This window comes from Megascapheus bottae, chromosome 1, assembly GCF_031878675.1.
Source record: "Megascapheus bottae isolate mThoBot1 chromosome 1, mThoBot2.hap1, whole genome shotgun sequence".
NCBI classification, from domain to species: domain Eukaryota; kingdom Metazoa; phylum Chordata; class Mammalia; order Rodentia; family Geomyidae; genus Megascapheus; species Megascapheus bottae.
Genome location: NC_143509.1, coordinates 51,948,967 through 52,009,960, shown reverse-complemented (window position 1 = coordinate 52,009,960; position 60,994 = coordinate 51,948,967). Strand labels below are relative to the sequence as shown.

Genomic DNA, 60,994 nt, shown 5'->3' with positions numbered 1-60,994 from the left:
GGAACCTGGGCCCAGGCAGGAGGGTAAACTGGAAACTGAAAACTCCTAACTCCAGGCCCGGGAGGGCGGCTCCGGGCCCCAGGAGGAAATTCCGGGGCTTTTTTTTTAATCGAATGTGTCCAAAGAAAGGTGGGGGGCTCGGGGTGAGGACGTTCGGTGGTGGTGTGGGTCAGGAGAGCCTGGGAGCCGGGCCCGTGTTTGGCTGGGTGCGTGACTCACCCCCCTCGCCCGCCCGCACCCCGGGAGCCGCGGGGCGGAGGTGGGGCGCGCGCCCGCCGCAGCCCCGGGGCGCACGGCCGCCCGCGCGCACTCCTCCGCCCGCGCCCCGGCCCGGTCGTTTATTTACGGTGCGTTATCAGGGGTGGAGCTGGGCGGCGATAAAGTTTATGAAAAGAGGAGGCGTCTCCGGCGGCCGGCCGCCCGGCGCGGCGTTCCCACACTGATTAGGATCGGCCGGGCTTTGGAGGAGGCAGTTAGGGATCTGGGTGCCCGGAGCCGGCTTCCCTTCCTGCCCCGCCCGCCCGCCAGGCCGCCCGCGAGGGAGGAGGTCAGGGCTGCGGCCGCGTGGGAGGGCGGGGGGCGGGGGCGGGGAGGGGGAGGAGGGAGAGACCAGCGGAGGGGTGGGGACAGACAGGGGGGAGGGGGAGGCTAGAGGAGGGGTGGAGGGAGAGACTAGGGGAGGGGTGTGGATAGAGGGGGGAGGGTGGGGGAGGGGAGGGAAGGAGGAGGAGGGGTAGAGGGGAAGGCTGGGCAGGGCAGGGGAGGGGAGGGGGTAGTGAAAGATATTGCAGGGCCCAGTGGGGCTCAATCTCCCAGTGCAGAGCTGGTAGATGAAGTTTTTTCCTGAATCTGAGGCATTCCTTACTAGTCTCTTTTTTTTTCTGTTTTCTTTCTTGTCTTCCTCTCTCCTTCCCTCTTTTCTTTTCTCTTCTCCTCTCCTCTCCTCTCTGTCCTCCGCTCCCCTCCCCTCCCCTCCCCTCCCCTCCCCTTCTCTCTCTCTCTCTCTCTCTCTCTCTCTCTCTCTCTCTCTCTCTCTCTCTCTCTCTCTCTCTCTCTCTCTCTCTCTCTCTCTCCCTCTCCCTCTCTCCCTCTCTCCCTCTCTCCCTCTCTCCCTCTCTCCTTAAACTTGCCTAGATGTTGTCTCCTAGCGTTATTTGCTCTAGGATGGCACTCTACAGCTTGAGCCACAGCTCCACTTCCATTTGTTGAGTTCTTGGTTAATTGAGATAAGCATTATCTTGTCCTTGAGTGCCTGGCCTGGATTCAAACTGAGGTCCTTAGATCTCAGCCTCCTGAGTAGCTAGAATAACAGGCACAAGATGCCCAACGCTAGACTGTTCCACCTAATTTGCAATTGTACTGAACTCATCCCCACCTCACCCTGTTCCCCTTCAGACAATGCTTTGTTCACCCCCTTTGGGTGACTGAGTCCCTACCTTGGGGACACCTCTAAGCTCTGCAGAGAGACAGAGACAGAGAGACAAACAGAGACAGTGAGAAACAGATTCAGAAATGAATAATCTTGACCTTGGCAGTCAGCCACTATGAGGTTGGAGTCAAGAGCTGGATCAGCCTAAGGGTATAAGTGGCCAGAGCAGGCAATGAGGCAGGTTTTTATTTAGGGACACGGATGCCTTTAATCTTGACAGTGACCTTAGAGAGGTGCCATTATCAGAACATTTTACAGATGGTAAAACTGAGCCTAGACTGTAAGTGACTCACTTAAGGTGACTCAGAAAGGCACTTGCGAAACCAAGATTTGAACTTAGGGACTGAGGATGGAACTCATGGATAGAGCATCTGCCCTACCATGTCCAATGACCTGGGTCCCATCTCCAGTTCTGGACACACAAAATCAGGGAATTCAAACTGCTGGCAACAGAGCCTGGTTGCCTAACCTCTGGGACATTGCCTTAACTCTAGGACAGATGGTGGCACTGCAGTAGATGGGACAACTCAGCCTGCCTGGGCAAGGCAGGAGGGGCTTCCCAGGAAAGTGTCCGGGGGCTGGATGCCAAAGAGAAGATATTTACTAGACTGGTACCCAGGGTGGCAATACTTTTTAAATTCTTGAATGTATGTATTTACACTGGTAGTGGGCCTTGAGCTCAGAACCTAGGCACTGACCCTTAGCTTTTTCACTCAAGGCTGAGGCTCTACCACTTTGAACCACACCTCCACTTCCAGCTTTTTCCTGGTTAATTGGAGATAGGAGTCTCATAGACTTTTCTGCCTCAGCTCGCTTTGAACCATGATTCCCAGATTTCAGCCTCCTCAGCTAGATGTGCAGATGTGAATTGCCAGCAAAAAGGTGGCCATTTAGGGCCAGGAGTTTGGCCTAGTGGTAGAGTGCTTGCCTTGCATGCACAAAAACCTGGGTTCGATTCCTTGGTACCACATACATAGGAAAAAGCCAGAAGTGGTGCTGAGGTTCGAGTGGTAGACCTCTAGCCTTGAGAAAGTCCCCAGATAGTGCTAGGGCCCTGAGCTCAAGCCCAGGACTTGCAAAAAAAAAAAAAAAAAAGGCCATTTTAAAGAGAAAAATGTGCATAGTCCTGTCTTTTCATCTCCCATTTTCCTAAGGAATGAGAGGTCCAAAGAGCAGGGCCTTTATTCTGTGAAAATGGGATTGCATTCAAAGGCTACTTCTGTGATCTGGAAGGCTCTGCCTGCGTCTACTAAAACCCCACCAATGTACAGGTGCCAAACAACCTTGCCATCTTCTCCTGAAAACATTCCTGGGCTTCCAGTCTCACTGCCTTGGATAGAAATCAGTCCTTCCTCTCACCTGCCCTGCACCTGTCTAGCTGCATAAGAGCCCTTGGGGTTGGCTCTGCCTGTCTTAAGTACTAGACTGTGAGTTCCAGATCCTTGCTGCAGGCCTTCCTTTCTTACTTGCTTTTGCCCAGGACCTAGTTTTTGATACCTTACACCAGGATTATGCTTGGTAACTGCATTGGGTGATGACAGGAAACCAAGGTCAACTTCGGGTCTCCCAGGTGCTGTATTTACCCCTTGGATTTCATAATCAGGCAGACTAAAAATGGAGATATGACCCCACCAGAGAAGGCCTGGACCACTCAGCCAAGAGAACACAAAAACCTGAACATACTTCATAACTGCAGTGGCTGAGATTGAGTAACCCAAACTGCTGGCCATTAAAATCCCTGTAGCTAGTAATGGGATTAGTCCTGTGACCTGAGCCTAGCGACCAGTCAACAAACGGAAGTCGTGTTGCCCCAGTTATGTGAGAGAGGGTAATGAGCACTGAGAGCCAGGCAGGTCGTTGCATAATCGGGTTGAATTCAGAGGGGAATTCCATGGGGCCAAAAGCATGTGGACATTTGACACCTTAGGGTATAACAGCTCTGAGCACCTGCCAGTGCCATTGTTCACTGGGTCAGGGCTGTGTCTTTTTCCTTGTTGAATTATTGGGTTTGGGTGTGTGTCTTCTTCTTGTTGTTTGTTGCTTGTTTTTTTGTCAGTCGTGGGGACTTGAACTTTGGGCCTGGGTGCTATCCCTGAGTTCTTCAGCTCAAGGCAACTGCCTTGTCCCTTGAGCCACAGCAACACTTCCGGTTTTTCTGGTGGTTAATTGGAGATAAAAGTCTCACGGACTTAAGTGCCTGGGGTGACTTTGAACCGCGATCCTCAGATCTCAGTCTCCGAGTAGCTAGGATTACAGGTGTGAGCCACAGCACCCGGCGTTTGTTTTGTTTTGTTGAGGTTTCTTCAGAAGCCGAAGAATTATGGAAAAGTAATGTATGCACATTTTTAAACTTAGGATTCATTCTGTCTCCAGCCACAGACTTTTTTGTTTATCATCTTCCTCAGATGCCATCACTAAGGATTTGTTTTCCCAGAGATGCTATGCTCTCAAATATTACCTAGACAAGAGTCCTGGCACAGATCGTAGAGGAAGGAGGCAAAGAGGCATGGCTGATTACATCCTGGACAGATACTGTAAGACTCATTTGAGTGTCCATAAACTGTCAAGATGATCCGTAAGGGATATAACTGGTAGAAATCGGTTATTTGTTGGAGGGAGGCTCATTAAGATATTTACAAATGTCCTGTGGTCATCTGTTATACCCTGATGGGAAGAGAAGACACAGAGATGAATAAGGTGAACTTCTAGTCAAGTAAGAGGACCAAAGTGCGTGTGCACACGCACACTCACGCACACACACACACACACACACACACACACACACACACACACGATAAAGGGAGCTTTCAGGCCAGTTCATGCAACTCAGATCAATCAGTCCAAAGAAGGAACACATAAGAGGTGACAATTATTGAAGTACTTGGCAAAGTAAGTTGAGTTCCCCTAGGTCTCACTGCTCAAGGACCCCAGGAGCTTCTTAGTAGCATAAGACTCACAGATGTGTATGGCAAAGTCTTTCCAGTCCTTTGTCCTGGGCCTGCTTCTCAGTCTACTCCCACTGGCCTGTCCAACTACTAGGGAATTTGGAAAGCTCTGGGGAATCTGGAAGAATACACATTCTTTACCATACATCCTACCATGGACCTTCTAGCAAGCAGCACATCTACACTGGCTCCCTAGTTTCCCTTTAATAATGCCCATCGCAGTTTTCCTCTCCAGTCTCATTTGTGTGCCTTGGCAGGACCCAGACAGGAATGCAAAGCATGTTGGGCCAAAGGGTACTGAGAATTAGTTGTTTTTCTCCTCCAGTGAACAGGATGGTCTTACCAGAGCAACCTGGGCTTCTCACAGAACAGGCTGCCTCCCAGGAGACTGAGGGCCTCCTGCAGCTGTCAGACACACTCAAACATGTCAGACCTTGGTTCAGGGTCAGCCCAGGACCTTACCTCCAGCTAATAATAGCCAGCCAGGGTTCATTTGTCTTGACCAAAGATTCTATCACTTGTTCAATAAGGAAGACCAAAAGGGCAGCTCTGGATGCAAATTATAGCAGGAAAGGTTTTCAGGGAGGGAAAAGGATGGATTAGGAAGAGACCAATGCCAGTTACAGTGTCTCCCTAAGAAACCTATATAGCCTTAAAATCATAGTCCTGCTTTCTGTCTTTGCTTTTTTCCTTCCTTCCTTCTTTCCTTCCTCTCTTTCTGTCTTTCTTTCTCTCTTTCTATTTCTTTCCCTTCTTCTCTCTTCCTTCCTTTCTCCCTCTGTTCCTTTTCTTTTGTCTTTTTTCTTCTCCTTCCTTCCCTCCTTCCTTAGCTCTCTTTTCCCCCCTTATTTTCCTCCCCTCCCCCCCACTTCCTTTCCTTTCATTTCTCTCTTCCTTGACTTCATTCCTGCTTTCTCAGCCAGTGATATTCCTGAGGTATACTGAAGTACCCAGCTTTAAGATCAAATACCAGTGGTCTTTTCTATAATTCAAGTTGTAATTTTTCCATGAAAATATTTTCCATACATTTTTCTTCAGTCTTAACCCTTTATACCTGCAGGCAATGAAACTAATGAACAAGTAGTCAAGTAGTAAACAGATATGAATGAGAAAGCTTGGAAACCACAGACCATGCTGAATTTGTTGCTTTTTTTTTTTTTTTTAAAGAACATGTGTGTTTGTGGTTTTATACTGCCTGCCCATAATGTGGCCATATTTTCTGCTATTAAAATGGTTCTTAGTTCACAAGAGGGAATGAAACACACCATTATTCCCAAGTGTTCCCAGAAGAGCCTGATATCTCAGGAAGCACAGAGTAACTTTTAGTTCTCTGTCACCTGAGAACACTTGAGAACTGCTATTGTAACCTCTGGGGAATTAGTTTCCTTCCCTTCCCCTCTTTCTGTTCTTTACACCATGGCCTGGGCTGACTCCCCACCTCTGCCAGGCTAAAGATAAACTCTCCATCTGGGATATCACCTACAGGCTAAATTTATTCTCAGGGGTGAGTTGGGGCTACTCTGATCAGTGATTCCAGGCAAGCATTTGAGCACTTCCCTCCCTCCTTCCCACCCTCCCTCCCTCCCCCCCCCTTCTCCCTGAGCTTTGAGAAGTCCCTAGAAGGGGAAAGAGCTTGGGGAGGGGGTGGGGATCTTAGGAGGGTGTGTCTGGGAAAGAGACAGACAGTGACAGGAGCTGTGAAAGGACTTCAGAGACAGGGACACACCTATGACACCCAGAGACTCCAGCTTAGCTGAGAAGAGTTGACTGCAAGAGTTGACTGCTCTCAGCAAAGATTCCTTTTCTGTCATTTGTAATGTGACTGTAACACTAGCCCCGAGGGGAAAACTCGGTCCTAATCAGGCCTGCAGAAGTCAGTGGACTTGATGTACAGAATGGGGTATTTAAATTTATGATGTGGCTAGGGGTTACATGAGAGACTAATAAAAGAACTTCATAAAATGTGGCTTGCAGAGATGAGGTTGCAGCCTCTGCCAGAGGGTCAGCCCTGCTCAGAAGTGGTTTCAGAGCAGGGCTGACGTCTAGCTGGTATGCACTATTGTGGCTACTCTGGTTCGTAAACTATTATATCACTTTTCTACCCATTGTGAGTGGCTGCTTCTCTGAGCATTCCAACCCCTGCTCTGCTGCTTAGCACCTTGCCCCTAGGACTGGCCCATGGTCTGAGAAGCAAAAGCCTGGAAGCTTGCTTTCTGTCATATCTCTAGTGTTAGATCACTCTTGGGTGCCCTTTCAGTAGCATTTGACAATACCCTAATATCACTCATCTTAGCTCAGGTGCTGGTGGCCTGTATCTTGCTACTTAAGAGACTGAGGTCTGAGGATCACCATTTGAAGCCAGCCTACGCGGAAGAATCTGAGAGATTCTTACCTCCAAAAAACCAGCAAAAGTCTGGATGGAGGTGTGGCTCAAGTTGTAGAGTGCCAGCCTTGAGCAAAATTGCTAAGGGAGACAGCAAGGTCCTAAGATCAAGTTCAGGTATTGGCCTAAATAAATAAACCAGTCAATCAATCAATCAGTATAAATATCAGTCAATAAATATCACTGCAGCATATTTACATGGGGAAACTTCCAGATTCCTATGGAACAGATCAAGGTTAACGATCCCACAATGCCCATGGGAAGAATGCCATAAAGACGCCCCTACATTTCCCCTTTGACTCATACTTGGCAGACTCAAAGGAGATCTTTAGTAGGTTCATCAATAACTTCAGAATAGAAGACTATTTTGGAAGCGTTATTTGCATAAGCTTGCCCAACTAAAAATCGCATTTGCCATAGAGTTGGAATTAGAATGATGTTGGGAACACATCTAGCCTCTTCTCATGGCCAACAACGGAGCTTTCAATGCCACTCTCCAGGAAACAGATAGCTACTTCTTGCTCAAACCCAGCTCTTTGAAGGAAAGCCTCCTATTGAACCAATAGAAGGTGGATCTCCTTGAGCAGACCCAAAAGGGAATTCCTTTTGTTGAGCTGATATCTTCTTATGCGACTCCACTTTGGTGTCTTGGAATAGCAAGTCTAAAGACAGCCACAACACAAGTATACCTAATGGCTACGAAGTGCCGGACACTGTGTCTAGTGTTGAGGATCTCTCTGGAAATGGGAGAATGTCTAATCCATTTCAGCCAGTATCAGATGGTCAGGGTGACCCAGTGACTCAGAGGTGGCTGATTTTTTACCTTTGAACCTCATTCCTAGGTAGGGGCTTTTTCTAGATGACTCTGGGTAAGAAGTTTCTGTATCTGGTCTTCATTTGTTCCCACAGGTTACTCATCAAGAATATGGAATCCTGAAGACAGCACTGAGACAGAGGGCCTGGTGTCACTTCCACCCTTTGAAAACACCCAACACGTTGTGATGCCTCTTGCTGAATGAAGAAGTGAACAGAGAAATTCTTCTTTTTTCTTTCATACGTAGAAAATATTAGATCACCTAGGTAAGATGAAAAGGCAAGAGTACTATTTGTAAATTTACCACCTAAAGACAACGGTTTGGTGTTTATCTGTACAAATACTTTTCTTGGTTTTATTTAATAGATCTATGGATATGCCATACACACACACACACACACACACACACACACACACACACACACACACACACACACACACACACACACACCCCACATGCATATACACGGATCTTTTTCCAGTGAATGCAATTTTAAGGTGAAGGTAATTATTCAAGGATATTTAATGAATGCAGATGACTTTGAAGGGCTTCCTTAAAGAAATAAGAGAGAATTAAGTAACTGAGTCATCAGCTAGGATCTGCAAATCAAATGTGTCCTTTATTTACATTCAAAGCTTGGTCATGGGCTAAGTTTTCCTAAGACTGCTTGCAGCTTAGGACTGCTGACTGGAGAGCCTTTGGGAATGTTGGAGGTAGAGCCTGGATAAGCAACAAGACTGTGCTAGTCAGACTTTTCATCCCAGCAGCAAAATATCTGCCATGCACAACGAAGTGGGGGCAGGGCTATATTTTAGCTCATGATTTCAGAGGTTTCAATCTCTCCTTCGTTCTTGGTCCTGTGGATTCTAAGGCTCATGGTGAGGCAGAGCATCATGGTGGTTGGAGCTACTCATCTCCTGGTAGAAAGGAGAAAGAGAAAGAAGGGCTGGGAATAGGGCTTCAAAGACCTACCTCCTAGTTACTACCTTGCTCCAGCTTGGGTCTGGTGGAGAGGACAGCTGGGGCAGGGAGTTACAGAAAGCAGTAAGCAAGGAGATGGAAACCAAGGGGATGAGGCTTTAGCATGGTTGGCATTGAGCTTGGCCCTTGGTACCCCAGGATGAAGGATGGCTTTGGAATTTCTACTCAGCCTACCTATTCAGCTCACTAAGAAGAAGCTAGACTTGGGGAGAGAGGAGCTCAGAGGCTTCTTCCCCAACCCCCTATGGATTGCCTCTAAAATCCCTCCCTTCCAGTACTCCCAAGATTGTTGTTTATGCAACTCTGGGGACTGGTTCTGAGCTTCTAAAGACAGATAGAAAAGTAAGTCTGATACTACCAGGCTCAGTAGGTAGAGAGAGGAGTAGAGAAAGATCTACCCATAATCCCTCAAAGAAATTATGCTATTGGAACAGACAACCTGAGCAGGAACGGTCAGGTGGGTACTCAACACAGTACAACAACATAAAACCTCAAACCAACAAGAGACATTCTGGAGTGATGGAGTTCCAAAGCATATTCTAAACTATAATACTCACTGGATAACTTAAAGCCAATTCCAAAGATCAAGTACATGAGTATACCAACGCGGAATAAAAACACAAATAGATGGAAATCAAGAGTGAAGGAAGAGTCTAGGAGCCAGGAGATCTAAGAGGTCAATAATGAGAGTTGCAGGAGAAGTAGAAAAACAAACAGAAGAAGGAAAGGGAATAATTACATAACTGGGAGACTACTACCTGAATGAAAATGACTTGAGCCTGAGCTTTAAAATAACTTGTGGGTGTCTAAAATGAAATTCACATAATCAAATCCATTCAAGTAAAATTCTTGAATGTTATAAATAAATAAATAAGCTGGGCACCAATGACTCACACATACAATCCTAGCTAATCAGAAGGTTAAGATCAAAGGATCTCAGTTTGAGGCTTGTCTGGGCAGAAAAACCTACCATCCTTCTCCAATTAACCAGCAAAAAACTGGACTGGAGGTATTAAGTGGTAGAGCACAAACTTTGAACAAAAAAGCCCAGCTAGAGCTCAAGGCCTTCAAACTCTGGTTCCTGCAAAGCAAAACAACAACAAAAAGTCTATTGTGTCTTTCAACAGAAAGAAGGAAACATCCGTTATAAAGATTAAGGAAAGAGATGGGGTTATATTTCACTTGGAGACTTGAAGAGGGGGGAAATGATGTCTGTAGCATACTACAGCCAGACAAAATATTCCTAGCTGGTCATATGTTTATCATCCATCTGAGAAAAAGAGTCCAGAAAACAACCATAAACAATCAAACAAAAACAGAACTAAAATAGTTAACTCCAAATAGGCGATGAAGAGAGAAGTTGGGGGTGGCACAAGGAGTCTGTCTCACCTTCTCATTTAGGGAATGGACTGCTCCAGGAAGGTGGCAGGCCCATGATGTCACAATTCTCTTATGCTGAAGGCAATTCCTGGTGAAGGACTGAGTCCTGAGCTATATGACCAGCTAACTCTGGGGTGGGGAAGTGGTGCATTTTACCCAGCATCCTCTACTGTGTGGGACATGGAGCCATTCATGTGAAATACATTATGTGCCATGATGTGCTGGATATATCTAACAACTGGCTGTGGGGTGGGAGAAGTAGAAAGAACTGTGATTAGTAAACTCTGTTCAGTTTTTGTTTGGATTTGGGTGTACATGTACGTGTCTGAGCAGGGTAGCAGCACCCAGGTGTGTGTGTGTGTGTGTGTGTGCGCGCGCGCGCGCGCATACGCGCGCACACACGGGTACATGTATGTACATGTGCATGTAAGGGAGCTTGGGCCCTACATAGGGATGCAAAACATTGGAGCAACAATCCTATCATCTGGGCATCTTGTTCCACAGGAGTGCTCTGAATTCTTTCTCTACTTGCCTTCTTTTCTTTTCTTGGTCATTTTTCCAACCTTCACAGCCTCCATTTCCACCCTCCATGTAATCTTCCACTGATGGGGCATTGATTCCCCAGCCCAGAAGAAATCTCAAATATGTGTCCACATGGAGCCACTGAGGCTATCAGAACAAGAAGCTACTGGCTGAAGTCCAGTGTGACAGGCATCAAGGAATGGCAAAACGTGTGTGAATATTTCCAGCCAGGAGATATTGATGACTTTGCAGAAGATATGTCTCTGTTGTCTCTATCTCCCGTGGGACATCGTTTGTTGACTTTGCTCATATGTGATACTTTTGTGTTATAAATATTAATTATGTTTATTCCAAAAGAAGACATTCCTCTACTCTGGAACTTTCAGACTAACAGACTAACTTCAAGGAAAACAGTAGACCTAAGGGAGCGGCTTTGTAGTTTGGGGGACCTTGTGGGTGAGGCCTGCCTTAGACATATTTCCCAACTTCTTTTATTCAGGGTTAAATAAAGAGAGAAAAGGAGAACTTCTGGAATTTTTTTTAAAGAAAAAACAAAACTCGATCTACTGAGAAATTATTTTATATATTAGGATCCTGTTAATTCAGAGTATGGAGAAAAGTAGATCTGGGAAGGAGGCAGGCGGTCTCCATCTCATTGCCTCCAAAGAAAGGTAGAGTAAGTAGATCAAGTAGAACAAGTTAGGCAGGCAGAAATGTTGATATGGCTAGGAAACTGTTTCTTTGGCTTTCCAGCAAATAAAGTATTGGAATGCTCTGATGAAATCCATGAGTTTTCGAATCATACAAATGGAATGTGCAGGAACTTTCTTGACAATACTTGTTGATTATGCTGGTATGACTAGTAAAGCTATGAATTCTAAGTATGTGTGAGACATAAAAATCTCTTTTCTCCAGGCTTCAAATTTTCTGTTATCCAATGATTAGATTTCTTCAACAGTCTTCAGACTTTTCGTGTGTGTGTGTGTGTGTGTGTGTGTGTGTGTGTGTGTGTTTGTGTGTGTATGATCTGTATTTGTACTGAATCTTAAATTTAAGCAGGGCACGGTAGCTCACACCTATAATCCTAGCTACTCAAGAGGCCTAGAGGGCCAGTTAGCCCTGGCACTAAAAGACATTTATCTCTACTTAGGGGTAGGACAGTAGCCTTAAGCTGAAGAGCTCAGGGACAACGCCCAGGCCCAGAGTTCAAGTTCCATGACCTCTTAAAAAAAAAAAATTAAGGGCCTAGTGGTAGAGTGCTTACGTAGCACGCACGAAGATCGGGGTTCAATTCCTCGGTACCACATACCTTCAAAAAAGCCAGAAGTGATGCTGAGGCTCAAGTGGTAGAGCTCTAGCTTTGAGAAAGTCCAAGGACAGTGCTCAGGCCCTGAGCTCAAGCCCAGTACTGGAAAAAAAATGTAAGCCCCCAAACCTGTCTCTTGACTGTATCTCATAACTGCACAAGGTTTGACTGTGTCTGTCTTTGCTCTCCTCATGTCCCTCACCTCCTGTCCACCTTAACTACTCCCACTTCCCCACCGGAGGAGATAGGTATAAAACCCAGGCCCTGCAGATTGAATCCAGGGCCTTGTGCATGACAAGCATGTGCTCTGCCACTGAGGTACATCCTTAGTGTATTAAGTAAAATGAAAAGAATATCTCTGTTAGATATTCTCTATCTTCCACCTTGAACACAGACATCCTCTACTTTAAGCTTCCATTTCTAGTACCTTTTGTGGAGCTTGCCCTTCTTTTCTCCAAGCTATAGAGTTTTTGCCTATCGGACTCCAGTGGCATTTACAGATCATTCTATTGAACTGTTAGCTTATCCAGTTCTTTTTATGTGGAAGGAGTTCTTCTGACCAGAATGATGAATTCATTGTCATAATTCATTTGTTTTCAGACTTCTGGAAGCCCTCGTGCCACATTCACCCTTCACACTATCTAGTACATGCATGTGACAGCTAAATGTCCAGACATGAATCTTCCCACCAATCTAGAGTTCTGGTATAGCACGCAAGTGAATAGAAATTAGGAAATTATGCATAATTATGAATGTTATATGGTTGCAGTTTAAAAATATGGAAACACATGCCAGTGTAAATTTACCTGTAGTTTCACAGTAGTAAATATTGTAGCATATTTCTTTTATTGTTCTTTTCTCTCAGTTAGCTGTTAAAGATCAAACCCAGACACTAAATGTGCTACAGAAACCCTCTACCGCTGATCTATAACCTCAGCCTAACATTTTAGTAGATCTTCTCAAATTTCTTTTATCTATGTTTCTATTTACTTAATTTGGAAAATTCATGTGATAAGTTTTGTGCTTTTTCAAAATTTTGTTTGTATAGAACTGTGAACTTTTGGGGCCGGGAGTTTGGCCTAGTGGTAGAGTGCTTGCCTAGCATGCACGAAGACACAGGTTTGATTCCTCAGTACCACATACATAGAAAAAAGCCGGAAGTGGTGCTGAAACTCAAGTGGTAGAGCTCTAGCCTTGAGAAAGTCCAAGGACAGTGCTCAGGCCCTGAGCCCAAGCCCAGGACTGGCAAAAAAAAAAAAACTGTGAATTTTTATGTAATTGTAAAAAGCAATACAGAAATTTTGTAAACTCTTCACCCACTGGTAACATCTTGTATAATATAATATCCCAACCAGGAAATCAACATTTATAAGATCCAGTGACCTTGTTCAGATTCCCTGAGCTTTTGTGCTGAAGCTTAGTGCTTTATCACTTGAGTCAGCTCCACTTCCAGCTTTGGGGAGTTAATTGGAGATAAGAGTCTCATGGACTTTCCTGCCAGGCTGGCTTTGAACTGTGATCCTCAGATCTTAGCCTCCCTAGTAGCTGGAGTTACAGGTGGTATATGGCAGACTTCGCTGGTTTTATGTGCACATGAGGATGTGTGGATGCAGCTTTTGTGTGTGAGATGTTATCACATGTACAGATTCAGGTAACTACCTCCACCAGAGATAATTGAGAGACCTAACAGCGATAGCCACAGGTTTTCTCTGTGAGAGGAGATACCATTTTCCTAGCACAGTTGTTTTCTTTAGTTCATCTTGCCTTCCTAACTTCTGCCAACCACTAATATTTTCTAAGAATATTTACATTCCCCATACCATTATCACTTTTTGGGGGGAGAGGGAGGGGAGGATCATGGGGCTTAGACTCTGGACCTGGGTGGTGTCTCTGAGCTCTTCAGCTCTACCACTTTGAGCCACAGCACTACTTCTGGTTTTCTAGTAATTAATTGGAGATAAGAGTCTCTCAGTCGGGCCGGAAGTTTGGCCTAGTGGTTAAAGTGCTTGCCTAGCATGCATGAAGACCCAGGTTCGATTCCTCGGTACCACATACATAGAAAAAAGCCAGAAGTGGTGCTGAGGCTCAAGTGGTAGAGCTCTAGCCTTGAGAAAGTCCAAGGACAGTGCTCAGGCCCTGAGCTCAAGCCCAGGACTGGCGGAAAAAAAAAAAAAAAAGAGTCTCTCAGTCTTTAGTGCCTGGGCTGGCTTTGAACCAAGATCCTTAGATCTCAACCTCCTGAGTAGCTAAGATTACAGGTATGAGCCACCATGCCCGGCTTTATGATCACTTTTGAAAGGATAATTTAAGTATCTGTCTAGTATTCCACCACATTGATGAGCTTCCATTCTTCTACCAGTTCCCTTATTAGAGGCTGAAGTTAATGTTGAGCTTTCCACTATTATGAAATCATTGTAATGAGATTTTTTTTATTTTATTTTATTTATTTTATTTTTTTTTTGCCAGTCCTGGGCTTGAGCTCAGGGCCTGAGCACTGTCCTTGGATTTTCTCAAGGCTAGAGCTCTACCACTTGAGCCTCAGCACCACTTCCGGCTTTTTGCTATGTATGTGGTACCGAGGAATCGAACCCGGGTCTTCGTGCATGCCAGGCAAGCACTTTAACCACTAGGCCAAACTCCCGGCCCTGTAATGAGATTTTTTAAATACAGTTGTCTACAGATCACCATGCCTACATCCCTGATTATTTCTCTTTGATGTATTTGTGGAATTTTACATTATCACCCAGAAAGCATGGGACTTGTACAGTTGTTGGTTTGTATTAACCAAATTGCTGTCAGAAAGGATGAATTTTCAAGTTCCGTCAGCAGAGTCCTGATTCATGATTCCTAGGCTCACATTCTTTTTTTTTTCCACCCCCCCCCCCCAGTTGTGGGACTTGAACTCTGGGCCTGGGCCCTGTCCCTGAATGTTTCAGCTCAAGGCTACCAACCGACTCTTTGAGCCACAGTGCCATTTCCAGTTTTCTGATGGTTAAATGGAGATAAGAGTCTCACGAGCTTTAGTGCCAGGGCTGGCTTTGGATCCTCAGATCACAGCCTCCTAACTAGCTAGGATTATAGGCAAGAGACACCACACTTGCTCTCTTCATTTTTCTGGAATCAATATTTACAAATACGATTGGGGTATGTAGAGTTTAATTTTGTACTTCTATATTTCCTTCCCCCCTCCTATTCCTCCCGCCCTCCCATTCCTCCTTCCCTCCCATTCCTTCCGTCCCTCCCATTCCTCCCTCCCTCCCTTCCTTCCTTTCTTTCTCCAGTCCTGAGGCTTGAATTCAGAGCCTGGGCACTGTCCTTGGGCTTTTTCAAGGCTAACACTCTACCTCTGGAGTCGCAGCACCATTTCTGGCTTTTTCTTTGTATGTAGTACTGAGGAATCGAACCCAGGGCTCTGTGCATGCTAGGCAAGCAATCTACCACTAGGCCACGCTCCTGGCCTCTATATTTCTTTAATCATTAGCACACTTAAACAGTTTTGTGTATTTATTGGCAATTTGTCCATTTTATTCTGAATCTGCATTTTTTTACTATTTCAGTATCAGTTGCTATTTTGCCCGTGGATGTGCTCTGGAGTAACCAGTGAAGAATCTAAAAACCCTGTTGAGTTAACTGCATCTGTAGTCTCCTCAGAAGGAGAACATCCTGAGGAGTGGAGGGCAGCCAGTACCCTGAAGACTTCTATTAGGAAGGACTGCCCTTCATTTCTTTTTGTGGAGGATGCACAAGGGGTGGCAGGTGTAGCGTTGTCTTCTGCTGACTTGCTTTCCATTCAGGGTGTCCTTTGTGCCGAAAGGCATCTGCAGGCCTAGCAAAAGCGATGATTATGCCGCCAGCAGAAACAGATGCATGGCCTATGTTTGCAAGAGAGTGAGAAGGCCACAGCACAGTTGTAGTCAGCCCAAGTGTAGAATTTTCTCCAATCTTTCCCCTTCCCCTCCTTTTTACTTTTTATAGTTCTGAGGTATCAGGAATGACTTTCCTCCTTAGACTATGTGCATCCTTTGAGAAGTCCCTGTTCTGCTTATTTCCCCAGGTAACATAAATTTTTGAAAGAATTGAAGGCATAAAGACTCTTTTTTCCTTTTTTTTTTGAAATCTATCCATCAGATACACACTAAGGACTCATCCTAGAAGGTGTTGATCGATCTTGTAAAATAGATTTCAACAATATTCTCCTTGTGGATGTTAGCATTTTCCTGATTTTATGAACAAAGTCTGCTTTGTTTTTCTGATGAACAATTTACTCAAGGTCAACAGCCAGTAAAGCATCAGTACAAAAACTTAGGCCTAGTTCTGCTAACACCCAAAGTACATACTCCAGTCTCTACTCCTTGGATAGTTAACTAATTGTTGTCATTGAAAAACTGTAGTTATAGAGTGTTGTGATCAGAAAGCTCACAGCAGACCCAAAAGGCAGGCATGCAGAGGACAGGGTTATTTGCCAAAACATTGGATTATGATACTGGGAGAGTCAGCAAGTTGTTGAATGAAAGATAATCCTTAACAGGGGCCAGGGCAATCATTTCCTAAACAAAATGGCAAAAGGGAAATTGGGCCATTGGCATAGAAAGACAAAGAAGAGGAGCATCAAGAAGAATCAAGGTGTTTTCTTTCCTTTCTCAACCATTTTGAGGTGGTCTGTTTCAAGTTAATTATAAAAAGTCTGCAGAGTTTTTAAAAAGTTTTCCCTCTTCCTTCAGAAGAGGAAAAATAGGCCCTGAGAGATGGAAGGATATTGTTATGAGGCTCTATCAGGTATAGAAATGAGGACTCAGGCATGTGAGAAATAAGCCTTAGGCAAGGTATAGCTTGGTCAGCAGTATATATTGGCCAACAATACATACATACATAAATATATATGTCTATATACATATATTTTTCTTGCTTTCAGATGACAGCTCCTCTCTCAATGTGTGTGGTGACTGGTTCCTTTTGACTGAACTCATTATTACGATGGTACATAACGCTCTTAAGAAGTGGGGCTTATCAAGCTAGACAGGAAACTTCATGAGACTCTTATTTCCATTTAATGGGCAAAGAGCCAAAAGTAGAGGTATGGCTCAAGTGGCAGAGGAATCAACCTTTGGCAAAAAAGCTAAGGGAGAGAGTGAGGCCCTGAGTTCAAGCCCCATTACTAGCATTACAAAAGAAAAGAAAAGAAAAGAAAAGAATAAAGAACTTGGGCCAGACGCAGTGGCTCATTCCTGAAATCCTTCCTAGCTACTCAGGAGGTTGAGATCTGAGGATCAAGGTTTAAAGCCAGCTTGGGCAGAAAAGGACCTGAGACTCTTATCTCCAATTAACCTCTAGAAAAAAGGAGGCAGGGCTTGGCTAAAGGTTAGGATAGTAGCCTTGAGCTGAAGCGCTCAGGGAGAGTGCCCAGGCAGAGTTCAAGCCCCATGACCCACCAAAAAAAAAAAGAATGAAGAACTTGGACCTGGGTGAGGAAACTTGCTTTATGGATTTTTGTGGATCAGATATCAAAGACCATGGCTTTCACAAGAGGTAAGTAATGTTTCAAGGCACAACCTTACCATGAAAGAGACACTCAGATATTTCCTATCATCTTCTCTTTGAAGTTAGCACAAAAGATGCTAGCTCTCATTTAATTGATTTCTCAATCTATTAATGAATCACTTCATTAAGGGGTCATGACTTATTGAGTGAAAACAAATCACTGTGCTGAGCTGCACCATGAAGCAAGGACACAGAGAGCCTGCAGGCGTCATGGCCTGGCCCTCTGTAGGATTCGTAGCATGGAAGTTGCAGGGAGAATTGTTTTTCCTTGGAGAAGAGATTTTTTTCAAAAGCAATGTTTTAATTCCATCCGTTTAGCTGGGGCGCGCCTGGGATTGTCTGCTATAGAAGTCTATAAGTACAGGGTTAGAAATCCATGTGGAAGTATGTGTAGAAGTTTCTAGAGTAGCACTCAGAGCTCAGTCTGACTTTGTTTGAGGTAGAGTACCATCTCTCACCAGCTTCCCAGGACCTCTGGGTTGTACACACAGAGAACACCAGGATTTTCTTGTTTGCCCCTTACTCCTTCCTATTTGACTGAACTTTCAGAGGAACTGTTTGCCTTTGGTTGCACATCCTGAATCAGAAGCAGGATGCTGCTGACACAGAAAATCTGCTTCCACCCTTGCCTGAAATAACTGTACAGGGAAGTAGGGCTCCCCCCCCTCCAGCCTTAAAGGAAGAGCCTCATAGTTTATTGTGTGCTGGCAATACATCTGAAGTCAATTCATTCATTCACAGTAAAGCCAAGGAGGGCTGAACAGGGAATACAGTGTGAGATTAAAACACCTCATTAAAAGGAACACTTTGTCCCACTGACACCAGAATGGAGGCTGACTTATTTGTCAGCTAGAGGCCAGCTGCCTTTCTGTGAGAATGAACAAGGTATATCGCTGCCCCCTCAGCTCTGTGATGGGTGCATAGTAGTCTTCTATGATTGCAATAGATTATTATGAACTTGTTGGCTTGAGACAGCAGAACTTTATTTCTTTGTAGTACAAAAGACCAGAAATCTGTAGTGGAGGTGTTTGGGGACAATGGTTCGTTGGAAGGCTCTGAGTGAGAACCCTTGCCTTTTGGATCTAGCTTCTGGTCGCTCTAGGTATTCCTTGGCTTATGAACATGCCATTCCAGTTTCTGCCTCTGTCTTCCCTAAACTTTTCCTCTGTGTGTCTTGATACTTATGGACTTAGGGCTGATCTTCCCTGAAGAACCTTAACTTGATTTCATCTGCAAAGATTTTTTTTCCCCCCAAATGAGATTTCACATGTACTGAGTTGGGTCTTTTCAAGGGACCAATGCTCAACACACAACATGGAAGATCACTAGATAACAAAGGGTCAGGCCCTCGTTCCTCAGAAGCTCAGAATAGGCAGAGATAATGATGTGTAAAAAAAAGAAAACGTGGGGCCGGGAGTTTGGCCTAGTGGTAGAGTGCTTGCCTAGCATTCATGAAGACCCGGGTTCAATTCCTCGGTACCGCATACATAGAAAAAAGCCGGAAGTGGTGCTGAGGCTCAAGTGGTAGAGCTCTAGCCTTGAGAAAGTCCAAGGACAGTGCTCAGGCCCTGAGCTCAAGCCCAGGACTGGCAAAATAAATAAATAAATAAATAAATAAATAAATAAATAAAATAAAAAATAAATGTCCTCAATTGAGGTATGTAAGAATGTGTGTGTTGGGAACTGATACAGAGATTGTAGTAGGGAGTTGAAAAAGGTATTTAAAAAAAAAAAACTGGCATGCAGAATGGACCACAGAAAGCCAAGAGGCTAGAACACTTCTAGTCTGAATGAAGGGAACTAACACTGGCTCAGGCAGATGCACTAAGTCGGCTGGAGGTCATGATGTTGATCACCTTCAGGTTTGTGGGAGTTGGCAGGGAACTGAAAGATGGCTGAAGCCATGGTTGAGATTATTTTAGTAGGAATATTGCTGGGGGGTGAGGAGCTGGATGCCATGAAATAGGTCATTCATTGGCTGTCTCTGTGGCAGAGACTGGAAAAGAAGAACATTTGTGTTCTTTTCCGAATCCAGTGGCATAGGTTGTCTGCCCATCTCAAATCGAATGTCCCTGTGGATCCACCACAGGCTAGGGCAGCCCCCACCCTGAGGTCTCCCTAACCATAGCCTTCAAAGCACGTTTTGTTGTTGGTGGTGGTAGTGGTAGTTGCAGGGCTTAAACTCAGGGCCTGGGTGCTATCCTGAGCCCCTTTGTTTTCAAGGCTAGCATTTACCACTTGAGACACAGTACCACTTCTGGCTTGTGAGTAGTTAATTGGAGATGAGAGGCTCTCGGGGGACTTTACCAGGTTGACTTCAAACTGCCATCCTCAGATTGCAGCCTCCTGAATAGCTAGGAGTATAGGTGTGAACCACTGATGCCTGGCTTAAGGCATGTTTTATCTCTGTCTTGGTGTGGTAAGGGAAGCCAGCTATTTACTGCCTGAAGATGTGAAAGGCAGACAAGACAAAAAAGTTTCACTCAATTCTTTTTGTAGTTTTTTTTTAAATTATTTATTTTTGGTCAGTCATGGGCCTTAAACTCTAGGCCTGGGTGCTGTCCCTGAGCTCTTCAACTTTCTTGCCCTGGCAGGCTTTGAACCACAATCCTCAGATCTCAGTTTCCTGAGTGGCGATGATTACAGGCTTGAGCCACCAGCACCCAGCTTCTTTTTTAATTTTCTACAGAAAATCATTTGACGTTCTTCACTTTCTGGGGAGAAGCATTCACATTGGTTTCCCAGTCTTTATATTAAATTTGGTGCCATAAATAAATGATTTTAGGATTTGGGATGATGGAGGTACACACTTGGAAATCTGGAAATTTCTAAGTTACAGCTTAAGTTAAAATATTTCTGCTCACTATCCACAGGTGCACGTTGTTTGACGCCATTGAACTGCTGCCTTAAATACCTAAGAAAACTTTTCAAAAAAGGTTTTTGGTTATGAAGAAGGAACTAGGACAAAGCTGACCTCAGCTATGCCCAGGGTACATGCTTTACCCTGTGCCTCCTTACTCTTTTAAGCTCCCACTGAGCAGGGGTGGTGAGGGGAGAGGAGGGAAAGGAAGAAGAGAACAAGGAGGAGGAGAAAAGGGAGGAGGAGAAGGGGGAGGAGGATGAGGGGAAGGAAGAGAAAAAAAAGGGGGAAAAGGAAGGAGACAAAGAAAGGAGAAGGAGGAAGGAAGGTTAGGAAGGGGGAGGGAGAGGAATATTAGGGCACACATATGTTTATTAATATGTCCGCGGTCATGCAGCTCTGCTAGAGGACTGAAATGTGAACAAAGGGAGCTCAGTCCCCTCTGTGGAATCTTGACATCTCGTTTGCAATGCCTTGCTCTTAGCAACACCCCCATCAGATGTTTCTGTGACGACATGTATGAAATGCCTGGGAAAGCCTTGCTTAATATTGACCACAGGCGTGGCTGCCCAGGTCATTAGAGGAATGTGACACATAGTGCTGCTGGGGTTGAGAAAATGCACTTGCTTAGAAAAGAGATGTGGTATCCTTATCTGATCCTCTGAGAGGATAGCTTTAAAATCCATGTCTGAATAACCTCATGGAAAAAGGCTTGGCCTGGTGAAAGGTTTCTGCTGTTCATGGTTCCAATCAGCTGCCGAGGCTGCGTTGCAGCCAGGTGGATGACTCTGCTCCAATCTGTGAGAGAGTGAAGCATGAGGGTGTTACCAGGAATTGAGACCTGGATGGGCTTGCCGGCTGGGCATCCAGCCGAGTCACACCCAAATGGTGGGCGCTTGCCAGCTTCAAGGCTAAGCTACTGCCTGAGAGGCTGGGCAGGGCTGAGGCAGCTCTGTGCTTGCTGATTCTCTCCTCTCCCAGGGCAACAGCCTGACTGTGGTCATGATGAAAAGGCTCCTGAGTCAGCGGGCCTGCCAGTGCCCCAGGGTGTGGCTGCCTGATCCTTTGGGCCCCCACACAGATGTCTCTTCATTTCAGAGAGTGACACTGCGCCATCACAGGTTCAGCGCTGGAGGTATAGAACAGATACTGTTAAATTGCCAGAAAGTCTCAGTTTTTGAGGACTGGCCACTGGCTCTTGCGATACTCATCATGTGTAAGAGTGGATATTTTAAGGCTATCACTGTGCCAGGACATGGCTCAAATAATAAATAAACAACAACAAAAAAAGTCAGGGGGGGCTGGGAGTTTGGCCTAGTGGTAGAGTGCTTGCCTAGCATGTACGAAGACCCGGGTTCGATTCCTCGGTACCCCATATACATAGCTGGAAGTGGTGCTGAGGCTCAAGTGGTAGAGTGCTAGCCTTGAGAACATCCAAGGACAGTGCTCAAGCCCTGAGCTCAAGCCTGGACTGGAAAAAAAAAATCCGAGGTTTTTCCTATTTGTTGTATACATTTGATCTTGTTGGGTCTTCTTGCTATTTTTCTATTTGAAGGCTCCTGTCCAGAGGCAGCTTTAGGGGGAGGAGTTTGTTGCTTTTTAAGAACTATGGATGGATTTTGAGGTACTAGAGTGTTCTCCAAGAAGTAAGGGAGAGCCTGTCAGGGAGCAGGTGGTGGTAACCTTGTGATTCAGTACCCTGACTGGTGTGAGAGTTGCCCTCCACGTGAGCTCTCCTGCTTTGGGGTATATCTGGGGGATGAGGAGCTCCTTGGGAGGATGAAGAATTGTATATAGACAGAATTAGAGATGAGGGAGAGGCCCTGATGAGGTCATCATCAAAGTCAATCCAGAGTGAGAGTGGAGAAAAGGGAGGAGCCAAGGGTGGTGGGAGGAATGACAGGTGGAGGGGCAGGGGAGATAGGGGGCAAGGAAGACAGGGAGGGGCCTAGGGTGGTGGGAGGAGCAAACGGTGATGAAAGGCAAAGGATGGTAAGAGGAATAAAGGATGGTGGAAGGGACAAAGGACAGTGGGAGGGACAAAGGGTGATGCTAGCCCAGGCTTTAATACGTGTGTTATGGACTCCTGTCAAGTCAGAAGCAATGTGTAGTTTCAGTTCATTTTGAGAACCAGGAGACAAGGAGTTGGTTTCCATACACCTGAAGTACTGACCAGAGTGCAGCACTGCTGTCCTCTGTGTGTGGAGACATAGCTTTAGTTTCATCAGAACCGTCTGGTGATGGCTGCCCTGTGGTGAGCAGGAGGGTGTTAGGCCCCACGGGTTCTGTTCTTCAACCCCCCCACCCCACCCCACCCCCACCCTCCGCTATAGTATGCTCCTAGAGTCTCATCTTGGAAAGCAACAGGCTGGAATTCATGTCACGGAAAGTAAAGGGACTAGGGATGTTTACTTTAAGACATTAGACCTGTCTTCATAAAACCGATGATCTGTCACAAAGGAGAGTTGACATTCTTAAATAACTTTCCTCCATTCCTCCACCCCTTGCCCCCCCCCCTCACATTTTTTCCCACTCTCCACGGAAGAGTTTTGCTGAATGTAAGAAAGGAGTTTGTGGTAAAGTTACCTGAAAATGGAAAAGCAGAACCTGGTTGGACATAATGGCCAGACAGTATGGAGGCATTCAGCGACAGGTAGTGGCTGATGGAGATAGCCAAGTCCTAGAGCTGGCCATCTCAACGGGTGATGTGATTTCAGGCAGTCAGCAAGGGTCTGGGAGGAGCCTCAATGATGAAAATACCCTGTAGGGCTGTTGGGTTGGCTCTTGTTCCACAGAACCACACCTGTGGGATGCTGTCAAGTTCTTCTTCCCTCCCAGTTTGCTGGAGGGAAAGAAAGCCCAACACATTTGTCATCCTGGATTCTGATGAGCTCTTCTTTTCATCTTTCCTCTTCCTTCTTCATTTCACCTTGTTGCTTTTGGCATGAGAGAGTTTTGTGTGGATGGGTTCATAACAATGTCCCTTTGCTTTGAGAAGCATGTGGAATACTCGGGGGATATTTTTATAAATTGGGGGTTGTATTTTTTTTGGCTGCAAATTAACCGTATCACTGCAAAAATACAGCTTAGTTTATTCAGATTTCTATCTTGAAGATGTTCTGCCTCACGGACCATTCCTATTTCCTTGAACCAGATCTTTCTTGGCTGACAGGGACTTCAGGATTACCTATAGCTCTGTGTTTTTTTATTGTCAAGGCTTCAGGGCCTTCCCTCACCTCCTAAAGATTGTCATTCTCCTTTTTCTTTTTCTCAACTTAAATCCTTGTCTCCTCCCAATTCTTCCTTTTTAGAAGTCCCTAGTTTCCATGTTGAAGATACTCAGGTGTTCTCTTACTTCTTAAAGGGACCTGTATAAGAAAAAGGTATTTGATGCACATATTCAGTTCTCTTGAAAATGGCTTGACTCTCTTAGGAGAAGAGTAAACAAGAACATAGATTTCCATGCTTCATCTTGACTATAAGGACTCTCAGATTCCTACACCTTGATCATTCTTTTCAGACTCCATCATAAAGACATTTTCCTGATTTCATTCATTTCTAGTCTCTCTACCACTTTGAGCCACAGCACCACTTCCTGTTTTCTTGTGGTTAAGTGGAGATAAGACTGTCACATACTTTGCTGCTTGGGCTGGCTTTGAACCTTGATCCTCAGATCTCAGCCTCCTGAGTAGCAAAGATTACAAGTGTGATCCAGCGGTGCCAGGCTCATTTTAGTCCTAAGATGCTAGAGACTGAGGAAAATTAAGCCATGAATGCGACTATGTATGTTCTGGGCTATTCCAAGATTTCACGTTGACTAGTGACAGACCTTGGGGTAGGCACTTAAGGGAAAGAAATACTTTGAAAGCATTTTTCCTCAGCATTCAGAGTTTTATGGTGGCAACTATGCAGTAGCCCAGTCGTCTAATACAGGGTATAGTAGGTAATGGAGGAGGCTTGACTTGAGCTTAGGTAGAGATGAGTTTTCTAGGTGTTCTCAACTAGAGAAGGAGGCATCACAGAGATTTTACAGTACCTGAGGAAGACTTTGCTGGAGGACAGAGGGTTAAGGACAAAACAAGGTGTTAGGAAAAGCAAGCGATCATGAGAATATAGCCTGCTTAAAAACCAAAGAGAAGCTAGGCATTGGTGTCTCACACCTATAATCCTAGCTACTCAGACTGCTGAGATCTGAGGATTGCAGTTCAAAGCCAGCCTGGGCAGGAAAGTCTGTGCAACTCATTTCCAGGGAACTAAAAAAGCCAGAAGTACAGCTGTGTCTCAATGGATAGAATGACAGCCTTGAGTGGAAAAAAAACTAAGAGACACCAGAAGTGGCACTGTGGCTCAAGTGGTAGACCACTAACCTTGGGCACAAAGAGGTTCAGGGACAGTGCCTAGATCTTGAGTTCAAGCCCCCAGACTGGCAATTAAAAACATACAAAAGATTAAAAGCTAAGAGATAGTGCTAGGCCCCAAGTTCAAGTACTGGCACAAAACAACAACAAAGAGCCATAAAGCATGAGCAGATATAATGGAAAGGGTAGAAAGGAGGGAGGAAGAAAAGTTAGGAATTCTCTTAGAGTTCACTCAGTGGAGAGCCTGGGGTATGGTGTGAAGTTCAAGGTCTGTGGATGAGAATCATCAGATTCCTCCACCACCTCCTCCCTACACCTTCACCTTTTTGTGGGACTATTCTGCCCAAGGATGAATTGATTCCTCCTCACTGGAAGATGCTCTGAAAGAGCACATGTCCCCATCACATGTCCCTATCAGGCTGCAATGTGGAAACCAAAGATACCAGGCCATGCCTTTGGAAGAATTTGTGATAATCCAGTGTCCATGAGACCACAAGCACCTGTCTCATGGAGTACATGCCAGCAGCAATGGCAGGTGCTTTACTGGTACCCACACATCATCTGGCTTGAGTCCCAGTCCCTGTGATTATCCATCATCTTCCTTACCAGAACTTATGCTCAGTTATTTCATTGATTGCTATTACAGTAGCCAAACTCTCAACCCCTATGTCCTCATGCCACAGATATGGCAGCTTGGATGAGCAGAGCCTCAGGCACCAGTAGAAAGAATCAAGAGGTTCCCCATGTCTCAGCCGAGTTGGCATTGGGCTTACCATTCCTTTAGTTTGTAGCAGAGTCTTCACTGCCGTTCTCACTGGAGTTCTAGATGAGTTGGGCTGAGGAGGTCTGCCCTGTGCCAGTGTGAACTCAAGGCTCCCTGCTTCTCTGTGGGAGTCTATTGACACGTTCCAGCAGGCTTCTGGCTGCATTTTGATGGATTCCTGTATTACCTCACCCCGGTGACTATCTGCTGGTGTCATCCCGTGGATCTGAGGAAGCTTTGCATCTCTTCAGGCTTCCATTCCCAGAAACCCAGCCCTGCCCTCTGGGCCTTGCTTCTGAAGGTTTAGAGTAGTGTGTGTGTGTGTGTGTGTGTGTGTGTGTGTGTGTGTGTGTGTGTGTCCTAGGTGTCTAGAAGAATAAAGATCTCATGAAGGCCAAACACCTTTGGGGAAACCTGAACTGAAAAGCACGAACTGGTTTGCCTTCAGGCCTTCTTTGCCTCTTGAATTTGCTGATAAATCTTGTGACTGCAAGACCAGGAAGCTTTGAACAGCCCACGTCCATTCAACCAGGCTCCTCTATTCCTTGTCCTTGTGGCTATTTCTCTTCTGGGAAGAAAGAAACTCGGCAGGCATCTGGCCTTGTCTGGAGTTCATTCTGAGGGCAGGTAGACTTGATCTCCTGGACTTTGGGGAGATTTATAATTGGGGACAACAATGTGTAATGTTGGCCGAGGGCAGTTCCAGCTTGCATGTTCCCCAAGAGCCCTCCCTTTCTTCTTCTCAAAAGTGTCCTGGTTAGAAGTATACATGACATGATCTTGACCAACATCTCCCTCAGACCCCAGGGGCCAGCCATTTGACATTTTGAAACCCGAAGGTTGGCTCACTGTTTAGACTTTGCTCATGCCAGTAACACAGCCGGATGTCATCTTGTGCCTCACTTGCTTGTTCCCTGACAATCTCTGATATTTGCCACTGGGCCCTGAATTCCTTCCTCTTTATTCTGGTGTCATCATCAGCCTAGCCAAAATGGCTCATCTTCTCAAAAGTCATCGTGCAAGAGGCCAAAGGATCCGGTGCTGCTCTGTCTGTGGAAGGTGTTTCTTCACAATGCTTTCTCTGGCCATGGCATTTCAGAACCTTCTTTGTTCTTGAACTTTTGGGTTCTGAGAGTCTGCTGCTCTGTAGCTGAATTGTTGCTGCCCTGCCTTCTTCTTGTTCCCTTGTCTCTTTTTTATTCTGCTTCTGAAACAGCCATCTCCTTGTGGCACACGCTGTGAGGAATTTAGCTTAGAAAATATCAGGAAACCATCCTCATTTAGAGAAAAGCCAAGAGTGCAAGACAGGGGCCAAGGAATGATGAATTAGAGGATTGTGAGGTTTTGGAGGAAGATAAATGATTCCGAAAATTTCTTGCTGGTGCTCCTTCCCTCCCTTCCTCCCTTCCTTTCTTCCTTCTTTCCTTCCTTTCTTCCTTCCTTCTTTCCTCCTTTCCTTCCTTCCTCTCTTCCTCCCTCCCTTTCTCCTTTTTCTTTCTTTTTTATTTTTGAGATGCAATGAATAACCTATTGTGCTCACGTTTAACTATCATCCAGTCACTTTTTTTTAATCCTCCTGCTGACAATTTCATTTTCAAAATGTGGATATTTGGTTTCCCAGGATTCTTTTACATGGAGGATTTCTTAGTTTCAGAGCTTTTAAAGTCGAAGGATTTGGTAAAGAAATGTTTTCCTTTTTATTTGACAAGAGAGAAGAGTGAGAATTGTCTTCTATATATGCAAAAATAACCCCTTCCAATCAGTTAGAAACACCAAGAAAAACGATCGGCCAGGTTTTTGGCATCTACATTACTATGGCTGTTTTGGACCTGAACCCTATGTACCTGATTCTTATCTGGTTGTAAATGTCTTGAGTAATAGTTTCCAGTGCTCCTTCATGAATGTTTTGTTTATGATGCTTGCATATGTCTGGGATGTATGCTTAAAATCTCTTTCTGCAAATGAACAAAGGAGCTGTTTTGCCTTTTAAGTTTAATCATCAAAAAGTTGCTCATATTATAGATCTTAAAAATTGTCCCTCTCGCTAGGTGCGGTGGCTCATGCCTGTAATCCTAGCTACTCAGGAGGCTGAAATCTGAGGATCAAGGTTCAAAGCCAGCCCCAGCACAAAAGGATCAGAGACTCTTATCTCCAATTAACCTCTAGAAAATGGGAAGTGGGGCTTGGCTCAAGGGTAGAGTGGCAGCCTTGAGCTGAAGAGCTCAGGGACAGCACCCAGGCCAAGTTCAAGCTCAGTGACCCACAAAAGATCAAAAACAAAAAACAAAAAACTGTCCCTCTCTTGATGAACCATTTTTGAGTTTTAGCCTTTTCTACCCCTCCTCCGTCCCTCTCATTGCAGTTTTATTTTGCCTATGGAGTTATAAATGACTTCACCACTAATGGTAGATGTTTGTATCTACACACAAATATGACAGTCTCAAATTAATTTTTAATACCATAGCTCTCAGCTGATTTGCCTGTGGGGTGTGTGTGTGTGTGTGTGTGTGTGTGTGTGTGTATGTGTGTGTGTGTGCTGGTACTGGGGTTTTAAATCAGGATGTGGGTGCTCAAAATGGGTGCTTTACCATTTGAGCCCCACCTCCACTTGTAGCTTTGCTGTGGTTAATTGGAGATGAGTCACAGACTTTCCTTCCCTGACCGGCTTCCAACCTTGATCCTCAGATCTCAGCCTCCTGAATAGGGAGGATTACAGGTGTCAGTCACCAGCATCTGTTTATAAAATCTTCATGATGATTCTTTTCTGACAAAATGAAACTTAAAATGAACAAAAGCCAAATCAGAATGGCCCTCTCAAAAAATAAAACCTGACCAAAACACATTGGCTCTCAGGAGACTAGGTTTCTTTCTGTTTCTTGTTTAAAACATGTACCCGTGCCTCTAAATATACATCAATAATCTATTTCAAAATGAGTCGCTAATGGTGCTTTCAACCCTGGGATGTAATGACTGAAAAATATATTATACATAGCCATTAAAATCAAATCTTAGTTCCACAAGTCCCACTTCCTTTTGTTGACTTTAATGGTGGAGGAAAGGCCATTTAATTAAAAAATTCCCCTTTCTTCCTGGCTCCCCACCTCCATCCCTCAATTGTCTCCCAAGACCAGGAAGTTTATATGTAAACAGAAGCTGTAATGGACCCCTGACCTCTGGGGGCTTTCAACCAGGTCAATCTACAGAAGGATTAACCCCAAATACCAACTTGCTCTCAGAGGCAAAATTGTTCCCCAGGAGGCGGGTATCACCAAAGGGTTTTCTTCTCTTTGGGCTTTTCCATTCACCCCACAAATAAGGTCTACTCAAAGAGAAGCTTAAGGGCGGTTCTGGAAAGCAAATTGCTGGGCAGGAAGGGGCTGGGAGAGATACTGTGCATTTTCTGTGCTTTGCTTTTATAGCCCCACCCCCTTCCTAGTCTCCAGTGGTGGAATAAGCTTCCAGTGACCTTCCAGATCTTTGAGTGCACTGGGGAAGGAGCAGGCTACTTGGTCTAATAACACATTCTGTCCGCATGTCTCCGTGTGTGTGTGTGTGTGTGTGTGTGTGGTGTGTGCGTGTGTGTGTGTGCGTGTGTGGTGTGTGCGTGTGTGGTGTGTGTGTGTGTGCGTGTGTGGTGTGTGTGTGGTGTGTGGTGTGTGTGTGTGCGTGTGTGGTGTGTGCGTGTGTGGTGTGTGTGTGTGTGTGTGGTGTGTGTGTGTGCATGTGTGGTGTGTGCGTGTGTGCTTGCGTGTGTGGTGTGTGCGTGTGTGGTGTGTGTGTGGTGTGTGCGTGTGTGTGTGTGTGTGTGTGTGTGTGTGTGTGTGTGTGCTCCCATCTTTGGATTTTCCCACTGACTGTCCTGGACTGGTCCCGATCACCACCACTCAGAGCATGTCAGGGATGCAACAAGAAGGGGCTGTGGGTGGGTGAGGATTGCATTTCCATTCTCAGAGTTGACAGGAACCACAGTACATGCCTGCCAGGCCACCATTTGCAAATCCTTCTGCTTTGTTCACTGCCGCTCTTATAATGGCCCCTCACTCAGAAGGGATCCCTTTGAATTGGACATCGACCTCTGGGTTAGATTCCTAGTGAGACTAACAGCAGTCACGGCTGCCCTCAGTCCTCTGTTGGCCGGACAGAATGGCTGAGTGAGTGGATTCTCACTACTGAATGTCACCCATTCCTGTTGGATTCCCATGTGGCCTTGCACATCCTGGTCTAAGCCAAGGCACCAGCAAGCATCCTCTCCCCATTTGAACACTCCAACCTTTTTTTTGTTCACCAGAGACAAAGTATCTGTATTTTCAAGGCACTGTGTGGCATGTCCAGAAAGTTCCCAGGTTATTAAGAAGGGGGTGGAGTGAGGAGAGGGCCCAGTGAGGCTACTTGCTTAATAGCTTCTAACAGCTGTGGAAAGTTTGATGCAGCAGGGGCACCCAGACAGAAAATTAAAAAACTAATAAAGTCCTCAGTGTGGGGTGCTGGCATCAGGACAGATTTACTTCTCCAGACACCTAATAAAGAGACATTCCGGGACACTAACTCATAAGGGAAACCTGCAGGGGTCACAGAGAACAGTGGAAAGTGAGCCATGGAAACATAGCCGTCACCTGCATCCCGTGGGGAAGCTTCTCCCTCACAACACCCCTTTTTTCAGTTTAGATAAATGGCAGGGTGCTCAGGACCAAAGGAAAAGAGGGTATGCATTTCCAGGGGTTCTTGATGTACAAATCTCACTTTCATAGGCAGAATGAACACAAGGCTGAGGTTTGACACTGTAGGCATGAAATGTAGAGACTGAAGGTGGGATGCAGCAGAGAAAGTCAGTTTATTCAGCTAGTTTTGATGAAGCAGGTTTTCTTTTCTTTTTTCTTTCTTTCTTTTCTTTTCGTTTTTTTTTTTTTTTTTTGGTCAGTTGTGGGACTTGAACTCTGGGCCTGGGCATTGTCCCTGAGCTCTTCAGCTCAAGGCTACTGCCCTACCCCTTGAGCCACAGAGCCATTTCCGGTTTTCTGGTGGTTAATTGGAGATAAGAGTCTCCAGACTTTAGTGCCTGGGCTGGCTTTGAACTGTGATCCTCAGATCTCAGCCTCCTGAGTAATTAGGATTACAGGCATGAGCACTGCACCTGGCGGAAAGCAAGTTTTTGTAGGTGGGAGTTTTCCACTGGGGTTTTGGGGTCCTTTTGGATTAGAGTTTTGTGTTAGCAAATAGGTTTTGGAGATGCTGATTGAGATGTTGGGTTTTGAGGGGGCAATTGTATTATTTTGATTTGATTCTCACATGGGGGTGCGGTTCCTTGAATAGAAGAATAAATGGCGGCTTTAGCCATATACAACCAAATGTTTGGATTTCAATCAAACTGTAAAGCTGTCTCCCTTTTTCCATGGTTTTGTTTTTGTAGTTTCAGTTACCAGCAATTAAACATGTTTCCAGAGGTGAATTGTTCGTATTTTATAGTGCTCAACACACGTATTTATAGTAATGGGATGGAATCTTGTACCAATTCTCCATGCTGTCTAGAATTCGCATCTTGTCTACACTGTACCCACACTGAATGCACTACCTGCCCATTCACATAGTCATTTAATATCCATATCAATTACCAGTGCTCATGTTAAACCGTGAGAGTGGTGAGTCACCGAAGAGACCAGAGCATAAAGCAAAGGAGAGGTTCTAGTGACCAAGAAAGGTTATGGTGGCTCAGGCCTGTAATCTTAGCTGCTTAGGAGGTAGAGATGGGAAGGATCGTGGCTTAAGATGAAGCCAGGCATAAACTTCAGTCTCAATCAGTGTCTGGGAGTGATGATGTGAACCTAGCATCTCAATGAAACCAGAGGCTGAAATTGGGAAGATTGTGGTTCCAGGCCAGTCCTTTCCTCCTCCCTCCCACAAAAACAAATAAATAAAATAAAAAGAATTGAGACTTCATCTCAGGAATGTCTGGATGTGCCTGCCTGTTCCTTTTATTCCAAATGTAGCAGGAAGCCTAAATAGGAGGACTGTGGTAAAAATTGGCCCAGGTACAAAATGAGACACTGTCTCCGAATTTACCAGATTAAAATGTACTGGAGGCATGGTTTAGGGGATGGAGCACCTGCCTAGCAAGTGCAATCTTTGTGTTCAAGCTCCAATACTGCCAAAATAAAAACACCCCAGACAAACCAAAATAAAAACATAAAAGAGAAAATTAATTCAGATTAACTCTGGTCCTGCAGAGTGATGGTGCAGAGATCCCAGGAAGAAACACAGATATCCACTGGGAGATATTAGGAAGGCAGGGTTAGGAGATCCTGGTTGAGGTGAGAGTACCTGTCCTCTCACATATAGGTCCAAAAGACAGAAAGAAGCACCTGGAAAGAAAAGAGTAAAAGAGTTGGCTCTCTTTCTATCTGTGGTGTTGAATTCAGCCTGTGTTTACAAAAATTCAGGATTGTTCTCATGTTCCGTGCAACACTGCAGCTAGTTTGTAATCTGGAGAGCAGCAAGCAGGCCTGTCCTTGAGATTACCTGTCCCTACCTGTAGAAACCAGCATAAGGTTACCTTTGTATTAGAAAAGTGAGGTGGCTTTTGCACAGCAGCCTCGGAGAGCCCTTGCACAGACTATCTGAGGTCTCCTGATGTTAACCAAGGGGAATATGCCCTGAGACTCAGGCTCCATCCCAGCCACCTCCGCCGCTCACTAGCTGCCTAGACACATCACTACCCGGTGGGTTTTGATTTCTACCACACAGGGAAGATGTGTGGGAAATGGCATCTAAAGCTCCCAATGCTATGGTTGTATGAGGTTAGAAGGTTGGACTCTAAGCTGGAGTGCTTGGCTTTCCTGTGTCGGAGAGAGTGTTTTCCTTCTGGCTTTTTGTTCAGCTGTGGTTTGGCAGAGGCTGAGCTGTACCCCTTGGGTGTGATGCAGAAGTCTGTGGTTTGTGAGCAAAATGAAACATGAGCAATTGAACTTCCCAAGTGCAGGAGTCTTTTCTTGACCACCTCTGTCCCTGTCTCTGTCTCTGCTCCTTTCCTTCTTCCTTCCTTCCTTCCTTCCTTCCTTCCTTCCTTCCTTCCTTCCTTCCTTCCTTCCTTCCTCCTTCCTTCCTCCCTTCCCTCCCACCCTCCCTCCCTTTGTTTCTTCCCTCTCGATCCCTCCCTCTCTTCTTCCTTCCTTTCTTCCCTCCCTCCTTCCCTCTTTCTTTCCTTTCTTCCTTCCCTCCTTTCCAGTCTCTTTCTTTCTCCCTCCCTCCCTCTCCCTCTCTCTCTCTCCCTTCCTCCCTCTTTCCCATCATTCCTCTCTCCCTCCCTCCTTCCTTTCCTCCTCTCTTCCCCTTCTCCCCTTCCTTACCTCCCTCCCTCCCTTTCTCTCTCTTCCCTTCTTTCCTTCCTTTCTTCCTTCCTCCCTCCTTCCCATTACAGCTTTTCCTTTTCATGAGAGCAGCATAGCAGCCTTGTCTTAAGAAAAGAACGAATTGCCATGGAATCGCCAAATGCAGCCTTCTTGTAGGTAAATCTCTCCAAGGGAGGCCTGGCTCATTCTGGAAGATCCTAGAACCATATGTGTTAAAATTCCAAGTGCATAAGGATCACATGAGAGTCTTGATAAATTCAGATTCTGAGTCAGTAGGTTTTGGTGGAGGCAGGAATTTCTGCTTATCCAGTGAACTTCTGGCAGTGGGCTGCTGCTGCTGCAGGTGGTCCTTGGTCAGCCTCCTTTTCACAAGGCTAGCTGGTCCCACTAGACTTCTCTGAGAGCAGAACTCAGGATATGGGGGATATTGTCACCGGACTCTCTAGATTGGGGCTCTTTTGATTGGCACAGAATGAACGTGCCAGGCCAATTCTCCACATAGGAGGGCTGGCTGGCCTAATGCAGTCTGCCTGGGATCTGACTTCATATAGATTGTCTCTTTGGCCATCTGACACTTGAGTAATTTGGTTGTTTTCCTCCTCCTCCTCCTCCTCCTCCTCCTCCTCCTCCTCCTCCTCCTCCTCCTCCTCCTCCTCCTCCTCTTCCTCCATCTAGCACTGAGAGAAGAAGGCCTCAACTGGCTAAAAAGCTACAATGGACTAGGTGAGCTGTGCGGTGAGTCATTAACAACACCTATGACTTATAAAGTCTAGAATAAAGGTTTCAGATACATAAATCATTTAATAGACCTCATTGAGCTGCGTACCAAGGACACCCTCTTAATGTCATTATGATACCAATGGCCACTTTAGGAGATAAGAGTGGCTTTTATGACATGTTGTGAATATGTTCTGAAAATCAAAATGGTGAAGAGACATCTTTCCAGAGCACTAACTCTACACTGTGCTGTACTGAGCCTGGAACTACAGTGGCACATTCGGGCCTGGGCACTGAAGACAGGCTGCTGGTCCCTATCTGGTCTGACCCCTGACTCCTGGCCACTGATCTAGATCTACTGTGTATGTTGTTTAGTCAAGAATGTTGATTTTCTGGCTCCTAAAGTCTACTGTGTGTTAAGACCATAGAGGAGGTGGTGTAAGAAGTTCAGGTTCCAGGGCCGCACCTCGAGATTCTGTCCTAGGAAGTCTGGGCTGGGCTCCAGGCAAATTATACTTGTGATAAAATATCTGGGCAACTCCCACTTGGGAGCTGAGAGAGACTGCTTGGAGACAATTGTAGAGAACTTCTCAAGGACTTCAATAATCCCCTGCTGAGTAAGTTTAGGTTCTTCTATCTTGAGGGGTGTTTAATCTTTGCAAAGAATAAATCACATCAGACTTTTGTGCTTTACTTCTTTCAGCATGTCACAGCCCACTTCTCCCTTTCTGCCAGCTCTGCTTTGGCTGGCTTACATGGTTGGATAGTAGAGGCAAACTGGGTCTGCCTATTTGGATGCTGGTTTTCTGTGTGGCACTGGACAGGGTATTATATTCCAGAGCTGCAGGTCCCTCAACTAGAAATGTGCATGGACTCAATCTTGATCAGATGTTGTCATTTCTACATCTCGGTTTCCTTGTCTGTAAAATGAGAATGTTGCACTGAAATATGACTTGTGTGAGTTTAGGGCCTCTCTTTCTGGCAGCTTTCCATGTTTTTCTTGTCTGCAGTAACAGGAATTTCAACCTCCAGATTTTGTGTAAATATTGAATATATAGCAAAGGTTGTGTGGAGTGTTGCAGTTGGGTTGATGATTAATTGGTTTTCTCACAGAGCGTGATGCCTTCTCCAAAATATTCTCCTGCCAGTCTCATGAACTTCACCAAGGTTGTGTTGTTTTTGCTTTTCTATTGTCATGTTGAAGAGGAAACATATGTCTGTGTTGTCTACAGGGCAGAAATATCCACTCAGGGATATAGGGATGGTGGAAAAGTGACCTGAATCTAAAAAAGATTTCCTAATAATCAGAAGACCTTCCTGATTCCATATGGTTATTGTCTTTTCTTTTCTTGCCTATCCCATCATGCACAGATTTCTCTGGCCTGCGTTCACTGTCCCCATCCTATGGCTTTAGGATACTTTGCTAATCTCATTTCATCTCTATAAGTAACATGCACTCACTTTTGTGCCAGTAACTCTCCAACCCACCCTAGAAATGTCTGGCTCTGCATTTGCAATAGCCTACAGAGCATCTCATTCCTGTCGGTGGAAGCACACGGTACCACTAGGTAATGAAAAATAGCTGGGGAGATCTTGAACTTCCTTGAAATATCTCAGACCCTGTGTGTGGGGGGGGGCGCGCACATGTGTATGTACCAGTCCTGGGGCTTAAACTCAGGGCCTTCCACTCATGCTCATCTTTCTGCTCTACCATTTGAACTGCATCTTCAGTTAAGACTTGTTAGAGGCAAGTATCTGCTCTTTCTGGCTCTGAATCATGATCCTCAGATCTTAGCCTTCTGAGTAGCTAGGCTTATAGACATGAACCACAGAAGCCCAGCAAAATATCTCAGACTTTAGTACTCAGAAGAAATCTCTTTTAGTCCTTTCAGCCTATACAATTTGTTCTTCCTTCAAAGCAACAATTAAAGCTGTCTAGGTTCTAGCTCATGGGTCTGGTTAAACCTTGTATGTAAAGGAGTTTGGTTTGTTGGCAGCATACATGCAAGCAAGGTTTGCAATCATCAAAACCAAGTATAAATCGTAAAATATGGATGCCCAAAACGCTCGTGTACACATGATTTCATTCATGAAAATGCACAGCGATTGCCCAGATCAAAGGTGCTTTCTACTGTGTAACTTCTTTTCTGGGTTATCAAAGATAGGAACTTGTGATCTCGCATTACTGTCTCATTCCTATCAATTTCCTTGGATTTCTGGGATTCTTTTTTTTTTTTTTTTAACTGTATTGTGCTTTGCCACTGAGTTACATCCCAGCTCCTGGGGATTCTTATTTATTTTTATTGTGTGAAGTGTGGCATCTAAAGGTTTGTGAGGATTCTGTGGTGTGCACACACGTGCATGTGTATGCCTAAGTCTTGGTTCTTAAATTCAGGGCCTGAGCACTGCCCTTGGATTTCTTGCTCAAGGCTGGCAAAAACTGAAAAGCATCAGGTGCCAGTGGCATATGCTTGTAATCTTAGCTATTTAAAATACTGTGATCCTGAGGATTGGGGTTCAAAGCCAGCCTGGGTAGGAAAGTCCATGAGATATTTTTCTCCAAAAAGTTGGAAGTGCCTCTGTGGCTCAAGTGGTAAAGTGCTAACCTTAAGGGGGTAAAAAAAAAAGCTCAGGTATAGCACCTATGCCCTGAGTTTAAGCCCCAGGACCAGAGGTGGGGGGAGAAGGAGAGAGAGAGAGAGAGAGAGAGAGAGAGAGAGAGAGAGAGAGAGAGAGAGAGAGAGAGAGAGAGACAGACAGACAGACAGTCAGACAGACAGAGACAGAGACACAGAGAGAGAGAAGCAGGCAGGCATACATCTTATTTAAAACTTCTGTTTTCTGCTTGAACAAATTTAAAAAATGTGAATGTATACTCTTTTTCTGGTACTGAGATTTGAACTAAAGGCCTTGATTGCTTAGTTGGCAGGCATTCCACTAGCCATAAAGTGGAATCTCTAAGATTTTCTACTTGGACTGGCTTAAAAGCTTCATCTTATGATCTTAGCCTTCTGAGTAGCCAGGATTATAGATGTGAACTACCCATATTTGGACCTAGATTTTCTTTTCCTTTTTCTTTCTTGTTTTGTTTCTGTTTTTGTTTTTTTTTTTTAAACTTTAACTAGGGTGCATAAAGTGAGGGAGGAAGGAAGAACAAATGTAGTCATGATATGCAGTGTATACTATGTAGACAATGAATTCTGCAAATGAAAATTTAGGGAAAGCAAAGGAAGGGTTGACATGTCCATTGCCTAATTTATGAAATGGTGACCCCTCTGTACAACACATTGATAATTAAAATAAAGTTATATTTAAAAAATTAACTAGACTATATTGACAGAATGTGTGGGTTTTATTGTGGTGTCTATAGTGTCCTTTGGAAAAGGCTTATAATCCGTACCTTCTCCACTTCCTTCTTTTACAATGTTTGATAGGTTTCTTTATATTATCTTGAAATACACGGACACACACACACACACATACACACTGTCCACTACCACATTAAGTCTTATTCTCCAAATAAGCAAAAACATGTGATACTTCTTTTGTTAGGCAACCTTCTATCCACCCATCAACCCATTAAAAAATACATTTCAAAGTAAATTAATGATAGTGTAAGCCTCCATAAGAAATTCAGTACAAATACTATCTAGAGTTAAGTAATTGCTTACAATTATTTTAAAATGAAATGCACAAGTCTGAGCACATGTAAATATAGAGCAGATAATATCTTTGCATGTGTCAATACTGGGGCTTGAACTCACCAGCTGGACTTTGTCTCTTAGCTTTTTCAGTCAAGGCTGACACCCTACCACTCAGTCACAGCTCCAGCATTCCAGTCATAGCTCCACTTCTGAGTTGTTGCTGCTTACTTGGAGATGAGAATCTCATGAACTTCCTGTCCGGGTTGACTTTGAACCACCGTCCTCAACCTCAGCTTCCTGGGTAGCTAGGATTAAAGGCATGAGCCCAGTTAGTATTTTTAAGGTTACTTTCTCTTTCTTGTAACCACAACTGTTTCTCAAAACTGTCCACAATGTCCTTTTCATCTGATTGCTTTCTGAACCATACAATATAGGACAACAGAAAACTATGGACCCACCACAGAGAAGGCATTTTGTCTAGATTTCAATGTTGATTTCAAACTTGTCCTTGCTCTCCTCCTCCACCGCACTTTTTCTTTCCTTTTTTTGGGTGGTGGTGGTGCTGGATTATTTCAGAGGGGATCTCTGAAATTGAAATTAAGCACTAGTCTCTAGAAGTATACTATGAGACTGTAGTTTGCATGGTATAAGTTGATTAAACACAACCTGAGTGTTTTGTAGCAGAAGGATAGAGATATATGATTACAGGACATGGAGCCACAAGTCCTGAACTTTTTCCCTAACTCAGTCACTCATAACCCATGTGACACTGGCTATGTAATCTCAAATATATATATATATATATATATATATTTCTTTTGCTAGTACTAAAGTTTTAACTCAAGGCTTCACACTTATTTGGCTTGTTTTGGGCTGGCACACTACTGCTTGAGCTATAGCTGCAACTCTGCTTTTTTTCTGGGAAAGGCTTAGCAGATTTTTTTTCCTGAGATGGCTCTGACCCATGATCCTTCAGATCTCAGCCTCCTAAGACTATAGGTGTGAGACATGGAGCCTGGCTTACCACTGTCTTCAGTTTACTCCTCTGTAGTGAGAGATACTTTGCACTGAGTAAGATAGAGTCTGGGAAAACACTTTTTTGTGTGCTGGTCCTGGGACTTGACCTAAGGGCCTGGGCACTATCTCTGAGGTTTTTCTGTTTTGTTTTGTTTTGATCAAGGTCAGCTTTTTGCTGGCTAATTAGAGATAAGTCTCACAGACTTTCCTGCCTACGTTGACTTTAAAATATGATCCTCAGATCTTAGCCTCCTGAATAGCTAGGGTTACAGTGGTAACCCTAGCCCCGAGGTAAAGGCACTTTCAAGTTTTTGTTGTTGTTGTTTTGGTCAGAGAATGGGACTTGAATTCAGTACCTGATGCTTTTGCTCATTGGCTAGTACTCCACAAAAAGAGACATGCCTCCAACCCCTTCAGCTTTTAAAAAAGTAAACAAATGTTTAAGAAATGACAATCATCCAGGTTTTCTTTCTCTTTCTGACTCTAATAGGGTTAGTCCATAGTATAGAGGGTATGCCAAATTCTCATTAGCTATTTATTTGGAATTAATACCTAGGAAATACTGGGAGAGAAAAAGAAATGATTGAATGCATTATTACTGGTTTCTTTGATAGTTATATTTATAATCTTTCTATGAACCTATAGTTTTATCTGCCTAGAAAGTGCCAAACTTTACTAACCATTCTTACATTAACTGTCTAATCCCTTCTGTAATCATCACTGCTCTATTCCCTAACACTCAAAATTTCTTGCAAAAGGTGTTCTTTTAATGATCCTTTTAGAAAGCGCAATTGTCTGTGGCTCAATGTCACTTCTAAAATTGTCCCTTGATAACTTTCTGGAGATTGAGGAATATATTCAATTTCCAAACCTTCCTGGAAGCCATCCAACAAATTCAGGCAGGAAGGGAACAACAGGATATAGCATGTATTCCAGAACACTGTGAGCTGGCTGCTAGCATTTATTATGGACAATCCAGCAGGTGCGTAAATAACTCCTACTGGGAGGTTTTCCACTCAGCTTCCTCAAATGGCTCCATTTCAGCTTCCAGCAGTGATGTTGTACTCTCAGAATTGGATTATCTAAGCCTGGGGCAAGGTAAAATCCACCGAATGATCCAAAGGAAAAGTTTGCTTCTATATCATCAACACTGGTATGAAATAGGCTTTTGTTAAAAATCATAGCTTTTGGGCCTGGGTCTTCGTGTATGCTAGGCAAACACTCTACCACTAGGTAGACTGGGATAAAGCTAATCAACCAGATAGATCCTTTTTTTTTTTTTTTCCGCCAGTCCTGGGCTTGAGCTCAGGGCCTGAGCACTGTCCTTGGACTTTCTCAAGGCTAGAGCTCTACCACTTGAGCCTCAGCACCACTTCTGGATTTTTTCTATGTATGTGGTACTGAAGAATTGAACCCGGGTCTTCGTGCATGCTAGGCAAGCACTCTACCACTAGGCCAAACTCCCAGTCCCCCAGATAGATCCTTTTGTGCTGGACTATCCCATATTGGTGTGTTTTTGCAAGAGCTCACGCACCAACCATTTAACAGCAGGCTAGACAACGTTTTGGACAGAGGTACATAATGGCTTGGAATGGGGCTGGCTGGTATGCTTGCTGGGGAATGGAGCAAAGCTACACTGGCGGGCACTTGGAAAGCATCCATCGATTCTTGGCTCGGGAAGTGTTTGGGGGTGCATTTATAGAATGCTTTTCTTTTCCTATAACACAAAGAATGAAGGAGAAAGAGGGGGAAGGAGGGGATGATCAGGAAGAAAAGTAGTGTGTAGTAGAGAGTCCAATCCCCTTTGCCTTACACCAAAGTCCCACATGCTCTCCCACCCCCAAATTACAAGCAGCTGAACTGAATTAGAAAATCCAGTCCTCAGGTTCCTGCGACCTGGCCTGCCAAATTCTCAGCTGGCATGAGTTTTTATAGCTCCATTATAAACCCCTGAAAAATGAAGCATATAATGGAAACATTGACATAACCTGAACTCCCAGGAGTGGCTTGTGCCACTCTAATTATCTTGGGTCTCCTTGGCCCGTTTCTCTCCCTCCGCTGGCTGAACCCGCTGGGCAGCTCTGCTTGGCTGTCCTGGGTGCTGGAGGTTGAAAGCTGGGGTTTTCAGGGGGAATAATGAGATAGTGTCTACTGGTAGGAAGCCCCCCTGTTCCATACATACAAGCCCCTCCCTCTCCCCTTCCTCCCCTTGTTCTCTCCCTGCTCCACCTCCCCCAAACCCCTCTCCCCTCTCCAAAAGGCAGAACAGTTCAGTTGGTTGTAAAAATTAATGAGTTCAGATACAGACTTGCCTTATTCCGGTCCAGCTGCGTAACCAGGGCGATTCCAACCAGCATTCTAGACACTGACATCAGCTCCACACCCAGGCACAATGCTGCTCTGTTTGATCTCAGCAACAGATCAGGCTCCTGGGCTTTATACATCCTGCTTCCTCTCTACGTAAAACTCATTTTATTACCCACGGAGAGAGCGCATCTCCACTGCTCTCTCTCTCGGCAGTCAATACCAGAGGCTCAGGCCTCACAGCAGACCCTCCCTTTACCAGATGGATATGTTGATCCCAGTTTTCTTCTCTTCTTGGAAAGTTCTTCCTGTGTCCCCTGGAGTTGACAGCTGCTGGAGGATGATGGTGATAAGGAGTTCACCTCTTTATAGTCGTGTGAGCTCCAGGACGTGGAGGTGGTATAACTATTTTAGCCATAAAGACTGCTTCTGGAGCTGGTGAGTGGCAAAACCAGTTCCAGGAGCATTGACTCAATTCCAGCACCTAACGTGCCAATCCTCTGGTACAGGTGCCAGGCAAGGTGGGCCGAGTTTGGTGACAGGCATTGGAAGTAAGATCGGTGGGCCACTGTTTCTTAAGCAAAAGGAGAGGGAAGTGATGGTGACAGGGACACTTCAGAAATATCTCACCAGTCACACTCCCCGCCACAGCCCTGCCCTCCTGTGCATGTCTATGTTCTTCTCAGCTCGCTTTCCAGAAGCACCTGAGAGACCTATTGCTGCTTACCCTGGTCCTAGAAGCACCAACCCAGAGAAATGTTAGAAGAAGCTCCCTAGAAATCACGAGAAGCCTCTGGAACAGCAGCCATATTCTTTTAGGGTAGAATTTCGGCGCCTTGAGCTAGGAAGTTCTTACTGATGGCGCAAAGGTGATCATGGACAGAGGCACATTTCTGCTTCTAAGGTGCACAAACGATGGTTGGCTGGTGATAACCATCATATGTTGTTACCTTCCTGGCCTGATTTGATCCTTAGTACATTCCTGTGAGGAACAGAATCTGGATACAAGTCTCCCTTAAGTAGATGAGGAACTGGAGGCCCAGATGTCATACTGTCCACAACCAGTAACTAGCCAAGCAAGGGGAAGAGAGCAGGTTTCCTGGGGCCCACTCTTCTTTTATTACCAGACGACATTAGCAATCTGGCATTTGGGTAGTTGCATACGATTGACCATAAATTGTCCAGCTTCACAGAATTTCGTTTACAAAAGTATGAATTATTAGATGGCTAACATTTTCTTAAAGAAACATGCGTTGAGAAAAAAAAAGAAGAAGAAAATCAATGCAGCTCCACAAAATGGCCTTGTGTTTAATTGTTCATTTATTTCCTTTATACTTAAAAAGTTTAAGCATATATGCTTATATTTATTTGAAAATTAATGCCAATATGACTTTAAAGAACTTTTCTCCACGGAACACTTTCAGTTTAAAAAAAATAAAAGGGAGGGTGAAGAAAGAAGGAAGAAAGGAAGGAAAGGAGGGGGGAAAAGAAAGTAGGAAGAGAAGGGAAGGAGAAAAGAAAGGAAGGAGGGAAGGAGAAGGGGATAGGATAAAAGGAAGAGAAAAAGCAAAGGAAAGGAAAGGAAGCCCCACTAAACAGAGCTCTCTCTGTGTTGTCAGTTGACAGTCTTCCATTTGGGGTAGATTTTTCCTCTTTTAAGGGAACATTGGAAAGTCCCCTAGCTGGGATTCCTCCAGGCACATGAGCCCATGGATGCTAAAGGATATTGAAGAACCTTGTGTCTATCTCAGACTTCTTCATCCTCTCAGGTTTTCCAGGAGCCTGTCCATCACTTCTGACAGAACAACCAGGTTTAACCCAATCAGAACAGCTGAGAACCAGCAAGACAGGACTGTCAAGCAAGGCTCATCCTGGTTGGTCTGAAGCCATTCGGAAAGCACTAGGGAGCTTGACAGAAAAACTGTAAATGTTCCCATCTGTGCTTTTTGGCCCATAATTCTTCAGGGGGTAGACTTAGGAGGAGGAAACCAGAAGAGAGGGTCTTTCTTGCTTTAAACAAAATATCACTACATGTTTTCCATCTTCCTTGTTTGGAGTGTTTTCCAAGTGAAAGTTCATTAGGGAGGCCGGAAAGCATGTTCCACTAATATCCATCAAAGAGGGGTTGAATTTCAAAGAACAGAAGAAATACAATAACATTGAAGCCAACAGCATGAAAGGGGACTGATGCCTTCCCCCCCACCCCCCGAAACAAAAGAGAAGGAGGGGTGGTGACTTGGATTATTTTTTTTAAAGCTGATCTTTACTTAGGATAAAAGCAAATCTCAGGAAAACGGATCTATCCTGGGCATTCACCAATATTCATAGACAGCTGGTACTAAATATTCTAGAGTGTTTTTGAATGTTTGGGTGGGTTTTTTTCCCCCTTTCTACATTTTCTTCTGTTGCTGCCAAATGTAAAAGGCTCTGGATATCCCAGACTTGGGGTTTTCCCTACCTTGATGGCTACTATCAATATGCATTGACCTGGAGGAAGAGTCAGGAGGAAACCAAGGTCAGGAAATCAAGGGATTCAAAGAGCTGAGGACTAGAAGGTGAGCAGGGGAAGGTGGGAACTGGGTAGCTCATTGGAGGCCCAGGGTTGGGAATAAACAGGTTAGCCTTTGTTAGGGTCCGTGATCAAAGGAACGAGTCTGACACAAAAGCGGAATTTGGAAGTTTAGTTAAACAGAGTTTTATTCCGCGCCTAGCATTGAGAATCATACTGACCGGTCAGGGCCGCCTCTAAGATGTGAGTGAGAGAGCGACCCCGCCTGATCTTACAGGCTACTTTTATAGGCCCCAGCCATGTGGTTGGGCTGGCCATATACAGGTGGCCAATGGAATTCAGCATGGTTGATTGATGGCTGGGGCAACCACTGACACCTTTGCTGTTTGAACTAACATATCATCTCTGTGGGCTTCAGGCACTGCTCTGACGACAAAGGAAGGGGAGGGAATTCCCTGGCAGGCCAAGGGGGGTGGGGTGGGGAGGAATTCTGGTAACTCCACCTGGTTTAGCTGCTCTTGTAATCTGAGCTGTTATCAGAGATTCTGCAGCCCCTGCCTCAGGTCAAGTCCTTTGTCATAAAGATGGGAAATGCCTAGAGTGGATGGATTTTGGGAAGTCAAGAAAGGGGTCCCTTCATTCCCCCCTGGTTTTGGAAAATGAGTCAAATCTTTGACTCTTCCTCCCACCCTATATCCTCCTGTCATAAGGGCCATATTGAGTCCTCAACACTGGCCTTTTAAACACTCCAATTCTCCTTTGTACAAATGATCATTATGCTGTTTACAATGTAGGGGCCAAGAGCAACATTAGTAAAGCTAAGGATTCTGCAATTGCAGATATTGGGGGTGTTATCATGGAGACCAGCTGGATAAGCTTTTATACACCATCCTTGGGACCCCTGCTCTCTCGTGCTCAAGTCTCCTTTTATATCTGCCAGGTTATCTTTCATCAGTCTATCATGGTCTGTCCAAAGTGACATTCTCATGCTGTCTCCATCTGGGAGTGATGAATCCAGTAGCTCTTTCCTGCTCCTTTCACAGTGGTTGGAGTCCTGGGTATCACAGTGCAGGTACACTTGATGTTAGAAACCAGACGATGAACATGTCCCCCAATCAACCTGTAAGGCCTGTAAGAACTGGATTGAATCAGGGTTAACACTATCAGCTAGTTCAACTTCCCCAAGTTTTAGGGGAAGATCTCACTCCAATGGGGAGAACTTTCCATGTGGAGAGTTCCCATTATTAGGACAGGCTTCATACCATCTGCTACATACTCATACTCTCTGGGATCTGTCGTCCTCCCTTTTTAGAACATTTAAGACAATTCCTTTCAGATCCTTTCTTTTCTAGAATAAACCATTTCTTTAAAATTCCTTTCCCAAGGTTTCTTTACTGTCCTTTCTCTCTTTTCATGACCATAGCCCTCATTCACATTTAGCACCTCTCACCCCTAGACTTCTCATCACAGGGTGGAGAATTCCCCTCACTAAGCCATAGACACCAAGATGGCTCTGGCTGCAAAAGGCTAGGTGCAGCCTCACTTTATTTTCTCTCCCATGTCCTAGGGGACTTGGAACTTAGCACAGATACAGTATAGCGGCAGCCTTGTCTCTCGCAGCAGCTCCAATGGAACGGCACACCTCCCAAGTTGCCTCCAAATTCTTGCATGCTGGATAAAGAAGCTTAATCTAAGGCCTGACTTTGGTGAATTCTCCCAATGGTCTCCTAATTGCTTTCCCTGAGCACACTTGTTTTTGCAGGCTGGCAGCCCATTGGTTTTCAGGGCGGTATAGGGTTGAGAGTTCAAAGTAGTAACCAGATTTCCTTTAAATGAGGCTGGATTCTCTAGACAGGTATAGAAGACTTGAACCTGTAGTCATTGCCATTCCCCACAAGTGCAGTCTCCACTCTTGCACATCTGTTACTACTCTTTCCCATACCTCTAATTTATCCTGTCTCACTTTCCAAAAATGACTGTGGTCCCTTCATCTTTGTGTTTGCCTTCAAACCAGGTGAGCATTAAGCAGGTCCCTGGCTTGGTGGTTGGTCTGAACAGGGTCAGAGTGTCTGTCCCCAGAGCTACTACCCCAGGGTATTGGAGAGCTCACATGTCTTCTGCAAGGAATGCCTATTCAGGACAGAGAGAATGAGTTTCCTACAGAGAGCTTTTCACCAGGAGTTCTGAACTCCTTTCCAGGTCAGGCCTTGGGTGGACAGACGTGAGGAGGAGCTCAGACTCATGGATCCTAGTGTAACATTGAGCCTGGACTTCCATAAATATAATCAAAATATATAGAGGAGATGTTAACATAGCCCCATCCTCACCCTGCAACAGCGGCCCCACTGGAGGCCATCTTCCCTGCACAGAGCCCCCAGGATCTCAGGTTTTCAGGATCTCAGGTTTACCTGCGTATCTGACCACCAGAGTTCTCACCTGAGCACTGCAACAAGGAGGCAGAGGAAGCAGCTTAGCTAGCTTTTAATAGCATAGTGGTGATCATTATGGGCTTTGCAATGCAAGTTAGGGCTCCATCCCCCACAGTTAGTTGCTGAGTTTTCCTGCCTGGGTACTGGAGATAGTATCACCCTTCTAAGCCAATAGCTATGAATAAAAACATGATAATGTGTGCTAAGTGGTTCCTTACCCCAGTGCCTGGCACACAGCAAGAGCTAACTAAGTGATAGACTCTTCGAAGTGTGTGAATGGGGACATTATGGTTAAGAGAATAGCTACTCAATGTCATAATTGCTGTGGTTTATATGAAACAGGGAGAAGAGATCTTTTGCCCCTAAGCCCTAATGCCAGATGTTGGCCTGCTACCAGAAGCTGGGCATTGAAAAGAAATGAATGTCACTTGTTACTTTTCCTTTGACTTAATGCAGAAAGTGCCAATGCATTGTTCTCTCAGGTTTTATTTGTTCTCAAGTAATGTAGAGTGACTTGTACTAGTAGCTGAGTATGTTGAGTAGATTTTCATTCCTGGAGAATTTTCTTTTTGTCAGCCCCGGGCTTGAGCTCAGGGCTTGAGCACTGTCCTTGGACTTTCTCAAGGCTAGAGCTCTATCACTAGAGCCTCAGCACCACTTCTGGCTTTTTTCTATGTATGTGGTACCAAGGAATCGAACCCGGGTCTTCATGCATGCTAGGCAAGCACTCTACCACTAGGCCAAACTCCCGGCCCCCACTCCTGGAGAATTTTTTTTCTTTTTTTGCCAGTCGTGGGGCTTGAGCTCAGGGCCTAAACACTGTCCTTGGACTTTTTCTCAAGGCTACTGCTCTACTACTTGAGTCACAGCACCACTTCCAGGTTTTTTCTATGTATGTGGTACCAAGGAATCGAACCCGGGTCTTTTTGCATGCTAGGCAAGCACTCTACCACTAGGCCAAACTCCCAGACCCCTGGAAAAATTTTTTTTTGCCAGTCCTGGGCTTGGGCTCAGGGCCTGAGCACTCTCCCTGGATTTTCTCAAGGCTAGGGCTCTACCACTTGAGCCACAGCACCACTTCTGGCTTTTTGCTACGTATGTGGTACCGAGGAATCGAACCCAGGTCTTCGTGCATGCTAGGCAAGCACTCTACCACTAGGCCAAACCCCCGCCCCCCCTGGAGAATTTTTTAAAGGATGTATTTTTCATGTCCTTGTGGGGCTTGAAGTCTTATTTTTTCCTTGAAATAGTTTCTGTTACCTGCTTTTCTGGTGAGATTTTTAGTTTGGTCAATGAATACTTGGATAAATTCATCCCTTCCATTTCCAGCATTCTCCTTCCTTCTCCACTCACTATGGGAACATAATGAAAATATTTTACCTCCTCTCCATAACCTTAGATGGTCTGATGCATCTTCTCATGTCCTGGTCCTTTAAAACAGGAGGCAGAAGGATGAGGTCATGCATTCTAGCAGCATGGATATGCTGGGGGAGGCAGCAAGCATAACCTGACTCTGGATGGAGAAGGAAACTGATAGGAACTGACCAGATCTCATCAGTCACAGGGGTCCTGGGATACAGTGAGGATTACACAGATTCAAGTCTAGGGGAGAAGTAGAGGTGGCAATAAGAACACAGGGTATCTACATGAATTCTTATGTTTAAAGGATGTTGATTTTGTGGTTCCCAAAAGGGAATGGTCCTCTAAGCCAGGCTGTTTTCTGCTGGACGTTAGAATTTTGCAGTGTTGAGCCATGTGAGTTCTGGTCCCTCTGAGCCATCTGTGAAAAGTGTGGGCAAGTTACTTCCTCTCCCAAATGCCCATTTCCCTTTTGTGTGAATGGAGAGAAGAGACAGCTTCTAGTCTTATTTGATGTTGGAGGATGAGAATATTTGACAGTCTGAAAAGTGCATTTTGAAACCAATGGTCTAGTATGAGTATTTTCTCCTGAGTGTTAACCAAAGCACACTGAAGCAACTCTGATGATAATAACAGGGTTTAGAGAGATAGGAAGAAAAAATGCAAAGAGCCCTTCCAACGAGGCATGAGCATGTCATAATGTCTTTATTATCCATTCCAGAGAGATCAATGGCAATCACACTAGATTCCTCTGGCAAACCTCACTCCCTCTTTCTTTGCAAGTTTTCTAATTTCTATGCTAGCCAAAGCAAAAACCCACCAGAGAGCAGGAGATGAAGTTTGACAATATTAGGAGAGCATTGGCCTGAGTTTGGCCTTAGCTCTGCCCTGCCCTACCTGTGAGTACCTGAGTATGGTGTCTTCACCTCTTTGGGCCTCAGTTCCCCAAGCATATATTGGCAAAAGCATCATTAAGGTCCTGTTGACACTTAAAATGGATCATGTATTGTCCCCAGATACCTGGTAGGGGGTGAAGGGCCCATGTGGCTCAGATCTGTCTACGAAGGATAGGAATCAGGAGTTGTCACTACCATGCTATGGCCTTGGTTCTTCTATCTCACAAGGTGCCTTGGAGTGCCACTGTGACAGTGAGTGGCTCAGTGGCATGCAGAAAGGCATGGGTACCTACAGTAGTACAGTCTCCACCAGTCATGACTCCATGAGGCATCAGGGGAAGAGGCCATCAGAGTAAGAGAAGTAGGGAAAGGGCCGCAAAAGACTGAGCATCTATCTAGAGATTAGATTCAAATTCGCCAGGCCCTGTGTTGTAGTTGGCTAATGGCAATCTCCAGACCACAGGCTCCACAGATATGAAGCAGCATTCCAGGACAAGCCACTCACAGGACAGGGGAGAATGGTGGGGGGAGAAAGCCCGGCTCAGGGTTCTACACATTTAGGACAGATTGCTTTAGATCGTGGGTGACTGGAACCTCTCTTGCAGGATTCAGTGCTACAACCTCAAGCAAGATCTAGTCTATGTCCATAGCTGCACATCTGAGCAGGGAGTTGTGCTCTCTCTCATCAAAGTCAAAATCAAGAGAATACAAGGTGTGGTAGGGTAACTTGGAAGTTCTTTCTTCTGGTGTCCCCAAGCATAGAGAGGCTGGCATGCCATGAAAACACTACAAACCTCTGGCCAGATTGCTGTCCTTGAGTGAAAACACAGGGAGAGCTGAGATGTCTTCCAAACTTCATTTCAAACATTTCCTTTGCAGAGTTCCTCCATGTTGGAAGAAAAATAAAGTTTGCCATGTCCTCCGAGTGGCTCAACTGAGAAATGCAAGCTCAGCTGAGTCAAAACGGGAAGGTTTGTGGGTATGCTCGAGAGAAAAGCTTTATGGGGAAGTCAAGCAAGAGAGAAAACACCCAGAGTAGTCTAAACAGGATACCCGTGCTATTGGTAAAATTGGGAAGGGACCTTGATATGTCACCTGTCCAATCCTCCTTCCTTAGATAAGATCACACTCAACCTTCCTCACGTCTTGCACTCCAAAGAAGAAGAAGATGCACAAGAACAACAACAACAACAACAACAACACACACACACACACACACACACACACACACACACACACACACACACACACACACACGCTGCTTCCATAACCATCCGCACTTAGGAGTTGAATTCCCTACTTCGGTGACTTAGACCCAGCAAAGCAGACCCTTGAGAAGGAGAAAGGAATTCCACAGGGTTGGTTCAGGGCTGCAGCCCTTAAAGCCAGATGGTTTCCTGGAGACTGCTTAAGAAAGGGCGGGCTCCTGCTGCTCTCAGAGGGAAGCTGGTGAGGGGAGTCGGGTAAACTATCTCTGAGGCTCAGCCTGCAGGGCAGTGCACACAGTGGGCCCTCCCTAGTGGGGCAGTCATCTGGAGGGCAACCTGGGCTGCCCCTTAGCTGCTGCAGGGCCATCTCTATCCCCATCTGCCCTGTCAGAGGCGCAGAGCTCAAGGCCCAAGTCTCTCTAACTCTCCACCCACCTCTGAAAACCTTCTCTCTCTCTCTGATGCTACTTCAAAGTCCCCTGGGAACGGCCAAGTTGCCAATTATGCCTCTTTGAGGCAGGTTCTCATTCCTTCCCCACTAATTGAAATGTTACTCCTTTTACTAAACCCATGAACCACCCAAACACAAACGGTCTTCTTCATTTGCATTGTAACAATGTCCCTAATGTGCTCCCAAGGGCTTTAAGTAAAAGGGGGACCCCCTTCTCTCTCTCTCTCTTTCCCTCCTCCTTTCTCTGCCCCCCCCCCCAACATGAACCGGTCAAAAGCAATTCCAAGGCAAAGGCCTTCATTTCCATCCCTATACAGCTGCTCATTAGCTAAGGTGGAATAAATTCCTTTTATTCTGGATTCATTTCCCAGGATGATAAGGTCTTTTTTTTTTTTTTTGGTCTCAGGCCACTGTTCTCAAACTAGGCCTTAATTGCTGATAGTATAGTAACTGAGTTAATGCATACTTCCAGCGGCTAAGGTTAAAGAAGGTCTCCTGTCGTTTTATTGAAGACATTTTATTTAACCTGTAATAAAATCATTAACAGGTCATTCAGTGTTGATTCTCTGGACCTTTCTCTTGTCTCTGCCCCTTGGGGAAGCGCGGTGAAGGCTTGGGCTTGGGATTCATTGTTGTTCCTCCCCCCTCAATGAGACTGAAGACTAAAGCTCACCCCACACCTCTGGGTCCCCCCTCTTGAGAACGGAGGTCTTTCCTGGGAAAGCAGATACCCTGGGACCATGCTGGCAGTTCTAGGAGCTGCTGTTCCCGGCTCACTCTCCCAGGCACCAAGCCAAAGCGCAGGCAGCAGTGATGAAATCCCTCAAAGCCACAGGGCTGGGCTGGGCTCCCAAATCAGCTCCCACCAGTAGCTCCAGCCCAAAGTGGCCCACAGGCCGGGCACAGAGCCAAGGTGTCAGGCAATGTGACAGGTCTGGCCGCTGGTGCCTGCCTAGAGAAAAGGACGAAAAACAGGGCAGGAGGTGGGAGTCATAGGCGGAGGGCAATGCCAAGGAAAGCTAGGGGGTTTCCAAACTTCACCCTGGGAGGCCTAGGGCTTGGCTGTTGGAAACTAAGTCTTCTAGAACTTTCTGTCTCCTCACAAGCCTCAGGCAGAAATGTGGAGGCCCTCTTCGCTGTGGGATTCCCTGCTTAGAGTTGCTCCCCGTGCCAGAAGCTTCCTTCTATTTTTCCTGGCTTGCCTGGGTTGCTGCTGCTTCTCTTTCTGAATCGAACCAGCAGTGTGTAAGGAGTGAGTCAGACTGTGGTACAACTGGTGCAAGTTCCCTAGAACCCGCAGGCTCACTGCATACCCCTGAGCACACAGCTCCACTGAATTTTCTAGGCCTCCTTTGTGTTAGATGTCATATGACAGGCTTGCTGCTGCAGGAGGGCAGATGACCTGGGAAATGTTTGAAGCCAGATGTTAAACTAATAGAGGGGGGGAGAGAGAGAGAGAGAGAGAGAGAGAGAGAGAGAGAGAGAGAGAGAGAGAGAGAGAGAGAGAGAGAGAGAGAACAAGAAAACAAGGGGGGTAGCAATGATTGACAAGAAATGTACTCATTACTTTATTTAGGTTACTATAACCCTGCTGACATCATCTTTATGATAAAATTAAACTAAGTTTAAGAAATAAAAGTAATAGTGGCTCAGTCATCTCAAAGAAGCTTAAATAACCCTAGCTACTCAGGAGACTGAGATCTGAAGATCATGGTTTAAAGTCAACCCAGAAAGGGAAAGTCCATGAAACTCTGATCTCCAATTAACCAAGACAAGAAGCCAGAAGTGTATGTGTCACTCAACTGATAGAGTACCTGCCTTGAGTAAAAAAACAGGGAGAGCACCTAGGCCCTGAGTTCAAGTTTCAGTAGTGGCTCAACACACACACGTGCACACACACACACACACACACACACACACACGCACACACGTTTAAATAAAGGTGGAGCGCCCGCTTCCCATCTATCCTGCGTTATAAGTAAATATCCATAGAGTTTAACTACCATACATTTTGAGGACTATGTGTTACAGCACGGAATTTATCACTCTGCTGATGCATACCAAGTGATGAGCTGTCTCTTTTGTCTCGAATGCTCTCTACTGAGGCATTTCACACGCAGCCCTGAACACCAAGCTCTAACTCTAGTCTCTTCAAAGCCTTCCCCTGCCTAAAGGGAGTATATAGCTGTGATATAGCTGTGGTCTCACCTGGTCCTGGTCCCTTAACACGTCACCTTTGCTTATGGAGACAGATGGAACCAAGCAGGCATCTGGCCAAGGGAGTAAGATTTAGAAACTCAGCTGTAAGGCCAAGAGTCTCAAAAACAAAAATAGCTCCTTGGAGACTCATTTCATAACCATCATTTCTGAGCTCAGGCTCTGGAGCCCAGGATAAGAGGGCTAATACTAAGCTGACTTCTGGAACAATTCAGCATGGCAGATTAAGACAGATCTTTAGCAAGCTGCCCCTGCCCTTTCTCCTTGCAGACTGGGAGCGTGAGGAGGCCCAGAGCCCAGAAAAGGCAGGGAAAGCACTGGAGACTCCTAACTTGAGCTGGTGCCTTATTTAACCTGATGACAGAAATAAGGCAGATGCTGTGTGCTCTTGCCAAGGGTCCCTTTTGCAATTCCCTATACCTCCTTAGCATTTGTCAGCCTTCTGCCTGCTCCATCTTTGTATTTTCAAATACTACTCCTTATCAACACCTTTTCCAGGAGTGCTTTTCAGCTAAGTCACAGTGTTTCCTGACACTTCCTATAGGAGCATGCTAGTGACAGGCTGGGGATGGGCCTTTCCAAGGTAGTTTATTCCATATCCATTTAGGAGGTTGGGGCCATTACAATAGCACAGATCTCACTCCTTCAGGGACTCCAGAGGAAGGGATTAGAACAGGCAGAGGGGACAGGTCCCCAAACTGATGTCTTTCTTTGTAGTCTGTGGCCATGGTGGGATGAGATGAGACCCTGGGGGCAAGAACATCAGGAACCCCCAAGGTTTGGGGGTTTGTTCCATCAGGAGGACACTGCACCCCTTCTGAGTCCCAGCCTTGTGTTCAAGCAGAAGTGTCGGTTGATCAGAGGGAGTTTATGTTTTTCTGTGTGCCTGATGGCACATACCTTGTATTCTCTGCTTCTTATGAGGGCAGTTCAAGGCCAGTCTGGGCCTTAGTTAACCTCAAACTCTATCTCAAAAACAAACTAACAAAGCAGGGGATAGAGGGAAGGGGTGGGGGTGTGGAGAACTTACCTAAACATGAAGTACTGAGTTCAATTCCTAGTACCATGAATAAAAAGAAAAAGGAAAGGAAAGAAATGAAGGAAAAAGAGGAAAGAAAGAGAAAAAGAGAGACAGGATGGGAAAAAAAAGACAAAGAAAAGAAGCACTAAGATAATCATATTTTCTCTTACTAGCTCCCAAAACAGAGGCTTCTTTCCTAGTGTCAAGTTCTCTGAATCTAGTCAGAACTAAGAACTAACCTACTCTGCCGGTAGATCTAGATTTCTGCAATTTGGTTCCTCCTGCAGGCATTACTCCTGATTATTACAGTATGTTTAAACCCTGTGCTCTGTGCCCTCATATCTCCCCTCGAGACAACTGGAAAGAGTCAGAGCCCTGGATGCTTGGCTCAAGGAAATCCATAGGCCCTTTTAAATGCCATGCCCCCCCCCCACCTGGAACAGTCTGTGGCAGGGCTCAAGTGTCCTAACTTATTAACAGAAGATGCTTTGTGGGCGAATACAGAAGGGACCTGGACTGGTTAGTTGTTGCTGAAGTATTTTCTTTACAAATCACAGCCAGAGCAAGGAGAAGCAGGTTGTGCACATCTACTGTTTTCCTTTGGAAAACCTATTATGTCCAATTCCACCTGCCCATACTTCATTTATGAAATCCCATTTGGGATGGTGATGTCCCTGTTCTCCCCACTTTTCTGATCCATCTCTTCTCCTTCATCAACAGGTCCTTAGCAGTAATGACATGCTGTCAGATACTGTGACAGAAGATTCTGTGAGAGAAGAAAGAAGGGTTAACAAAATGAGAGTTCGAAGTGCTACCAACAGCCATTCTTCAATATCAACTGCATGCTTAGTTCAGTGACGAAGTTTGTGTCATACAGGCATAGTTTACAGTCCACTGCATGCTTTCCTACTTGTTTTTTTTCTCAGACTTTAGGGGAAAAAAAAGAAGCTTGGAAAAGCTGAAAACTGGAGAGTCAGTAAATTTGGGCATCACACTTTCCTTTTTTTTCTTTTTCTTTTTGCCAGTCCTGGTGCTTGAACTCAGGACCTAGGCCCTGTCCTTGGGCTTTTTTAAGGCTAGAGCTCTACCACTTGAGCCACAACACCACTTCTGGATTTTTCTATGTACATGTCACCAAGGAATCAAACCCAGGTCTTCATGCATGCTAGGTAAGCACTCTACCACTAGGCCAAACTCCCAGCGCAGGCAGGGAGAAAATGTTTCAATCTCTGACAACCCTATGAAGACAAATCACCCCATTTATTATTTGTTTATTTATTTGTTTGGCAAGTGATGGGGATGACACCCAGAGTATCACCCATGCTGGGCCAGTGCTCAACCGCTGGTTGGCTACATACTCAGCCCTAGTTGTCATGGTGAACAGATTGGTTTAAGCTCCCATGGCTAGTAAGTGACAGAGGCAGGATTTGAACTCAGATTTACCAGAATCGAAGCCAAAGTTCCTTCCTACAACATCCAAGAGCTTCCTTAAGCACTTGGAAATATTAACACTGGACAAGTATCCTCAATTTAAAGCCTGAACTGCTTTAAGGCTTTGCTGAATAAAATGGCAAGTACAGCAGGACTGTTGTGAATAACCCCACCTACTCAGATGGCCAGCTGGGACCCCTGACTGATCTTTGTGTCCACCTCAAGGAGAAATCCAGCTTGCCAGTTTGATAAAATATAGTCTTTGCTGTAGGTCATGGATTTTCTTCCATCCTTCATTAGAACCTCTTGTGATCTAGAAATAAGAGAACTTCAAGTATTGGGTGCCTCACACTTGTAATCCTAGCTACACGGGAAGCTGAGACCTGAGGATCGTGGTTCAAGGCCAGACTGGGAAAGTATTTTGAGACTTTTATCTCCAATAAACTGCTCAGAAAAAGCTGGAAGTGGAGCTGTGGCTCAAAGTGGTAGAATGCTTGCCTTCTGAAAAAAAAAAGTCCTCAGGGACAGTGCCCAGGCCCTGGGTTCAAGCCCAGTGACCTATGAGAGAGAGAGAAAGGGAGAGGGAGAGGGAGAGGGGGAGGGGGAGGGGGAGGGGGAGAGAGAGGGGGGGGAGGGAGGGAGGGAGGGGGAGAGAAAGAGAGAGAGAGAGAGAGAGAGAGAGAGAGAGAGAGAGAGAGAGAGAGAGAGAGAGAGAGAGAGAGAGAGAGAGAGGGCGCTTAAATCAACTGTAGATAAGTATCTGGCCATTACTGTGCTCCTTGACAAGGACTGAATTCTCCTCTGGGAGGCTGGAACTGGAACCCCACAGTTGCAGATCAGATCTTCTCACAATGGGTGGATAAAGGCCCTGAGGAGCTTGAGATCTGGGGAGCCTCTTCCTTCAATGTTTCCCCCAAAATGAACAGGGGGTAAACACCCTGGTAAGCCAGTTGGTTTCATTTTTGTGGACCTGAATTCAATGGCTCACAGTTCTATTCTACCCATCCTGGCTCCCAGCTTAAGTTTTAGAAACGAATTCTCTCTGTATTAATCTGAAAAGATCCTTCAAACAAAAGCTCAACATCTGAGTCTATTTACCCAGTGTGCAGCTGTGTCAATTGGGCCAAGACAAAGCGAGGCTTCCTGGTCAGCCCATAGTCTGCAGGTAGTACTACAAACAGAGGAGCACAGGCAAGGGCCTCTCTCCAGGCAGCAAACCTCTTTCCAATGAGGAAGAGCTGGAGCCCAGGGGTCAAGAGAAAAGAAGGGTGCCCCGCCCCCACCTCCCCTCACCGAAGTGGGGCCTGGAAGATATGATCTGTAAGCCCATCAATTAGGGCTGTTAAAAAGGTAATTAGCCCTTTTCCATGGAAACCCAGGACAGACATGTGAAAGGGGGGGAAATTCATTTCCATGTGGTTACATTTTAATGTGATCAGTGCCTTTCCTAGTGAAACGGGAGGGGGGAGGTGTGCTCTTGTGGAGAAATGTCACTTGATGGGTCTTAATGGAGAGGGGGTATTAAGCCAGCTAGAGCTAGCTTAAAATAAAGACAGAAACTTTTTTATTCTTGGAAAAAATAAAATCAAAGAGACAAATGGAGTGGCCTGATTTGGAAGGCTAAGGAGGAATCTATTTTCCTTTCCCTAGCAAAACCATGGCTGGCCATGAAATCTAAAAATGTCAACAGTGGACAATTTGTCTTGGATTGTGATCAGTGTGAAAGTAGAACCAGTGTCTGTTCCTTTTGTTCTTAAGCATGGGTGGATATTTTGATAATAAAGCCCAAGAGAGAATAAAATCTATAGAAGGGAAGACCTTCTTCCTAAGCAGATTTGAAGATCTCCAATGAAAACACACCATACTGTGAAACAGCCACCTGGTTTGCAATGACTATACTTAAAAAGGCATGTGTGAATACCTACAAATAAAGGATTATTTATTTATTTACTTAAGTTGTTTGCCAGTACTGGGGCTTCCATTCAAGGCTTAGGTGCTATCCCTTAGCGCCCTGCCACCCTCCCACCACCCAAGGCTGGTACTCTACCACTTGAGCCAGAGCTCCACCTCTGTCTTTTTGCTGGTTAACTGGAGATAAGAGCCTCCTGTCCAGGCTAGCTTTGAACAGTGATCTTCAGATCTCAGCCTTCTGAGAAGGTAATATTACAGATATGAACCACTGGTGTTGAGCGGAATAATTTAATTTTGTTTTTCTTTTTCCTACTGTCTTATGTTCTCCTCCTCTACTCCTTTTTCTCCTGCCCCACATTTTTTTATGTGAGAAGTACATACAATGAGTGCACAGAACTGAGATGTACATTGATGCTGTTATCGAGTCATGCAATGTTTTATTCATCTCATAATTCTCTTGCCCCCACCCTATCAATATAATTCCTCTCCAGGCAATCATTGTTTTGATTTTTATTAGATTAGTTTAGCCTGTTCTTCAGTTTTATGGAAATGATATCATATAGATGAATCCTTTTGTATGGCACCTTTCACAAAAAAGAGGTTGTTTTAGTTTTTATTTCTGAGAATCATTGGTGAATATTTCATCCATTCTTGTGTTGATGGAGATATGAACTCCTTTCAATCTCAAGACTAATGTAAATAAGGCTACTATAGACATTCTTGGATAAGCCTTTTCTGGATATGGAAATGGAGTTGCTTACTCATAAGTTAGGTTTACTTTTACTTCTTTACGAAATTAAGAAAATAGAAATGTACTCACTCCCTTACATATGTAATTGTAATCCCTCTGTACATCACCCTGACAATAAATTTAAAAAAAAATAAGAAACTGTTAAAGTTTCTTTACTCCACCCTTCTACTTTTCTTACTTTTTTCTACCAATTTACGCTTCTGCCAGCAATGTGATGAGTATTTCAATATTCCAACCTTGTCATAAGTATTCACTTTTGTCAGTCTTGGTAAAAAGAAAAAGTAGCTACTCAAATGGATATGAAGAGGTAATCTCATCATGATCATAATTTACCTTCTGATGACTAATGATGTCGAATACATGCTTTTGAGCTATTTCCATGAGCTTTCATAAAGCTTTTGTTTCCTTTTTTGCTTTCTCCCCTCCTCCCTCACCCAGTTACTGGGGTTTTAACTAAGGGTGTCATGCTTGCTAGGCAGTTACTCTACCCCTGAGCCATATGTGAAATTAGTTTTGTCCATCTTTAAATTTTTTTTTTAATTTATAGGTATTCTTCATAGATTATGGATGAAAGTTTCTTCTGGTATATAGATAATGCAAATACTTTTTCTTGGTGTGTACCCTTCTCTTTAATCTTAATGGCATATATATTTTGTGCCTTTACTGGGGCTTGAACTCAGGGCCTTGTGCTCTTCTCATCCAACTTCTCTTATTGAGGCTCATGCACTACCATTTGATCCAACTTTTAGTTCAGCATTTTTTTCTGGTTAATTGGGAATAGATTCTCATGTATTTTCCTGTCTGAGCTGGCTTTGACTATATCCTCAGTTCTAAACCTCCTAAGTAGCTAGGATAATAGATGTGAGTCACTAGGATCTGGTTTAATGTCTTGTTTTGGTGGTGATGCTCAATACTTTGAAATATATTACAAATTGTTATTACTGTTAGTTCTTTTTGTGTCTGTCTCATTTAAGAAGTCAGTCTAATCTTTGTACTATCTTCTAGCCATTCTGTGACTTTTAGCTTTTGTGATCAAATAATTCATATCAAATTAACTTTTTATATGGTATATGTGAAGGGTCGAGGTATATTTTGTGGCAAAAATTTGTTAAGTAGATTGAGCATCAATGATGAAAAAAAAATTCCTTCCTTCATTGAATTGTTATGATGGCTTTGTTCCAAATCAGACATGATTAGATATGTGGGTGGCTCTGTGTAACAATTCTTTATTCAAGTTTTTGTCTCTTTAATGCATTGAAATAAAATTGTGTGTGCTCTTTAATTTTGTTCTGTATTTTATTTTAATTTTTGTTAGTCCTGGGGCTTGAACTCATGGCCTGGGCATTATCCCTAAGCTTAGTTATGTAAGGCTGGCACTCTACCACTTTGAGCCACAGTACCACTTCTGGTTTTCTGGTGGTTAATTGGAGATAAGAGTCTCAGGGACTTTCCTGACCAGGCTGACTTTGAATCATGATTCTTGGATCTCAGTCTCCTGAATAGCTAGGATTACAGGCTGAGCCACCAATGCCTGGCTCTTGAAGTTTTTAAAGATTAGTTTGGCAGGACAAGGAGTTTGGCTTAGTAGTAGAGTGCTTGCCTAGCATGCACGAAGACCCAGGTTCACTTACATATAAAAAGACAGAAATGGTGCTGTAGCTCAAGCAGTAGAGCTCTACTCTTTTTTTTTTCATATATTTTTTTATTGTAATTAATAGAAGGGTTACATGATATTTGCCAGATAGATGGTACATTAATTCCCATACATTGATACCCTTTCACATGTCTTGGTCCCCATTTCCCTCCCCCCCATCCCCAGAGAGCTCTACTCTTGATAAAGCCCAAGGACAGATTATTCTGGCCACCATAGGTCCTATATATTTTTATATAAACTTTAAAATTGTTATTACTTTCTTTTTTAAGAAGCATGTTAAGATTTTATTTAGTCATTGTAAATCTACAGATCAATTTGGCAAGGGCATGAATTAACAGCTGAACAATATTGAACTTGTCATTTTTGGCAATATTGGGAGGTTGAACTCAAGCAAGGCCTTGCAATTTTTTTGTTTGTTTGTTTTACAGTCATGAGGTTTGGACTCAGAGCTGGGGCACTGCCCCTGAAGCTCCAATTCTGATTTCCTGGTGAGTATTTGGAGATAAGAGTATCACAGACTTTACTACTCTGACTGGCTTTAGACCGTGATCCTCATATCTCAGCCTTCTGAGTAGCTGGGATTTCAGGCATGAGCTACCAGCAGCTGGTGAGAGTCTTGCACTTTTAAGGAAGGTGCTCTACCACTTGAATGATCCTAGGCTTCTTTTGTTTTAGTTATTTCTTTGGGTATGGTCCCACTGTTTTTTTCTTTTCTTTTTTGTCCAGACACACTGGACTATGATCTTCCTATTTGTGCTTCCCACATACCTGAATGCCTAATTACTGGTTGAGGTATGGTCTTGCTAATTCTTTGCCAGTGATGGCCTCTAACTTTTATCTTCTCAATCTCCATCTCTGAGTAGCTGGTATTTTAGGCGTGAGCCACCATACCTGGCCTTAGAAGTTTCCAATTCATAAATAAGGTATAGCTTTTCATTTATCTGTTTTATATAATACACGGGTCTTACATGTCCTTTGTCAAACTAACTCCTAAATGTGTTCTGTTTTGATGCCATTGTAACTGATGTTTTGATTGATTGATTTTGTCCGTGTGTGCGTGTGTATGTCTGTGTGTCTGTGTGTCTGTGTGTGCACAGAGCTAGTCCTGGGGCTTAAACTCAGAGCTTGGGCACTGTTGCTGAGCTTCTGTTAGCACTCTGCCATTTTGAGCCACACCAGCATTTCCAGCTCTTTAGTGGTTAATTAGAAATAAGTGTCTCATGGACTTTCCTACCCAAGCTGGCTTAGCATAGTGATCCTCAGATCTCAGCCTCCTAAGTAGCTGGGATTAGAGGTGTGAGCCACTGATACCCAGATTGATGTTTTTCTTTTATCTCTAGTTGTCATTCAAATTCAAACCAGAATAGATTTTTGAGTGTTTGACCCTATAGTTTGTGTTGCTGAGTTCTGAATTCCTTCATTAGTTTTTTTATAAGTATCTATGTTGATTCCTTAGAATCTCTCTGCACAGATAATCCTATGATCTGCAAATAAAGTCCTCTCTTTGTCCAATATTTAGATTTTTCATGCACCTTATCTCTGTAGCTGGAATCTCCAGTTCAAGACAGAAAAGAAAGTTTTTGTGACTCACCTTGTGATGTTCAGGATTTTTTTTTTTTTGATGGGGAATGGCTTCCTTGAATATAGTCAAGTTTCAATGACTTTCTGGGAAATATATCACTAGGCAATTTTGTCATTGTATGGATACCGTAGCATGTACTCACACAAACTTAGGTCCTATTGACCAAAAGAAAATTATATAATCAAGAGATGCAATAAGCACAAGATCTGAGGCGGTATAATACTGTACATTATAGTAAACTATTTAAAAAAAAAATAAAGAGTACATTGGGGCCGGGAGTTTGGCCTAGTGGTAGAGTGCTTGCCTAGCATTCACGAAGACCTGGGTTCGGTTCCTTGGTACCACATACATAGCAAAAAGCCAGAAGTGGTGCTGAGGCTCAAGTGGTAGAGCTCTAGCCTTGAGAAAATCCAGGGACAGTGCTCAGTCCCTGAGCCCAAGCCCAGGACTGGCAAAAATAAAATAAAAAAAAAAATAAAGAGTACATCATAGAATAACAACGAAAGCATAATATGATGAATACATAAACCAATGACTGTCATTTATGATCATTATATACTATGCATAATTGTTGGTGCTATAACTTTATATGACCAGCAATCCCTACCTTATTTACATTAGCACTATCCCACATCTATGAGTAATGTGCTTTGTGACCATATTATGATAACTATATGGGCACTAGTTGATAGGAATTTCCCAGTTCTATTATGATCTTATGGGACCACCATCATATAAATAATTCATCACGGATCAAAATGATATATGGCCAATTCTTATCCTATGGCACAGTTTCTTCTCCTGAGGATTGGAACTTCTAGAGTCTTATAAAAATATGTGATGTGCTTACCAATATGTCTACCATGGGATTTGCTAGACTCCAACACTGGAGGGTCTCTCGTGTCAACCCAGATTTTGTCCTCTTTGAATCTGTCTTCATTGCACTCTGCTGGGACGACATCCCAGGCAGAAAACCAGGTTGCATGTAGAGGTCCCTTCCTAAGAGTCCCTTCTTTCAGAGATTCTAATCCATGTACCTGTGGATAATAACTGACAAGAATTGCTTTGTATCCTCTTGTTTAATCAGTGCTTGTAAAGGGAAAGACATATCTAATACCAACTGAATCTACCATAGTCAAAAGTAGAATTTTACCCACACATATATTTGTTCAGAATGTATCTGTGCTAACTCCTTCTCAAATGTTTAGCAGCAGGCACTAATCATACTTGGACAAGTTCAGAAAACAAGTTGGTGATTTTTACAACTCTT

At 44.5% G+C, this 60,994-nt stretch overlaps 1 long non-coding RNA gene across 3 annotated transcripts; it reads left to right on the top strand.

The window, feature by feature from the left end:
• Nucleotides 1-339: 339 nt before the first annotated feature.
• On the top strand, nt 340-53,453 carry LOC150069141 (uncharacterized). Of its 3 annotated transcripts, none has more exons than XR_016535275.1 (3): nt 340-547; nt 7,667-7,837; nt 53,116-53,453. It is a non-coding gene; the product is annotated as an uncharacterized LOC150069141 (long non-coding RNA). The 3 variants fall into 3 exon arrangements; XR_016535274.1 differs by lacking the exon at nt 53,116-53,453 and adding an exon at nt 15,319-15,505; XR_016535276.1 differs by lacking the exon at nt 53,116-53,453 and adding an exon at nt 10,505-10,959.
• The last annotated feature ends 7,541 nt before the right edge of the window (nt 53,454-60,994 follow it).